At 57.3% G+C, this 71021-nt stretch overlaps 2 protein-coding genes across 2 annotated transcripts; one reads left to right on the top strand and one right to left on the bottom strand.

Annotated features, from left to right (window-relative positions):
- Nucleotides 1–15732: 15732 nt before the first annotated feature.
- Nucleotides 15733–26668, top strand: ddx18 (DEAD-box helicase 18; the record flags this gene model as incomplete). Its single annotated transcript, NM_001016776.2, is given in 13 exon segments — nucleotides 15733–15921; nucleotides 16437–16571; nucleotides 18930–19065; nucleotides 20117–20217; nucleotides 21391–21590; nucleotides 22518–22632; nucleotides 22729–22868; nucleotides 22983–23144; nucleotides 24801–24953; nucleotides 25036–25149; nucleotides 25244–25300; nucleotides 26076–26253; nucleotides 26428–26668. Coding segments are annotated over 13 exon segments (1829 nt in total), but the record flags the coding sequence as incomplete, so codon positions are not given.
- A 1424-nt stretch (nucleotides 26669–28092) lies between these two features.
- On the bottom strand, nucleotides 28093–63275 carry ccdc93 (coiled-coil domain containing 93; the record flags this gene model as incomplete). The annotated part of the gene is given in 21 exon segments (NM_001008172.1): nucleotides 28093–28318; nucleotides 28429–28542; nucleotides 28632–28716; nucleotides 28793–28830; nucleotides 29182–29264; nucleotides 29501–29609; nucleotides 29724–29795; nucleotides 34048–34119; nucleotides 35145–35226; nucleotides 35305–35378; nucleotides 36356–36418; nucleotides 53956–54072; nucleotides 54409–54495; nucleotides 54572–54622; nucleotides 56852–56941; nucleotides 57029–57065; nucleotides 58583–58683; nucleotides 59284–59340; nucleotides 59468–59566; nucleotides 60619–60730; nucleotides 63179–63275. Coding segments are annotated over 21 exon segments (1694 nt in total), but the record flags the coding sequence as incomplete, so codon positions are not given.
- Nucleotides 63276–71021: the final 7746 nt, after the last annotated feature.

The raw sequence follows: 71021 nt of genomic DNA, 5'->3' as shown, positions 1-71021 counted from the left end.
AGGGCCGCTATCTGCCCCGAGGGCCCCTCATACAGAGACCGGATACAGGGCCGCTATCTGCCCCGAGGGCCCCTCATACAGAGACCGGATACAGGGCCGCTATCTGCCCCGAGGGCCCCTCATACAGACACCGGATACAGGGCCGCTATCTGCCCCAAGTCCTCCCATCTGGAGGGAGGGGCCTCTCAGTAGGAGGAGTTTAGTGATATCGGGGGGCTGAGAGATCCGGCCAGAACACAATGGTCCGGTTCTGCCCTCCTGCACAGGGGCATTTGTGCCCACAACTCACCTCCCATTGGTCTGAGGGGCCCAGATCAGGGACAGGTCTAACAAACCCAGCCAGCAGGGCTCATATGGAAAGGATTCAGTGCTGCCCTGCAACATGTATTTATTAGACGTGGCTGTGGGTAAAGGTGGCCATACACGGACCGATTTTTTACTTACAAACGACCGATTCCCGAACGATCCGATGCTATCGTTAAGTTATCGTATAGTTGGTGGTGTACGAACGATCGTCGTCCCACTAAACGAGCCGACATTATCGTCCCCAAAATCGATCGGCCAGGTTTAAAAATTTTGGTCGTTTAACGATTAAATCTGCCAGTTGGTGTGAGTGTCAGACATTTGTCTTTCAACGATTGTTCTCTGCGCATGTCACGATTGCCAGCAGCGGAAGTCAACGACATTCGATCGTACGTATTTTACGATAATGATGCGACGAAATCTTTCCCGAATTATCGTTGCTCGTGGATGGCATATCGTATGGGAACTCGATCGCCATACGATCGTTTGTCGATATAATCGTTCATCGCACAACGAGCGAAATCGCCTCGTGTATGGCCACCTTTAGACGTGGGCCGAGGTTACCTGGATATGGGCGGGGTTTGAGTGTAAGTAGGCGGGACCCTGGCCAGTTCCTGCTGGCAGCCCCCCACTCAGCCCCAGGCATTAGATTGTTGCAGTGGAATTAATAAAGGGGCGCAATGTGGGGGGGCTACTTGTATGGAGAATAGTGGCCACTGGGCCCAGTCTCCCCGGCGCCGGTACTTCGGTACCAGAATCTGACCCAATTGGCTCCGCTAAAAAATTAGCAGAACTTTGAAAAGATTAACGAAACGGCGAAAAAATCGCGAAATGCAGTTTGTCCCAATGTAGAACGACGCAGTTCCTGCGCGCAGAACTATCTTCCTTTTCCTGCTCGGGACTTCTTTTTGTCACCGCGAATCCATCCGCTCCTGATAACCACACCCCCCGATACCATGTGATCGTTCCCTGGCGCCGGAGTGGCTGTCGGAAGGAGCTGATTATAATCCGGATTTTACGGGGGGCCCCTTCCTCCTGCTCCATGTGAGCCTACGGGGGGCCCCTTCCTCCTGCTCCATGTGAGCCTACGGGGGGCCCCTTCCTCCTGCTCCATCTGAGCCTACGGGGGGCCCCTTCCTCCTGCTCCATCTGAGCCTACGGGGGGCCCCTTCCTCCTGCTCCATGTGAGCCTACGGGGGGCCCCTTCCTCCTGCTCCATGTGAGCCTACGGGGGGCCCCTTCCTCCTGCTCCATGTGAGCCTACGTGGGGCCCCTTCCTCCTGCTCCATGTGAGCCTACGGGGGCCCCTTCCTCCTGCTCCATGTGAGCCTACGGGGGGCCCCTTCCTCCTGCTCCATGTGAGCCTACGGGGGGCCCTTCCTCCTGCTCCATGTGAGCCTACGGGGGCCCCTTCCTCCTGCTCCATGTGAGCCTACGGGGGCCCCTTCCTCCTGCTCCATCTGAGCCTACGGGGGCCCCTTCCTCCTGCTCCATGTGAGCCTACGGGGGCCCCTTCCTCCTGCTCCATCTGAGCCTACGGGGGCCCCTTCCTCCTGCTCCATGTGAGCCTACGGGGGCCCCTTCCACCTGCTCCATGTGAGCCTACGGGGGGCCCCTTCCACCTGCTCCATGTGAGCCTACGGGGGCCCCTTCCTCCTGCTCCATCTGAGCCTACGGGGGCCCCTTCCTCCTGCTCCATGTGAGCCTACGGGGGCCCCTTCCACCTGCTCCATGTGAGCCTACGGGGGGCCCCTTCCTCCTGCTCCATGTGAGCCTACGGGGGCCCCTTCCACCTGCTCCATGTGAGCCTACGGGGGGCCCCTTCCACCTGCTCCATGTGAGCCTACGGGGGGCCCCTTCCTCCTGCTCCATGTGAGCCTACGGGGGCCCCTTCCTCCTGCTCCATGTGAGCCTACGGGGGCCCCTTCCTCCTGCTCCATGTGAGCCTACGGGGGCCCCTTCCACCTGCTCCATGTGAGCCTACGGGGGCCCCTTCCTCCTGCTCCATGTGAGCCTACGGGGGCCCCTTCCACCTGCTCCATGTGAGCCTACGGGGGGCCCCTTCCTCCTGCTCCATGTGAGCCTACGGGGGCCCCTTCCTCCTGCTCCATGTGAGCCTACGGGGGGCCCCTTCCTCCTGCTCCATGTGAGCCTACGGGGGGCCCCTTCCTCCTGCTCCATGTGAGCCTACGGGGGCCCCTTCCTCCTGCTCCATGTGAGCCTACGGGGGGCCCCTTCCACCTGCTCCATGTGAGCCTACGGGGGCCCCTTCCTCCTGCTCCATGTGAGCCTACGGGGGCCCCTTCCTCCTGCTCCATGTGAGCCTACGGGGGCCCCTTCCTCCTGCTCCATGTGAGCCTACGGGGGCCCCTTCCTCCTGCTCCATGTGAGCCTACGGGGGCCCCTTCCTCCTGCTCCATGTGAGCCTACGGGGGCCCCTTCCTCCTGCTCCATCTGAGCCTACGGGGGCCCCTTCCTCCTGCTCCATGTGAGCCTACGGGGGCCCCTTCCTCCTGCTCCATGTGAGCCTACGGGGGCCCCTTCCTCCTGCTCCATCTGAGCCTACGGGGGCCCCTTCCTCCTGCTCCATGTGAGCCTACGGGGGGCCCTTCCTCCTGCTCCATGTGAGCCTACGGGGGGCCCCTTCCTCCTGCTCCATCTGAGCCTACGGGGGGCCCCTTCCTCCTGCTCCATGCAACAAGAGATCAAGGGGAAGTAAAGTATCGCTGATACATTGGGGCTCTTAGTGCAGTTTGTTGTAGCCTCATTGGGTCAGTGTGAGGGGGGTGTGGCTAGAAACTGCCAGAGTGGGCTGGAAAGCATAAAGCATGCTGGGAGCTGTAGTCCAGCACATCCTTGATGCCTATTTACAGCAACATTTCTCCATAAGTTTGTCCTATAGCGTCTCCTCTCAGTATGGGTCACGTTTGGTAAGAGCAAGATTCAGCAGGAACAGCCCCCTAAGTTTGCCCATAGCCTGTACAGAGAGATACCATAAAACTATGGCACATAGGGATTCCCCTGTACTAAGCACAATTCAGCAGGAACAGCCCCCTAAGTTTGCTCATAGCCTGTACAGAGAGATACCATAAAACTATGGCACATAGGGATTCCCCTGTACTAAGCACAATTCAGCAGGAACAGCCCCCTAAGTTTGCTCATAGCCTGTACAGAGAGATACCATAAAACTATGGCACATAGGGATTCCCCTGTACTAAGCACAATTCAGCAGGAACAGCCCCCTAAGTTTGCCCATAGCCTGTACAGAGAGATACCATAAAACTATGGCACATAGGGATTCCCCTGTACTAAGCACAATTCAGCAGGAACAGCCTGTCCCAGTAACTCCCTGCGCCGGTGCCCAGTAACTCCCTGCGCCGGTGCCGGTTCCCAGTAACTCCCTGCGCCGGTGCCGGTTCCCAGTAACTCCCTGCGCCGGTGCCGGTTCCCAGTAACTCCCTGCGCCGGTGCCGGTTCCCAGTAACTCCCTGCACCAGTGCCGGTTCCCAGTAACTCCCTGCGCCGGTGCCAGTTCCCAGTAACTCCCTGCGCCGGTGCCCAGTAACTCCCTGCGCCAGTGCCGGTTCCCAGTAACTCCCTGCGCCGGTGCGGTTCCCAGTAACTCCCTGCGCCGGTGCGGTTCCCAGTAACTCCCTGCGCCGGTGCCGGTTCCCAGTAACTCCCTGCGCCGGTGCCGGTTCCCAGTAACTCCCTGCGCCGGTGCCGGTTCCCAGTAACTCCCTGCGCCGGTGCCGGTTCCCAGTAACTCCCTGCGCCGGTGCCGGTTCCCAGTAACTCCCTGCGCCGGTGCCGGTTCCCAGTAACTCCCTGCGCCGGTGCCGGTTCCCAGTAACTCCCTGCGCCGGTGCCGGTTCCCAGTAACTCCCTGCGCCGGTGCCGGTTCCCAGTAACTCCCTGCGCCGGTGCCGGTTCCCAGTGCAGAGGTGCCGGGAGTTGGCTGAATGCGAGTATTCTGAGCAGCGAGAGCGCAGGCAGCACAGAGGGAAGACCAAGCGCAAAGCTGTACAGGGACACTGATTGGCTCCCGTATAAATCTCTTTATCCCGTGAGCGGCGGCCGAGGGGGAACGCGAGGAATCTGGCACAATCTCTGCACCTATCAGGGAGCCCATCGTTCCCCCCGGCCAATCCGCATTCCCAGCACAAAAGGAAGAGAGAAATTCATTTTCCACTGAACAGAAACCATTATGTTATTTTTATGGCTGAGATTCTATCTGATCCCCCCATTGTAAGCAGCAGTCCTGCCCTGCTTTATGGCTGAGATTCTAGCTATCTGTATAACAGAGCATTCTGTCACAGTGGCACAGATCCTATCTGATCCCCCCATTGTAAGCAGCAGTCCTGCCCTGCTTTATGGCTGAGATTCTAGCTATCTGTATAACAGAGCATTCTGTCACAGTGGCACAGATCCTATCTGATCCCCCATTGTAAGCAGCAGTCCTGCCCTGCTTTATGGCTGAGATTCTAGCTATCTGTATAACAGAGCATTCTGTCACAGTGGCACAGATCCTATCTGATCCCCATTGTAAGCAGCAGTCCTGCCCTGCTTTATGGCTGAGATTCTAGCTATCTGTATAACAGAGCATTCTGTCACAGTGGCACAGATCCTATCTGATCCCCCCATTGTTAAGCAGCAGTCCTGCCCTGCTTTATGGCTGAGATTCTAGCTATCTGTATAACAGAGCATTCTGTCACAGTGGCACAGATCCTATCTGATCCCCCCCCATTGTAAGCAGCAGTCCTGCCCTGCTTTATGGCTGAGATTCTAGCTATCTGTATAACAGAGCATTCTGTCACAGTGGCACAGATCCTATCTGATCCCCCCCATTGTAAGCAGCAGTCCTGCCCTGCTTTATGGCTGAGATTCTAGCTATCTGTATAACAGAGCATTCTGTCACAGTGGCACAGATCCTATCTGATCCCCCCATTGTAAGCAGCAGTCCTGCCCTGCTTTATGGCTGAGATTCTAGCTATCTGTATAACAGAGCATTCTGTCACAGTGGCACAGATCCTATCTGATCCCCCCCCCATTGTAAGCAGCAGTCCTGCCCTGCTTTATGGCTGAGATTCTAGCTATCTGTATAACAGAGCATTCTGTCACAGTGGCACAGATCCTATCTGATCCCCCCCATTGTAAGCAGCAGTCCTGCCCTGCTTTATGGCTGAGATTCTAGCTATCTGTATAACAGAGCATTCTGTCACAGTGGCACAGATCCTATCTGATCCCCCCATTGTAAGCAGCAGTCCTGCCCTGCTTTATGGCTGAGGATTCTAGCTATCTGTATAACAGAGCATTCTGTCACAGTGGCACAGATCCTATCTGATCCCCCCATTGTAAGCAGCAGTCCTGCCCTGCTTTATGGCTGAGATTCTAGCTATCTGTATAACAGAGCATTCTGTCACAGTGGCACAGATCCTATCTGATCCCCCCCATTGTAAGCAGCAGTCCTGCCCTGCTTTATGGCTGAGATTCTAGCTATCTGTATAACAGAGCATTCTGTCACAGTGGCACAGATCCTATCTGATCCCCCCATTGTAAGCAGCAGTCCTGCCCTGCTTTATGGCTGAGATTCTAGCTATCTGTATAACAGAGCATTCTGTCACAGTGGCACAGATCCTATCTGATCCCCCCCATTGTAAGCAGCAGTCCTGCCCTGCTTTATGGCTGAGATTCTAGCTATCTGTATAACAGAGCATTCTGTCACAGTGGCACAGATCCTATCTGATCCCCCCATTGTAAGCAGCAGTCCTGCCCTGCTTTATGGCTGAGATTCTAGCTATCTGTATAACAGAGCATTCTGTCACAGTGGCACAGATCCTATCTGATCCCCCCCATTGTAAGCAGCAGTCCTGCCCTGCTTTATGGCTGAGATTCTAGCTATCTGTATAACAGAGCATTCTGTCACAGTGGCACAGATTCCTATCTGATCCCCCCCATTGTAAGCAGCAGTCCTGCCCCTGCTTTAATGGCTGAGATTCTAGCTATCTGTATAACAGAGCATTCTGTCACAGTGGCACAGATCCTATCTGATCCCCCCCATTGTAAGCAGCAGTCCTGCCCTGCTTTATGGCTGAGATTCTAGCTATCTGTATAACAGAGCATTCTGTCACAGTGGCACAGATCCTATCTGATCCCCCCCATTGTAAGCAGCAGTCCTGCCCTGCTTTATGGCTGAGATTCTAGCTATCTGTATAACAGAGCATTCTGTCACAGTGGCACAGATCCTATCTGATCCCCCCCCCATTGTAAGCAGCAGTCCTGCCCTGCTTTATGGCTGAGATTCTAGCTATCTGTATAACAGAGCATTCTGTCACAGTGGCACAGATCCTATCTGATCCCCCCCCCATTGTAAGCAGCAGTCCTGCCCTGCTTTATGGCTGAGATTCTAGCTATCTGTATAACAGAGCATTCTGTCACAGTGGCACAGATCCTATCTGATCCCCCCCCCATTGTAAGCAGCAGTCCTGCCCTGCTTTATGGCTGAGATTCTAGCTATCTGTATAACAGAGCATTCTGTCACAGTGGCACAGATCCTATCTGATCCCCCCCATTGTAAGCAGCAGTCCTGCCCTGCTTTATGGCTGAGATTCTAGCTATCTGATAACAGAGCATTCTGTCACAGTGGCACAGATCCTATCTGATCCCCCATTGTAAGCAGCAGTCCTGCCCTGCTTATTGGCTGAGATTCTAGCTATCTGTATAACAGAGCATTCTGTCACAGTGGCACAGATCCTATCTGATCCCCCCATTGTAAGCAGCAGTCCTGCCCTGCTTTATGGCTGAGATTCTAGCTATCTGTATAACAGAGCATTCTGTCACAGTGGCACAGATCCTATCTGATCCCCCCATTGTAAGCAGCAGTCCTGCCCTGCTTTATGGCTGAGATTCTAGCTATCTGTATAACAGACAGGGATACACGGCGCAGGGAGGGGCAGGACTGACAGTAACTGGGAAATCAGATTAAAGGAGAAATAAAAGCGTTTCTATGCGTAACCTTGAGACAGGGAGTACGGCGGCACATTCCCACAATGCACTGCAGGTGCCTCTGTATCCCGGGCACTGAGGCTTCTCCCCTCCCCCCATCTCTGTATCTCACAGGGTTTATAAATAGAGATTTCACTAAATAATAGAAGGGAAATTCACTGTAGCAAGAACAGGTTTACTGCCCCCCAGCTGTGCGGAGAAACACTGCCCCCTGCTGCCCATTCCCCCCAGTGCAGCAAAGAACAGCTGCCCCCTGCTGCCCATTCCCCCAGTGCAGCAAAGAAACACTGGCCCCGCTGCTGGCCTCATTCCCCCAGTGCCAGCACAGAACATTGCCCCCTAGCTGCCCATTCCCCCCAGTGCAGCCGGAAACACTGCCCCCTGCTGCCCATTCCCCAGTGCAGCCACAGAAACCCACTGCCCCCTGCTGCCATTCCCCCCAGTGCAGCACAGAACCAACACTGCCCCCTGCTGCCCATTCCCCCAGTGCAGCACAGAAACGACTGCCCCCTGGGCTGACCCATTCCCCCCAGTGCAGCACAGAAACACAAGCCCCCTGCTGCCCATTCCCCAGTGCAGCAAAGAAACACTGCCCCCTGCTGCCATTTCCCCCCAGTGCAGCACAGAAACACTTGCCCCTGCTGCCATTCCCCCAGTGCAGCACAGAAACACAGCCCCCTGCTGCCCATTCCCCCACTGCAGCAAAGAAACACTGCCCCCTGCTGCCGCATCCCCAGTGCAGCACAGAACACTGCCCCCTGCTGCCCATTCCCCCAGTGCAGCAAAGAAACACTGCCCCTGCTGCCCATTCCCAGTGCAGCACAGAAACACTGCCCCCTGCTGCCCATTCCCCCACTGCAGCACAGAAACACTGCCCCCTGCTGCCCATTTTTTTCCCCCAGTGCAGCACAGAAACACTGCCCTCTGCTGCCCATTCCCCAGTGCAGCAAAGAACCACTGCCCCCTGCTGCCCATGTCCCCCCAGTGCAGCACAGAAACACTGCCCCCTGCTGCCCATTCCCCCAGTGCAGCACAGAAACACTGCCCCCTGCTGCCCATTCCCCCCAGTGCAGCACAGAAAACACTGCCCCCTGCTGCCCATTCCCCAGTGCAGCACAGAAACACTGCCCCCTGCTGCCCATTCCCCCAGTGCAGCAAAGAACCACTGCCCCCTGCTGCCCATTCCCCCCAGTGCAGCAAAGAAACACTGCCCCGCTGCCCATTCCCCAGTGCAGCAAAGAAACACTGCCCCTGCTGCCCATTCCCCCCAGTGCAGCACAGAAACACTGCCCCCTGCTGCCCATTCCCCCAGTGCAGCACAGAAACACTGCCCCTTGCTGCCCATTCCCCAGTGCAGCACAGAAACACTGCCCCTGCTGCCCATTCTCCCCCCAGTGCAGCACAGAAAACACTGCTCCCTGCTGCCCTTCCCCCAGTGCAGCACAGAAACACTGCCCCCTGCTGCCCATTCCCCCCATGTGCAGCACAGAAACACTGCCCCCTGCTGCCCATTCCCCCCAGTGCAGCACAGAAACACTGCCCCCTGCTGCCCATTCCCCCAGTTCCAGCACAGAAACACTGCCCCCTGCTGCCCATTCCCTCCCAGTGCAGCACAGAAACACTGCTCCCTGCTGCCCATTCCCCCCAGTGCAGCACAGAAACACTGCCCCCTGCTGCCCATTCCCCCAGTGCAGCACAGAAACACTGCCCCCTGCTGCCCATTCCCCCAGTGCAGCAAAGAAACACTGCCCCCTGCTGCCCATTCCCCCAGTGCAGCAAAGAAACACTGCCCCCTGCTGCCCATTCCCCCAGTGCAGCATAAGAACCACTGCCCCCTGCTGCCCATTCCCCCAGTGCAGCACAGAAACACTGCCCCCTCCTGCCCATTCCGCCCAGTGCAGCACAGAAACACTGCCCCTGCTGCCCATTCCCCCAGTGCAGCACAGAAACACTGCCCCCTGCTGCCCATTCCCCCAGTGCAGCACAGAAATACTGCCCCCTGCTGCCCATCCCCCCAGTGCAGCCAAAAGAACCACTGCCCCCTGCTGCCCATTCCCCCCCAGTGCAGCACAGAAACACTGCCCCCTGCTGCCCATTCCCCCAGTGCAGCACAGAAACACTGCCCCCTGCTGCCCATTCCCCCCAGTGCAGCACAGAAACACTGCCCCCTGCTGCCCATTCCCCCAGTGCAGCACAGAAACACTGCCCCCTGCTGCCCATTCCCCCAGTGCAGCACAGAAACACTGCCCCCTGCTGCCCTTCCCCCAGTGCAGCACAGAAACACTGCTCCCTGCTGCCCATTCCTCCCCAGTGCAGCACAGAAACACTGCCCCTGCTGCCCATTCCCCCAGTGCAGCACAGAAACACTGCCCCCTGCTGCCCATTCCCCCAGTGCAGCAAAGAAACACTGCCCCTGCTGCCCATTCCCCCAGTGCAGCAAAGAAACACTAGCCCCCTGCTGCCCATTCCCCCAGTGCAGCAAAGAACCACTGCCCCCTGCTGCCCATTCCCCCCAGTGCAGCACAGAAACACTGCCCCCTGCTGCCCATTCCCCCAGTGCAGCACAGAAACACTGCCCCCTGCTGCCCATTCCCCCAGTGCAGCACAGAAACACTGCCCCTGCTGCCCATTCCCCCAGTGCAGCAAAGAAACACTGCCCCTGCTGCCCATTCCCCCAGTGCAGCACAGAAACACTTGCCCCTGCTGCCCATTCCCCCAGTGCAGCAAACAAAAACTGCCCCCTGCTGCCCAATTCCCCCCAGTGCAGCAAAAGAAAACACTGCCCCCTGCTGGCCCATCCCCCCAGTGCAGAACAGAAACACTGCCCCCTGCTGCCCATTCCCCCAGTGCAGCAAAGAAACACTGCCCCTGCTGCCCATTCCCCCAGTGCAGACAGAAACACTGCCCCCTGCTGCCCATTCCCCCAGTGCAGCAAAGAAACACTGCCCCCTGCTGCCCATTCCCCCCAGTGCAGCACAGAAACACTGCCCCCTGCTGTTCCATTCCCCCAGTGCAGCACAGAAACACTGCCCCCTGCTGCCCATTCCCCCAGTGCAGCACAGAAACACTGCCCCCTGCTGCCCATTCCCCAGTGCAGCAAAGAAACACTGCCCCCTGCTGCCCATTCCCCCCAGTGCAGCACAGAAACACTGCCCCTGCTGCCCATTCCCCCAGTGCAGCACAGAAAACACTGCCCCCTGTGCCCATTCCCCCAGTGCAGCAAAGAAACACTGCCCCCTGCTGCCCATTCCCCCCAGTGCAGCACAGAAACACTGCCCCCTGCTGCCCATTCCCCCAGTGCAGCACAAAACACTGCCCCCTGCTGCCCATTCCCCCAGTGCAGCACAGAAACACTTGCCCCTGCTGCCCATTTCCCCCAGTGCAGCACAGAAACACTGCCCCCTGCTGCCCATTCCCCCCAGTGCAGCACAGAAACACTGCCCCCTGCTGCCCATTCCCCCAGTGCAGCACAGGAAACACTGCCCCCTGCTGCCCATTCCCCCAGTGCAGCACAGAAACACTGCCCCCTGCTGCCCATTCCCCCAGTGCAGCACAGAAACACTGCCCCCTGCTGCCCATTCCCCCAGTGAGCACAGAAACACTGCCCCCTGCTGCCCATTCCCCCAGTGCAGCACAGAAACACTGCCCCCTGCTGCCATTCCCCCCAGTGCAGCACAGAAACACTGCCCCCTGCTGCCCATGTCCCCCAGTGCAGCACAGAAACACTGCCCCCTGCTGCCCATTCCACCAGTGCAGCACAGAAACACTGCCCCCTGCTGCCCATTCCCCCAGTGCAGCAAAGAAACACTGCCCCCTGCTGCCCATTCCCCCAGGGCAGCAAAGCAAAGAAACACTGCCCCCTGCTGCCCATTCCCCCCAGTGCAGCACAGAAACACTGCCCCCTGCTGCCCATTCCCCCAGTGCAGCACAGAAACACTGCCCCCTGCTGCCCATTCCCCCAAGTGCAGCACAGAAACACTGCCCCCTGCTGCCCATTCCCCCCAGTGCAGCACAGAAACACTGCCCCCTGCTGCCCATTCCCCCAGTGCAGCACAGAAACACTGCCCCCTGCTGCCCATTCCCCCAGTGCAGCACAGAAACACTGCCCCCTGCTGCCCATTCCCCCCGTGCAGCACAGAAACACTGCCCCCTGCTGCCCATTCCCCCCAAGTGCAGCACAGAAACACTGCCCCCTGCTGCCCATTCCCCCAGTGCAGCAAAGAAACACTGCCCCCTGCTGCCCTTACCCCCCAGTGCAGCAAAGAAACACTGCCCCCTGCTGCCCATTCCCCCCAGTGCAGCAAAGAAACACTGCCCCCTGCTGCCCATTCCCCCCAGTGCAGCACAGAAACACTGCCCCCTGCTGCCCATTCCCCAAGTGCAGCACAGAAACACTGCCCCCTGCTGCCATTTCCCCCCAGTGCAGCAAAGAAACACTGCCCCCTGCTGCCCATTCCCCCCAGTGCAGCATAGAAACACTGCCCCCTGCTGCCCATTCCCCCAGTGCAGCACAGAAACACTGCCCCCTGCTGCCCATTCCCCCAGTGCAGCACAGAAACACTGCCCCCTGCTGCCCATTCCCCCGGTGCAGCACAGAAACACTGCCCCTGCTGCCCATTCCCCCCAGTGCAGCACAGAAACACTGCCCCCTGCTGCCCATCCCCCCAGTGCAGCACAGAAACACTGCCCCCTGCTGCCCATTCCCCCAGTGCAGCACAGAAACACTGCCCCCTGCTGCCCATTCCCCCAGTGCAGCACAGAAACACTGCCCCCTGCTGCCCATTCCCCCCAGTGCAGCACAGAAACACTGCCCCCTGCTGCCCCATTCCCCAAGTGCAGCACAGAAACACTGCCCCCTGCTGCCCATTCCCCCCAGTGCAGCAAAGAAACACTGCCCCCTGCTGCCCATTCCCCCCAGTACAGCAAAGAAACACTGCCCCCTGCTGCCCATTCCCCCAGTGCAGCACAGAAACACTGCCCCCTGCTGCCCATTCCCCCAGTGCAGCAAAGAAACACTGCCCCCTGCTGCCCATTCCCCAGTGCAGCAAAGAAACACTGCCCCCTGCTGCCCATTCCCCCAGTGCAGCACAGAAACACTGCCCCCTGCTGCCCATTCCCCCCAGTGCAGCACAGAAACACTGCCCCCTGCTGCCCATTCCCCCAGTGCAGCACAGAAACACTGCCCCCTGCTGCCATTCCCCCCAGTGCAGCACAGAAACACTGCCCCCTGCTGCCCATTCCCCCCAGTGCAGCACAGAAACACTGCCCCCTGCTGCCCATTCCCCCAGTGCAGCACAGAAACACTGCCCCCTGCTGCCCATTCCCCCCAGTGCAGCACAGAAACACTGCCCCCTGCTGCCCATTCCCCCAGTGCAGCACAGAAACACTGCCCCCTGCTGCCCATTCCCCCAGTGCAGCACAGAAACACTGCCCCCTGCTGCCCATTTCCCCCAAGTGCAGCACAGAAACACTGCCCCCTGCTGCCCATTCCCCCAGTGCAGCAAAGAAACACTGCCCCCTGCTGCCCATTCCCCCAGTACAGCAAAGAAACACTGCCCCCTGCTGCCCATTCCCCCAGTGCAGCACAGAAACACTGCCCCCTGCTGCCCATTCCCCCAGTGCAGCAAAGGAAACACTGCCCCCTGCTGCCCATTCCCCCAGTGCAGCAAAGAAACACTGCCCCTGCTGCCCATTCCCCCAGTGCAGCACAGAAACACTGCCCCCTGCTGCCATTCCCCCCAGTGCAGCACAGAAACACTGCCCCCTGCTGCCCATTCCCCCCAGTGCAGCACAGAAACACTGCCCCCTGCTGCCCATTCCCCAGTGCAGCACAGAAACACTGCCCCCTGCTGCCCATTCCCCCAGTGCAGCACAGAAAAAACTGCCCCCTGCTGCCCATTCCCCCAGTGCAGCACAGAAACACTGCCCCCTGCTGCCCATCCCCCAGTGCAGCAAGAAACACTGCCCCCTGGCTGCCCATTCCCCCCAGTGCAGCACAGAAACACTGACCCCCTGCTGCCCATTCCCCCAGTTCAGCACAGAAACACTGCCCCCTGCTGCCCATTCCCCCAGTTGCAGCACAGAAACACTGCCCCTGCTGCCCATTCCCCCAGTTCAGCACAGAAACACTGCCCCCTGCTGCCCATTCCCCCCAGTGCAACACAGAAACACTGCCCCCTGCTGCCCATTCCCCCCAGTGCAGCACAGAAACACTGCCCCCTGCTGCCCATTCCCCCAGTGCAGCACAGAAACACTGCCCCCTGCTGCCCATTCCCCCCAGTGCAGCACAGAAACACTGCCCCCTGCTGCCCATTCCCCCAGTGCAGCTAATGGGCCCAGGATATAGGCCCAGTCACTGGACACAAAGCTGTTTATATACACTGCAAATCCCTTGCCCACTGAGCTCACACTCTGGTGTCTGAGGCACAAAGGGACCGAACTGTAAGACTCTTGAACTCACTGAAAGCAGCGCCTCATTCTAAGACTTTCCTCTCGGGGCCGGGGGTGGGAAGGGAAGGTGAGTGGCTCAGGGGAGGGATAATACTAGCGGGGAGATACAGGGAGCCGGGGTGGGAAGGTGAGTGGCTCAGGGGAGAGATAATACTAGCGGGGAGATACAGGGAGCCGGGGTGGGAAGGGAAGGTGAGTGGCTCAGGGGAGGGATAATACTAGCGGGGAGATACAGGGAGCCGGGGTGGGAAGGTGAGTGGCTCAGGGGAGGGATAATACTAGCGGGGAGATACAGGGAGCCGGGGTGGGAAGGGAAGGTGAGTGGCTCAGGGGAGGGATAATACTAGCGGGGAGATACAGGGAGCCGGGGTGGGGAAGGGAAGGTGAGTGGCTCAGGGGAGGGATAATACTAGCGGGGAGATACAGGGAGCCGGGGTGGGAAGGTGAGTGGCTCAGGGGAGGGATAATACTAGCGGGGAGATACAGGGAGCCGGGGTGGGAAGGTGAGTGGCTCAGGGGAGAGATAATACTAGCGGGGAGATACAGGGAGCCGGGGTGGGAAGGAAGGTGAGTGGCTCAGGGGAGGGATAATACTAGCGGGGAGATACAGGGAGCCGGGGTGGGAAGGGAAGGTGAGTGGCTCAGGGGAGGATAATACTAGCGGGGAGATACAGGGAGCCGGGGTGGAAGGAAGGTGAGTGGCTCAGGGGAGGGATAATACTAGCGGGGAGATACAGGGAGCCGGGGTGGGAAGGGAAGGTGAGTGGCTCAGGGGAGGGATAATACTAGCGGGGAGATACAGGGAGCCGGGGTGGGAAGGGGAAGGTGAGTGTCTGAGGGGAGATAATACTAGCGGGGAGATACAGGGAGCCGGGGTGGGAGGAAGGTGAGTGGCTCAGGGGAGGATAATACTAGCGGGGAGATACAGGGAGCCGGGGTGGGAAGGGTGAGTGGCTCAGGGAGGGATAATACTAGCGGGGAGATACAGGGAGCCGGGGTGGGACGGAAGGTGAGTGGCTCTGGGGAGAGATAATACTAGCGGGGAGATACAGGGAGCGGGGTGGGAAGGTGAGTGGCTCAGGGGAGGGATAATACTAGCGGGGAGATACAGGGAGCCGGGGTGGGAAGGGAAGGTGAGTGGCTCAGGGGAGGGATAATACTAGCGGGGAGATACAGGAGCCGGGTGGAAGGTGAGTGGCTCAGGGGAGGGATAATACTAGCGGGGAGATACAGGGAGCCGGTGGGAAGGAAGTGAGGCTCAGGGGAGGGATAATACTAGCGGGGAGATACAGGGAGCCGGGTGGGGAAGGTGAGTGGCTCAGGGGAGGATAATACTAGCGGGGAGATACAGGGAGCCGGTGGGAAGGTGAGTGGCTCAGGGGAGGATAATACTAGCGGGGAGATACAGGGAGCCGGGTGGAAGGTGAGTGGCTCGGGGGGATAATACTAGCGGGGAGATACAGGGAGCCGGGGTGGGAAGGGAAGGTGAGTGGCTCAGGGGAGGGATAATACTAGCGGGGAGATACAGGGAGCCGGGGTGGGAAGGGAAGGTGAGTGGCTCAGGGGAGGGATAATACTAGCGGGGAGGCCAGGAGTGGGGGGGGCACTGGGTATGGGGCAGTAGGAGCTACTGGGGCACTGATAGCGGGCTGTTGGGGGTAAGTGCGATAGAGGGGCACTGCCCGGGGATTAGGTGTCCCCTTTCTTTTGTGAGGCGGCAAAGCCCATTTTGTATGTCCCCCCCGCTACCTTAGTGCCGGGGGGGAATGGTGTCACTGCAGCCTCTCTGCTTCTCCCCCCTCTGTCAGGGGCATTGTCTCCCCTTACTGTTTCACAGGGGCATTAGGGGGGCAGAGAGGGTTTGGGGGGCAGTGAGCTGTCCTGGTGATTGTGCCCCCAGTACCGCCCCCCCACAGGAATCACTGCCGCTTCCTGCCCCCCTGTGTCACTGATGCCCCTGTTATTCCCTTGCAGCGCTATCATTGGCCAGTAAATGCGCAGAGGAAGCTGAGGGAGTCGCGGAGGAGCGAGAGGAAGGTGACGGGGTTAATAATGTGGAGGAAACGCAGCAGAACACAAGTGTCGATGTTGGGGAGACCTCACAGCCCCCCACTGCCAAGAAGAAAAAGAAGAGGAAGAATGCGGCCAAAGCTGAGGGGGCAGGTAAGGGTTAATGTGATTGGGCAGCGCTGAGTGGTTATATATATATATACAGGATGGGGTTGGTGGCACTCGCAAGCAGAACATAAGGAAAGATGTGGGTGCCTGGGCCTATGTGTTGCCAGGGTGGCATTGCGTAGAAACGGTGCAGCCAATCACCCGTCTGGTTTGTTCTAAGCACTTTCAGCTCAGTCAAGTGGGTTTAATAATGGGCCTGGGGGGTCATATCTGCGTGGGGGCATTGCCTGCCGTATATATGCCCCAGGTCTCGCCGTAGGTGGGGGTCAGTGTGTCACATAGCACCCTGTACTGCTGGGCTGCACCCCCCATGGAGCAAGTGTCTCATACCGGGTTGGGCTGCCCTGTACTGTGAGCCCAGTCAGAACCGCCAGAGTCACACACAGAGTCCAGAATGGCTGAAATAGGCGGAGGCTACTGTGAGCTTGATGGGGGGCAGACATCCCTGCTGGGCGTCGGATACTCACCGCACTACTCTCTCTCTGTATTGTCTCTGTTAGATGCAAAGAAAGCAAAGCAAGAGGCTCCGGAAGGTTCTGACCAAGAGTCCAAATGTGAGAACCATGTAGAAACCAAAGCGGAGGAAGAAGCAGAGGAGGAAGAGGATGGGCCGACCTTACCCATGGGCCTTACAGGTGGGCATGAAGGGAAGCGCAATGGGGGCACCAGGATTGTATAGAGGGAATTGCCTCTGTGGCATTGGGGGGGGGGGGGGGTATAATGGGTTTGTGCCCCGTTACTCTGTGCCGGTACCGGTCTCTGCTCTGTATATTTGTGGGTTTGTGCCCCGTTACTCTGTGCCGGTACCGGTCTCTGCTCTGTATATTTGTGGGTTTGTGCCCCGTTACTCTGTGCCGGTACCGGTCTCTGCTCTGTATATTTGTGGGTTTGTGCCCCGTTACTCTGTGCCGGTACCAGTCTCTGCTCTGTATATTTGTGGGGTTTGTGCCCGGTACTGGTGCCGGTACCGGTCTTCTCTCGTATATTTGTGGGTTTGTGCCCATTACTCTGTGCCGGGTTACCAGTCTCTGCTCTGTATATTTGTGGGTTTGTGCCCGTTACTTGGTGCGGGTACCGGTCTCTGCTCTGTATATTTGTGGGTTTGTGCCCCGTTACTTGGTGCCGGTACCAGTCTCTGCTCTGTATATTTGTGGGTTTGTGCCCCGTTACTTGGTGCCGGTACCAGTCTCTGCTCTGTATATTTGTGGGTTTGTGCCCTGTTACTCTGTGCCGGTACCGGTCTCTGCTCTGTATATTTGTGGGTTTGTGCCCAGTTACTCTGTGCCGGTACCGGTCTCTGCTCTGTATATTTGTGGGTTTGTGCCCGGTTACTTGGTGCCGGTACCAGTCTCTGCTCTGTATATTTGTGGGTTTGTGCCCCGTTACTCTGTGCCGGTACCGGTCTCTGCTCTGTATATTTGTGGGTTTGTGCCCAGTTACTCTGTGCCGGTACCGTCTCTGACTCTGTATTATTTTGTGGGTTTGTGCCCCGTTACTCTGTGCCGGTACCGGTCTCTGCTCTGTATATTTGTGGGTTTGTGCCCGTTACTTGGTGCCGGTACCGGTCTCTGCTCTGTATATTTGTGGGTTTGTGCCCCGTTACTTGGTGCCGGTACCGTCTCTGCTCTGTATATTTGTGGGTTGTGCCCCGTTACTCTGTGCCGGTACCGGTCTCTGCTCTGTATATTTGTGGGTTTGTGCCCCGTTACTCTGTGCCGGTACCGGTCTCTGCTCTGTATATTTGTGCCCGGTTACTTGGTGCCGGTACCAGTCTCTGCTCTGTATATTTGTGGGTTTGTGCCCGTACTTGTGCGGTACCAGTCTCTGCTCTGTATATTTGTGGGTTGTGCCCCGTTACTTGGTGCCAGTACCAGTCTCTGCTCTGTATATTGTGGTTTGTGGCCCCGTTACTCTGTGCCGGACCGTCTCTGCTCTGTATATTTGTGGGTTTGTGCCCCGTTACTCTGTGCCGGTACCGGTCTCTGCTCTGTATATTTGTGGTTGTGCCCGGTTACTTGGTGCCGGTACCGGTCTCTGCTCTGTATATTTGTGGGTTTGTGCCCGGTTACTTGGTGCCGGTACCAGTCTCTGCTCTGTATATTTGTGGGTTTGTGCCCGGTTACTTGGTGCCGGTACCAGTCTCTGTATATTTGTGGGTTTGTGCGGTCGCTCTAATGTGGTGCCCGGTTACTTGGTGCCGGTACCGTCTCTGTATATTTGTGGGTTTGTGCCCGGTTACTTGGTGCCGGTACCAGTCTCTGTATATTTGTGGGTTTGTGCCCGGTTACTTGGTGCCGGTACCAGTCTCTGCTCTGTATATTTGTGGGTTTGTGCCCGGTTACTTGGTGCCGGTACCAGTCTCTGCTCTGTATATTTGTGGGTTTGTGCCCGGTTACTTGGTGCCGGTACCAGTCTCCTCTCTGTATATTTGTGGGTTTGTGCCCGGTTACTTGGTGCCGGTACCAAGTCTCTGTTATTGTGGGTTTGCCCGCGTTACCTTGGTGCCGGGGTACCAGTTCTGTATATTTGTGGGTTTGTGCCCGGTTACCTTGGTGCCGGGTACCAGTCTCTGATATTTGTGGGTTTGTGCCCGGTTACTGGGTTGCAGGTACCAGTCTCTGTTTTGTGGGTTTGTGCCCGGGTACTTGGGTGCGGGTGGTACCAGTCTCTGCTTTGTATATTTGGGGTTGTGCCCGGTTACCTTCGGTGCCCGGGTACCAGTCTCTGCTCTGTATATTTGTGGGTTTGTGCCCGGTTACTTGGTGCCGGTACCAGTCTCTGCTCTGTATATTTGTGGGTTTGTGCCCGGTTACTTGGTGCCGGTACCAGTCTCTGTATATTTGTGGGTTTGTGCCCGGTTACTTGGTGCCGGTACCAGTCTCTGTATATTTGTGGGTTTGTGCCCGGTTACTTGGTGCCGGTACCAGTCTCTGTATATTTGTGGGTTTGTGCCCGGTTACTTGGTGCCGGTACCAGTCTCTGCTCTCTCTCAGGGGCATTTGAGGACACCGCCTTCTCCTCTCTGGCCGAGTCGGTTAATGAGAACACGCTGAGAGCCGTTACAGAGATGGGCTTCACCCACATGACTGAGATTCAGCACAAGGCGATCCGACCCCTCCTGGAGGGCCGGTAAGAACCTATTTACCCCCTTGTACCAACCCCATGGTGCCATCCTATTGTTCCCCCACTCAGGTCTGGGCTCCTGTCCCTTGTTCTCCCAACCCCGCCCCCCTCGGGTCTGTGCCCGTCCCTTATTCTCCCAATCCCGCCCCCCTCGGGTCTGTGCCCGTCCCTTGTTCTCCCAACCCCGCCCCCCTCGGGTCTGTGCCCGTCCCTTATTCTCCCAATCCCGCCCCCCTCGGGTCTGTGCCCGTCCCTTGTTCTCCCAACCCCGCCCCCCCTCGGGTCTGTGCCCGTCCCTTGTTCTCCCCCCTCGGGTCTGCCTCCCTCGGCGTGCCCGTCCCTTGTTCTCCCCCCTCGGGTCTGTGCCCGTCCCTTGTTTCTCCCCCCTCGGGTCTGGCCTGCCCGTCCCTTGTTCTCCCCCCTCGGGTCTGTGCCCGTCCCTTGTTCTCCCCCCCTCGGGTCTGTGCCCGTCCCTTGTTCTCCCCCTCGGGTCTGTGCCCGTCCCTTGTTCTCCCCCCTCGGGTCTGTGCCCGTCCCTTGTTCTCCCCGCTCGGGTCTGTGCCCGTCCCTTGTTCTCCCCGCCTCGGGTCTGTGCCCGTCCCTTGTTCTCCCCCCTCGGGTCTGTGCCCGTCCCTTGTTCTCCCCCCTCGGGTCTGTGCCCGTTCCCCCTTGTTGTCTTTCCCCCCCTCGGGTCTGTGCCCGTCCCTTGTTCTCCCCCCTCGGGTCTGTGCCGTCCCTTGTTCTCCCCCTCGGGTCTGTGCCCGTCCCTTGTTCTCCCCCTCGGGTCTGTGCCCGTCCCTTGTTCTCCCCCCTCGGGTCTGTGCCCGTCCCTTGTTCTCCCCCCTCGGGTCTGTGCCCGTCCCTTGTTCTCCCCCCTCGGGTCTGTGCCCGTCCCTTGTTCTCCCCCCTCGGGTCTGTGCCCGTCCCTTGTTCTCCCCCCTCGGGTCTGTGCCCGTCCCTTGTTCTCCCCACTCGGGACTGTGCCATTGTTATGCCCCGCAGATGATTTGCCCTGGGTAGATTCCCTGTTTTCCTATCACTTGTTTGATGTCTGTAGGGATGTTCTGGCTGCTGCCCGTACCGGTAGTGGGAAGACCTTGGCGTTCCTGATCCCGGCCATTGAGCTGGTGTACAAGCTGAAGTTCATGCCCCGGAATGGTAAGATGGAGACAGATTTGTCGCATTTCCCACTGAATTCACAAACCTCTGTCTCCACTTTTGTGAATTTGTCGTTTAAACAGTTTTCAGATTTTGTGATTTTCCCGACATTTTTGTATGAATTTGCCTTTAGCTGTTAGTAAATGTGTCGGTGCCCCCCACCCAGTCCCACAGCGCCAGGAGCCCCGGGGGGGGGGGGATTTACCCGCAGGATTTGCCTTTAGCTGTTAGTAAATGTGTCGGTGCCCCCCACCCAGTCCCACAGCGCCAGGAGCCCCGGGGGGGGGGGATTTACCCGCAGGATTTGCCTTTAGCTGTTAGTAAATGTGTCGGTGCCCCCCACCCAGTCCCACAGCGCCAGGAGCCCCGGGGGAGGAATTTACCCGCAGGATTTGCCATTTCACTTTGGGGCAATTCCTGGGGGTAACTTTACTTTGCCCAGGGAAACTACACATCATTCAGGCCCAGCTGGGCTCTAATGTTTCTGTATTTCTGTGTAATTCCCCTTCTGTAACGAGATGTAACGGTCTGATACCTTCTTCTCTAGCCCCCACTCATTACTGGGCAGCAGCGCCCCCCCCAACATGCCCGGTGATAGGGGCCCAACAGGACTAGGTCCCCCCCCCCCTGCACTACTCTGCCCCCGCACTACTTCTCTAGCCCCCACTCATTACTGGGCAGCAGCGCCCCCCCCAACATGCCCGGTGATAGGGGCCCAACAGGACTAGGTCCCCCCCCCCCTGCACTACTCTGCCCCCGCACTACTTCTCTAGCCCCTACTCATTACTGGGCGGCAGCAGCGCCCCCCACCCCCAACATGCCCGGTTATAGGGGCCCAACAGGACTAGGGCCCCCTGGGTCTTTATCCAGCGCCCTGTGGGGCCAGTCCAACCCTGTACCCCAATATCCCAGTGTGGGTGCCAGTGTGTAGGTGCTGATCCCCAAGATGGCGTCTGGGAACAGAAGGGGTGCAGCTAAAGGTGGGGGGGGGCCAAAGCAGCTCTGTAGTTCTGCCCCTGTTAGGGGGCACATTGGGGCAAGTGTCAGTGAGGGGGTTAAAGAGGGGGCACTGCTGCTAAAACTAAACATTTGCCTGCGAGGCTTTACTTTTCTTTTAAATAAAAATGTATCCAATATATTCACTCAGAATGTTATTGCCCCATTCATTCCCAGGTACCGGGGTGCTCATCTTGTCTCCCACCCGGGAGCTGGCCATGCAGACCTATGGGGTCCTGAAGGAGCTGATGGCTCATCACGTGCACACGTTCGGCCTGATCATGGGGGGCAGCAACCGCTCGGCGGAGGCACAAAAACTCGCCAATGGGGTAAATATCGTGGTGGCGACGCCCGGGAGACTCCTGGACCACATGCAGGTAAGTGGCACCCAATAGTGTGTGATATTGTGAGTCTGGGGTACACACGGGGGTTGGGGGGGGGGCGGGCGCCCAGTGTACGGGGGGGAGTGTGGGTTACACACTGGAGTTGGGGGGTCTCTCTGTACGGGGGGGGAGTGGTGGGTTACACACTGGAGTTGGGGGGTCTCTCTGTACGGGGGGGAGTGTGGGTTACACACTGGAGTTGGGGGGTCTCTCTGTACGGGGGGGAGTGTGGGTTACACACTGGAGTTGGGGGGGTCTCTCTGTACGGGGGGAAGTCTGGGTTACACACTGGAGTTGGGGGGGTCTCTCTGTACGGGGGGGAAGTCTGGGTTACACACTGGAGTTGGGGGTCTCTGTGTACAGGGGGGAGTGTGGGTTACACACTGGAGTTGGGGGGGTCTCTCTGTACGGGGGGGAGTGTGGGTTACACACTGGAGTTGGGGGGGTCTCTCTGTACGGGGGGAGTGTGGGTTACACACTGGAGTTGGGGGGGGTCTCTCGTGTACGGGGGGGAGTGTGGGTTACACACTGGAGTTTGGGGGGTCTCTGTGTACGGGGGGGAGTGTGGGTTACACACTGGAGTTGGGGGGTCTCTGTGTACAGGGGGGGAGTGTGGGTTACACACTGGAGTTGGGGGGTCTCTCTGTACGGGGGGGAGTGTGGGTTACACACTGGAGTTGGGGGGTCTCTGTGTACGGGGGGGAGTGTGGGTTACACACTGGAGTTGGGGGGTCTCTCTGTACGGGGGGGAAGTCTGGGTTACACACTGGAGTTGGGGGGTCTCTCTGTACGGGGGGGGAAGTCTGGGTTACACACTGGAGTTGGGGGGGTCTCTCTGTACGGGGGAAGTCTGGGTTACATCCAGGAGTTGGGGGGCCCTGTGCTTGTGCCCCGGTACTGACCGCGTTGCTGTTTGAGCAGAACACACCGGGTTTCATGTACAAGAACCTGCAGTGTCTGGTAATTGACGAGGCGGATCGGATCCTGGAGGTCGGGTTTGAGCAGGAGATGAAGCAGATCATAAACCTGTTGCCCAGTAAGTGCCCTAATTGTACCCATGGATGTGCCGCTGTTACCCCTGTGTCACTGCCCCTCTCGCCCTGAATTTAACCCTCTCCCTCCTGTTCCCCAGAGCGCAGGCAAACAATGCTCTTCTCTGCCACCCAGACCCGCAAGGTGGAGGATCTCGCCCGGATCTCTCTGAAGAAGGAGCCGCTCTATGTCGGAGTCGATGATCATAAGGAGACGGCCACGGTGGATGGGTTGGAGCAGGTATGGGGGGCCCCCGGGCATTAGGGCTCTGTGTGGCTTGGGGTGCTCTGAGCGGAGATATATATCCAACCCAATGTAACTCTGTCTGTCTGTCTCTCTCTGTCTGTCTCTCAGGGTTACGTTGTTTGTCCCTCAGAGAAAAGGTTTCTCTTGCTCTTCACATTCCTAAAAAAGAATCGGAAGAAGAAGATGATGGTTTTCTTCTCCTCCTGTATGTCTGTCAAGTATCACTATGAGCTTCTCAACTATATCGACCTCCCTGTCATGGCCATTCATGTAAGTAAAACTCATTCACTGTTGCATCATGGGATTGGCAGCCCCAGAGCTTAGGGTAGTGTTGCATTGCATTGTGGGACTGGCTGCGGGACAGTGTTGCATTGCATTGTGGGACTGGCTGCGGGACGGTGTTGCATTGCATTGTGGGACTGGCTGCGGGACGGTGTTGCATTGCATTGTGGGACTGGCTGCGGGACGGTGTTGCATTGCATTGTGGGACTGGCTGCGGGACGGTGTTGCATTGCATTGTGGGACTGGCTGCGGGACGGTGTTGCATTGCATTGTGGGACTGGCTGCGGGACGGTGTTGCATTGCATTGTGGGGACTGGCTGCGGGACGGTGTTGCATTGCATTGTGGGACTGGCTGCGGGACGGTGTTGCATTGCATTGTGGGACTGGCTGCGGGACGGGTTGCATTGCATTGTGGGACTGGCTGCGGGACGGTGTTGCATTGCATTGTGGGACTGGCTGCGGGACGGTGTTGCATTGCATTGTGGGACTGGCTGCGGGACGGTGTTGCATTGCATTGTGGGATTGGCTGCGGGACGGTGTTGCATTGCATTGTGGGATGGGCTGCGGGACTGTGTTGCATTGCATTGTGGGATTGGCTGAGGGACTGTATTGCATTGTGGGATTGGCTGAGGGGACTGTATTGCATTGTGGGATTGGCTGCGGGACTGTGTTGCATTGCATTGCGGGATTGGCTGCGGGACGGTGTTGCATTGCATTGCGGGACTGTGTTGCATTGCGGGATTGGCTGCGGGACTCTGTTGCATTGCGGGATTGGCTGCGGGACTCTGTTGCATTGCGGGATTGGCTGCGGGACTCTGTTGCATTGCGGGATTGGTTGCGGGACTCTATTGCATTGCGGGATTGGCTGTGGGGCGGTGTTTGCATTGCATTGCGGGATTGGCTGTGGGACGGTGTTGCATTGCGGGATTGGCTGTGGACGGTGTTGCATTGCCGGGATTGGCTGCGGACGGTGTTGCATTGCATTGCGGGACTGTGTTGCATTGCGGGATTGGCTGCGGGACTGTGTTGCATTGCGGGATTGGTTGCGGGACTCTATTGCATTGCGGGATTGGCTGTGGGGCGGTGTTGCATTGCATTGTGGGATTGGCTGCGGGACTGTGTTGCATTGCGGGATTGGCTGTGGGACGGTGTTGCATTGCGGGATTGGCTGCGGGACGGTGTTGCATTGCGGGATTGGCTGCGGGACTGTGTTGCATTGCGGGATTGGCTGCCGGAGCTCTGTTGCATTGCGGGATTTGGCTTGCCGGGACTCTGTGCATTGGCGGATTGGCTGCGGGACGGTGTTGCATTGCATTGTGGGATTGCTGTGGGACGGTGTTGCATTGCGGGATTGGCTGCGGGACTGTGTTGCATTGCGGGATTGGCTGCGGGACTCTGTTGCATTGCGGGATTGGCTGCGGGACTCTGTTGCATTGCGGGATTGGCTGCGGGACTCTGTTGCATTGCGGGATTGGCTGCGGGACTCTGTTGCATTGCGGGATTGGTTGCGGGACTCTATTGCATTGCGGGATTGGCTGTGGGGCGGTGTTGCATTGCATTGTGGGATTGGCTGCGGGACTCTGTTGCATTGCGGGATTGGCTGCACGGCGCGGCTCCTCTCACGGGTCCATTTATGTTCCGCAGGGGAAGCAAAAACAGACAAAACGCACGACCACGTTCTTCCAGTTCTGCAACGCCGAGTCTGGGATCCTGCTCTGCACCGACGTGGCTGCCCGGGGGCTGGACATTCCGGAGGTGGATTGGATAGTGCAGTACGACCCCCCCGATGACCCCAAGGTACGTAAGCGCCGTGTGGCTGAGTGTGGGCTGTGGGGGTTCCAGGCTGTTGGGGGCGCCACTGACACACTTCTGCATACAGGAATATATCCATCGGGTCGGCAGGACGGCTCGGGGCATTGACGGAAGGGGCCACGCTCTGCTGATTCTGAGGCCGGAGGAGCTCGGCTTCCTGCGTTACCTGAAACAAGCCAAGGTACGAGAGGCTGGGAGTGCCAACTTGCCCTTTAGCAGCCCCCCTAGCCCCCCAACTCACCCCACTGGAACTAACTGGTCTCCTTCCTCTGTAGGTGCCACTCAGTGAGTTTGAGTTCTCCTGGAGTAAAATTTCTGATATCCAGACTCAGGTAAATGTGGCAGTGGGTTCTGGGGAAGGTACTGACCCGCTCCCTGCTTAGGTTGCAGCTGGATTAGTTGCCCTTTATCCTGGGGCATTGGGGAAGGTGTGGGTGGCGGGTTCTGGGGAAGGTACTGACCCGCTCCCTGCTTTGGTTGCAGCTGGAGAAGCTGGATTAGTTGCCCTTTATCCTGGGGCATTAGGGAAGGTGTGGGTGGCAGGTTCTGGGGAAGGTACTGACCCACTCCCTGCTTTGGTTGCAGCTGGATTAGTTGCCCTTTATCCTGGGGCATTGGGGAAGGTGTGGGTGGCGGGTTCTGGGGAAGGTACTGACCCGCTCCCTGCTTTGGTTGCAGCTGGAGAAGCTGGATTAGTTGCCCTTTATCCTGGGGCATTAGGGAAGGTGTGGGTGGCGGGTTCTAGGGAAGGTGTGGGTGGCGGGTTCTGGGGAAGGTACTGACCCGTCCCGCTTTGTTGCCTGGAAGAAGCTGGATTAGTTGCCCTTATCCTGGGGCATGGAAGGTGTGGCGGCGGTTCTGGGGAAGGTACTGACCCGCCCCTGCTTTGGTTGCAGCTGGATTAGTTGCCCTTTATCCTGGGGCATTGGGGAAGGTGTGGGCGGCGGGTTCTGGGGAAGGTACTGACCCGCTCCCTGCTTTGGTTGCAGCTGGATTAGTTGCCCTTTATCCTGGGGCATTAGGGAAGGTGTGGGTGGCGGGTTCTGGGGAAGGTGTGGGTGGCGGGTTCTGGGGAAGGTACTGACCCGCTCCCTGCTTGGGTTGCAGCTGGAGAAGCTGATAGAGAAGAACTATTACCTGCACAAGTCGGCGCAGGAGGCGTACAAGGCCTATATTCGCGCCTACGACTCCCACTCGCACAAACAGATCTTCGACGTCAACACCCTGAATCTGCCCAAAGTGGCGATTTCCTTCGGCTTCCAAGTGCCGCCCTTTGTGGATCTGAGTATCCTTTCATTGCCATTGGCTGAAAGCACGGGGGGGGGGGGGGGGGGGCCTGAGGCAGCCACTCAGGCTGGGGCTGTTATCTGTCATGTGATGTTTCCCTGCCGGGGGCAGATGTTTAGCGGTGACACCCCCCAAACACCCCAAATCTTTTCCCTTAACGCTATTTTTGCAGATGTGAACAGCAGCGGGGGCAAACGGCTGCAGAAACGCGGCGGCGGCGGGGGATTCGGGTATCAGAAGTCGAACAACCAGCACAAAGCCAAGATATTCAAACACATAAACAAAAGGGGGCGGGGAGATGGGCGGCAGTTCACGCGCTGATTGGTTGGGCGGCAGTTCATGCGCTGATGGGTGGGGCACACAACGCACATTTATACTTTGCCTCCCACAGTAAAATTAGTTTTGGGCAAAAATCTTGTTTTTCATGGAGTTTATTGGCTGCTACAATGCAAAGGGGCGTCGGTCTATAGGGAGGGGCTCAGCCTTAAAGCCCCTCCTTCATATTAACACATTCCCACTCGCTCGTTCTACCCACCGACACCTCAGAACTTCCCGCTCAATCCTAATGGGGGGGGACAAACTAGAAACAGCAGCTCCCCCATGTCTGCCCCACTTACACGATACAAACTACCCCCCCACGCAGGGCAAATTGTGATCTGTGCTGCCCCTTAGGTTGGGGGGTTCAGGGTGGCGCCGGTAATGTCCACGGAGAGAATCTGGGTGGGTTTTATAATATTCAGGGGATCCCAAACTCAACTGTTAGTCCTACTCAATTATATCCAGTGCCCCCCAGTAATAATGCCCCCTCAGTACCAGCCCCCAGTAACCTACAGCCCATCATTATACCCAGTGCCCCCAGTATTAATGCCCCCTCAGTACCAGCCCCCAGTAACCTACAGCCCATCATTATACCCAGTGCCCCCAGTATTAATGCCCCCTCAGTACCAGCCCCCAGTAACCTACAGCCCATCATTATACCCAGTGCCCCCAGTATTAATGCCCCCTCAGTACCAGCCCCCAGTAACCTACAGCCCATCATTATACCCAGTGCCCCCAGTATTAATGCCCCCTCATTTCCAGCCCCAAGTAACCTACAGCCCATCATTATTACCCAGTGCCCAGCCTCATTAACCCAGTGCCCCCAGTATAATGCCCCCTCATTTCCAGCCCCAGTAACCTACAGCCATCATTATACCCAGTGCCCCCAGTATTAATGCCCCCTCAGTTACCAGCCCCCAGTAACCTACAGCCCATCATTATACCCAGTGCCCCCAGTATTAATGCCCCCTCAGTACCAAGCCCCCAGTAACCTACAGCCCATCATTATACCCAGTGCCCCCAGTATTAATGCCCCCTCAGTACCAGGCCCCCAGTAACCTACAGTCCCATCATTATACCCAGTGCCTTCCAGTATTAATGCCCCTCAGTACCAGCCCCCAGTAACCTACAGCCCATCATTATACCCAGTGCCCCCAGTATTAATGCCCCCTCAGTACCAGCCCCCAGTAACCTACAGCCCATCATTATACCCAGTGCCTCCAGTATTAATGCCCCCTCAGTACCAGCCCCCAGTAACTACAGCCCATCATATACCAGTGCCCCCAGTATTAATGCCCCCTCATTTCCAGCCCCAAGTAACCTACAGCCCATCATTATACCCAGTGCCCCCAGTATTAATGCCCCCTCATTACCAGCCCCTAGTAACCTACAGCCCATCATTATACCCAGTGCCCCCCGGTAATGCCCCCTTCAGTGTACCCATGTCTCTCATTGGTTCATAGGAATTGCTCTCCCGTTGCTATGGAGGTTGCCGCTGCCCTAGAAGGAGGGGCCACAGTGCAGTAAGAAATTATATTTATTGGGACAGTTCCAGTTATGCTTTAACCCTTTATAGCACAGAGGAGGCGGCATCCTGGGGGGAGATGGGGGAGTGTCTGAGAGTGAATGGCGACTCCCCCCTGTGCTGTGCCAGAGACCCCTCCCTCTGCGCCTCGCCCCCCACCGCCCCATCATGGAGTCGGACCCTTCATCTTACTCAGTAGGGTTTCGTTTTTGCGACATTCCTAGAAAGAAAGGAAAAAATCGGCCAATGGCAGAGTCTGCAGGGGGGGGGGGGGAATGGTTGGAGAGCTGGGGGTCCCACACATCTAAATGAAAGCGGGGGGTCACCCACCTCTTTGAACTCCTTGACCGTCTTGAAGTACAACCTCTGCTTCTCCAGCAGCTCCAGGTACTCGTCATTCAGTTGGTCTCTCTTCATCTTGTTCTCCTGCTTCTTCTTCTCCATCTGGGGGGGCACAGAAGGGTTAAACGCTGCAGGGCGGGACCCAAACGGGGCAAATCTCTGGCAGAAACAACCCTGGGGGCAAACGGTACCTTGTTCCTACTCTGCCGGATCCCGTCCACGATCTGCTCCATCTGCCGGAGGAACTGGTCCCGGGCGCTGGGCGAAGCCATCGCTCTGCAGGGAATACAGGAACCGGGTCAGAACCGTATGATACGCACCAGTCCCACGTATGGGCCCGGGGGCTACTCACTGCTGGAAGTTGTCATGGATGGAGTTCAGCAGGTTCACCTGGAGACACACAAGAACCCCATTACTGGGCAGCGCCATGGTGCCGGCCCACTCACCTCCCATATGGAACTGGTACGTCCCGCCCCCCGCGTCCCATTGCCTTTAGGGAGGATAGAAACCCCTTCCAGACTAATTGGACCGGTTCCTGGATCAGCCGGGTACTAAGGGGCTCATTTGCCCCATGGTACCTAAACTGCCCCGGGATTCAGTCAAGTTAGAAAATGAAATGAATGTTCAGATTCAGTAAACTGGACCCAATGTAGAAGTCCATTTCTTGACATGATCTGCCCTTGGTGCAACGCTGCTGAACTAACTGCCCCTCGTAACCCAACTGCCCCAGCCGCTTCTCACCTCTTTCTCCAGATAAACCTTCTTATCATCCAGGGTGTTGTACAGGGTGAAGAACTGCTTGGTCTCCTTGTGAGTGGCCGACACTGGAACATACAAACACGGGGGGGGGTTATACACTGCAGGACCCTCAGCCAATGGTATAGTCTCCCGCCCCTATGGAACAGGTACCGCCCACATCTCCCAGCATGCATCAGTGCTGTGTGGGGCCACACACATGGGACTGGGCCCACACACATGGGACTGGGCCCTAAGTGTTCTATTGTGCCGTCCCTCCCCCAGCGGCGCCACAATAAGCCCCTTGCCCCAGTCGGGTCAGTACCTTGCCCATAAAGCTCAATAAAGCGCTTCTGATACTGCGTCAGTTCTGCGCGGCTGGGAACCTCGTCGATTTTCCGCTGCAAAATTGCAATTTCTCGGTTTCTGCGCGCCTGAAAGGGAATGGGCAATCAGCTGATCTCTTGGGAATTACCCCCCCATGCCACGCCCTGTGGGTACCAGTCTGACGGGGGTACCCAGCTGCCACCCCAGCACCGCCCACTCACCAGCAGGAGGCGGATCTTCTGTAGCTTCTCCCTCTCAGCCTTGTATTGCTGCTCAAATGCCTGCGTCTGCTCCTGGGGGGCAAAAAACAGGACACTTATAGTTACATAGGGTTGAAAAAAGACCATTGTCCATCAAGTTCAACCCATCCGAGTAAACCCAGCACACAACCTATACTAACCAATCTATACACTCACATACATAAACTATATATATACAACCAGTAATACTAACTGTAGATATTAGTATCACAATAGCCTTGGATATTCTGCTTGTTCAAAAACTCATCCAGGCCCCTCTTAAAGGCATTAACAGAGCCTGCCATTACCCCATCTCTAGGGCATTCCCCAACCCCCTCACTGCCCTCACCGTGAGGAACCCTCTACCCAACATCCCCCGGCAGGGCATTCCCCAACCCCCTCACTGCCCTCACCGTGAGGAACCCCCTACCCAACACCCCCCGGCAGGGCATTCCCCAACCCCCTCACTGCCCTCACCGTGAGGAACCCCCACCCAACATCCCCGGCAGGGCATTCCCCAACCCCCTCACTGCCCTCACCGTGAGGAACCCCTACCCAACATCCCCCGGCAGGGCATCCCCAACCCCCTCACTGCCCTCACCGTGAGGAACCCCCTACCCAACATCCCCCGGCAGGGCATTCCCCAACCCCCTCACTGCCCTCACCGTGCCAGGAACCCCCTAACCCAACATCCCCCGGCAGGGCATTCCCCAACCCCCTCACTGCCCTCACCGTGAGGAACCCCCTACCCAACACCCCCCGGGCAGGGCATTCCCCAACCCCTCACTGCCCTCACCGTGAGGAACCCCCTACCCAACATCCCCGGCAGGGCATTCCCCAACCCCCTCACTGCCCTCACCGTGAGGAACCCCCTACCCAACATCCCCCGGCAGGGCATCCCCAACCCCCTCACTGCCCTCACCGTGAGGAACCCCCTACCCAACATCCCCAAGGCAGGGCATTCCCCAACCCCCTCACTGTCCTCACCGTGAGGAACCCCCTACCCAACATCCCCCGGCAGGGCATTCCCCAACCCCCTCACTGCCCTCACCGTGAGGAACCCCCTACCCAACATCCCCCGGCAGGGCATTCCCCAACCCCCTCACTGCCCTCACCGTGAGGAACCCCCTACCCAACACCCCCCGGCAGGGCATTCCCCAACCCCCTCACTGCCCTCACCGTGAGGAACCACCTACGCTGCTTCAAATGGAAACTCCTTTCCTCTAATCTATAGGGGGGGCCTCTGGTGCGCTGATTGTTTTTATGGGGAAAAAGAACATCCCCCAACTGCCTATAATCCCCCCTAATGTACTTGTACAGAGTAATCATGTCCCCTCGCAAGCGCCTCTTTTCCAGAGAAAACAACCCCAACCCTGACAGTCTCACCTCATAGTTTAACCCTTCCATCCCCTTAACCAGTTTAGTTGCAGTCTCTGCACTCTCTCCAGCTCATTAATATCCTTCTTAAGGACTGGAGCCCAAAACTGCACTGCATACTCACTGTTACTGCCCCCATACTCACTGTTACTGCCCCCCATACTCACTGTTACTGCCCCCATACTCACTGTTACTGCCCCCCCATACTCACTGTTACTGCCCCCCATACTCACTGTTACTGCCCCCCATACTCACTGTTACTGCCCCCCCATACTCACTGTACTGCCCCATACTCACTGTTACTGCCCCCCCATACTCACTGTCCCTGCCCCCCATACTCACTGTCCCTGCCCCCCATACTCACTGTTACTGCCCCCCATACTCACTGTTACTGCCCCCCATACTCACTGTTACTGCCCCCCATACTCACTGTTACTGCCCCCCATACTCACTGTTACTGCCCCCATACTCACTGTTACTGCCCCCCCATACTCACTGTTACTGCCCCCCATACTCACTGTTACTGTTCCCCCATACTCACTGTTACTGCCCCCCATACTCACTGTCCCTGCCCCCCATACTCACTGTTACTGCCCCCATACTCACTGTTACTGTTCCCCCCATACTCACTGTTACTGCCCCCATACTCACTGTTACTGCCCCCCATACTCACTGTCCCTGCCCCCCATACTCACTGTTACTGCCCCCCATACTCACTGTTACTGTTCCCCCCATACTCACTGTTACTGCCCCCATACTCACTGTTACTGGCCCCCATACTCAAGGTGAGGCCTTACCAGGGACCTATAAAGGGGCAAAATTATGTTCTCATCCCTTGAGTCAATGCCCTTTTTTATACAAGACAGCACTTTATTTGCTTTAGTAGCCACAGAATGACACTGCCTGGCATTAGACAACTTGTTATCAACAAAAACCCCCAGATCCTTCTCCATTAAGGATGCCCCCAACTCACTCCCATTCAGTAGATAGTTTGTGTTTATATTATTTCTACCAAAGTGCATAACTTTGCACTTATCAACATTGAACCTCATTTCCCAGTTTGCTGCCCAGTTTTCCAATTTTGTCAAATCGCTCTGCAAAGCGGCACATCCTGCATGGAACTTATAGTTTTGCACAATTTAGTGTCATCAGCAAAAATAGAAACAGTACTGTCTATGCCCCCCCCAGGGCATTAATAAACAAGTTAAACAGCAAAGGCCCAAGGACTGACCCCTGCGGTACCCACTAACCACACTGGTCCAATTAGAAAATGTTCCATTTCCCCCCACTCTGTGTACTCTATCCTTCAGCCAGTTCTCTATCCAATTACAAATATTATGTTCTAGGCCAATATTCCTTAATTTGATCATTAACCTTCTGTGCGGTACTGTATCAAACGCTTTAGCAAGATCTAAGTAGATGACATCAACTGCCATTCCAGCATCAAGGTTCCTGCTCATCTCCTCATAAAAGGCAACTAAATTAGTCTGGCAAGATCTGTTACCCATAAACCCATGCTGGCACAAACTCATAGTATTGTGAACTGCAATGTATTCAACTATCCTATCCCTTATTACCCCTTCCAGAAGCTTTCCTACTACTGATGTCAGACTAACAGGCCTATAGTTTTCAGGCTGAGAACGAGATCCCTTTTTAAATAACGGCACCACATTAGCAATCCGCCAGTCTCTCAGGCCTGTAACGCCCAGGGCCTGTAACGCGGGCACCTTATAGGGGGGCGCAGTGCTCACCAACCCCAGGGCCTGTAACGCCGGCACCTTATCATAGGGGGGCGCAGTGCTCCCCAACCCCAGGGCCTGTAACGCCGGCACCTTATCATAGGGGGGTGCAGTGCTCACCAACCCCAGGGCCTGTAACGCCGGCACCTTATCATAGGGGGGCGCAGTGCTCACCAACCCCAGGGCCTGTAACGCCGGCACCTTATCATAGGGGGGCGCAGTGCTCACCAACCCCAGGGCCTGTAACGCCGGCACCTTATCATAGGGGGCGCAGTGCTCACCAACCCCAGGGCCTGTAACGCCGGCACCTTATAGGGGCGCAGTGCTCACCAACCCCAGGGCCTGTAACGCTGGCACCTTATCATAGGGGGGCGCAGTGCTCACCAACCCCAGGGCCTGTAACGCCGGCACCTTATCATAGGGGGGGCGCAGTGCTCACCAACCCCAGGGCCTGTAACGCCGGCACCTTATCATAGGGGGGCGCAGTGCTCACCAACCCCAGGGCCTGTAACGCCGGCACCTTATAGGGGGCGCAGTGCTCACCAACCCCAGGGCCTGTAACGCCGGCACCTTATCATAGGGGGGCGCAGTGCTCACCAACCCCAGGGCCTGTAACGCCGGCACCTTATCATAGGGGGGCGCAGTGCTCACCAACCCCAGGGCCTGTAACGCTGGCACCTTATCATAGGGGGGCGCAGTGCTCACCAACCCCAGGGCCTGTAACGCCGGCACCTTATCATAGGGGGGCGCAGTACACACCAACCCCAGGGCCTGTAACGCCGGCACCTTATCATAGGGGGGCGCAGTGCTCACCAACCCCAGGGCCTGTAACGCCGGCACCTTATCATAGGGGGGCGCAGTACACACCAACCCCAGGGCCTGTAACGCCGGCACCTTATCATAGGGGGGCGCAGTGCTCACCAACCCCAGGGCCTGTAACGCCGGCACCTTATCATAGGGGGGCGCAGTACACACCAACCCCAGGGCCTGTAACGCCGGCACCTTATCATAGGGGGGCGCAGTGCTCCCCAACCCCAGGGCCTGTAACGCCGGCACCTTATCATAGGGGGGCGCAGTGCTCACCAACCCCAGGGCCTGTAACGCCGGCACCTTATCATAGGGGGGCGCAGTGCTCACCAACCTCAGGGCCTGTAACGCTGGCACCTTATCATAAGTGAATATTCACCAACCTTCTCCTCTCCGTGTTCTGTAGCCGCTGCTTTCAGCCCATCGATGTTCTGCTGCAGCCGAGACATCTCCTCCTGTGGGACAAACAGCATGAGTGGGAGGGGCGGGCACGGGAGGGAGTGGCCGGTGAGACCCCAGCAATAGAATGAGGGATGGGTCGGTACCGGTGAGACCCCAGCAATAGACTGAGGGATGGGTCGGTACCGGTGAGACCCCAGCAATAGAATGAGGGATGGGTCGGTACGGGTGAGACCCCAGCAATAGAATAAGGGATGGGTCGGTACCGGTGAGACCCCAGCAATAGAATAAGGGATGGGTCGGTACCGGTGAGACCCCAGCAATAGAATAAGGGATGGGTCGGTACCGGTGCAGACCCAGCAATAGAATAAGGGATGGGTCCGGTACCGGTGAGACCCAGCAATAGACTGAAGGGATGGGGTCCGGTACCGGTGAGACCCCAGCAATAGACTGAGGGATGGTCGCGTACCGGTGAAGACCCCCAGCAATAGACTGAGGGATGGGTCGTACCGTGAGACCCAGCAATAGAATAAGGGATGGGTCGGTACCGGTGAGACCCCAGCAATAGAATAAGGGATGGGTCGGTACCGGTGAGACCCCAGCAATAGAATAAGGGATGGGTCGGTACCGGTGAGACCCCAGCAATAGACTGAGGGATGGGTCGGTACCGGTGAGACCCCAGCAATAGACTGAGGGATGGGTCGGTACCGGTGAGACCCCAGCAATAGACTGAGGGATGGGTCGGTACCGGTGAGACCCCAGCAATAGACTGAGGGATGGTCGGGTACCGGTGAGACCCCAGCAATAGACTGAGGGATGGGTCGGTACCGGTGAGACCCCAGCAATAGACTGAGGGATGGGTCGGTACCGGTGAGACCCCAGCAATAGAATAAGGGATGGGTCGGTACCGGTGAGACCCCAGCAATAGACTGAGGGATGGGTCGGTACCGGTGAGACCCCAGCAATAGAATAAGGGATGGGTCGGTACCGGTGAGACCCCAGCAATAGACTGAGGGATGGGCCGGTACTAGTGAGACCCCAGCAATAGACTAAGGAATGGGTCGGTTCTGGTGAGACTCACGCGGCACTTGGAGCGGAACTGCTGCTCCTGCGCTTTCAGACTCTCATTCTGCGCTACCAGGTCCCTCAGTTTCTGTAAAACACTGGGTCAGGGAAAGGAACCATTAGAATCAATATGGCGGCTGCAGCATGACCCCAAATCCCTGGGCAGTACCACCCACCTTGGGTCGGCTTTGGACTCCATGTTCTCCAGAACAGAAAGCTCCTGGTCCAACTTCTCCATATGACTTGTAACCTGAGGAACAGGAAGTATCAGAACTCAGGGCGGAACCAACGGGGCACAGGGAGCGAAACTGACCGGCTCTGATCCAGTTCCAGCACGGAACCACTAAAGGGCAACTATTCACAGTTGTGGAACAAATCACTTTCCCAAATAGTGTTTATTATTTTGTTTAATACATTAACCATTTATGTGTGAGCTCCTCGACCAACCCTTCCAGCCGCAACCAAACCCCCCCATGCTGTGAGTCACTGACAGCTTTCCTCTGCTCTGATTGGCTGATTGCACCATCAGCAATGTCAGCAATGCATTATTGACATACAGTGGGGTGGGTTGTTTGCAGCAGGATATAATGTTATGCAGGGGGATTGCGCTCATTAACCCTTTATATCTCTATTGCACGGATAGTTACCCTTTAGGCTGAGCAACAGGTAACTATGGATTTATATAGTAAATAAAGTACCCCCTGTTGTAAAATATAAGGATATTGTAAATGACAGAGGAGTTCCATGACCATATACTGCTTTTTATGCAGATCTCCAAGGTGACTTCTACTTTACTATAATATATAATAATTATACTTTATTAGAATATACAAGTTTCAGTGAGTCATGTGACAGAAATGACATCACTGAGCACCGATTGTAACTGATGACATCACTAAACTCCATTTATAAGGATATAATTTACAGGATATGCATGGCTCTTGTGTATTATTCCTATATAAATGTATAACGGCCTCAAATCAGCCAAACGGGCAGATCTGTATTATGGACTAGTAGCCCCTGGTCAGAACCACCAACCCACACAGACTCTCTGAAAGTCACCCAGACCCAAATACCGGGTGGAGGCAAGGTAAAATGGGAGTGGGCCTGGCTGGCATATAAAGGGCGGTACCAGAGTGTTCCCCAGCATGGTAGAAAGGCTCCCATGAATCACCTGGGGGGGGAGGGACCATGGCAGAGACAACAACCCCCCCCCCCCCCCGTTACCTCAGTCAGTTGCTTCCTGGTCTCGCCGCACCCAGACTGGAGCTCAGAGGCTTTTTCCTGCAGCTGGGACAGAACCAGAGGGACAGTCAGATATGGGGCCCCAGGGTTAGGGCCATGGGGGGGGGGACAGTGCGGCACATTACACACTCGGTGTATAGCAGCGTGCATATCCCTACACACACGGTTAGTGGCCCCAGTTGGCACAGCACTGAGTAGGAACCCTTTATAAGCGATTTCCCTGGCACTGCCCTGCTAACCCTGGCACTGCCCTGCTAGCCCTAACCCCAGTGCTAACCCTAATACACTGGCACTGCCCTGCTAACCCTAACCCCAGTGCTAACCCTAATACACTGGCACTGCCCTGTTAACCCTAACCCCAGTGCTAACCCTAATACACTGGCACTGCCCTGCTAACCCTAACCCCAGTTCTAACCCTAATACACTGGCACTGCCCTGCTAACCCTAACCCCAGTTCTAACCCAAATACACTGGCACTGCCCTGCTAACCCTAACCCCAGTGCTAACCCTAATACACTGGCACTGCCCTGCTAACCCTAACCCCAGTGCTAACCCTAATACACTGGCATGCCCCTGCTAACCCTTACCCTGCACTTGCCTGCTAACCCTAACCCCAGTTAGCTAACCCTATACACTGGCACTGCCCTGTTAACCCTAACCCCACTGCTAACCCTAATACACTGGCACTGCCCTGCTAACCCTAACCCCAGTTCTAACCCTAATACACTGGCACTGCCCTGCTAACCCTAACCCCAGTTCTAACCCTAATACACTGGCACTGCCCTGCTAACCCTAACCCCAGTGCTAACCCTAATACACTGGCACTGCCCTGCTAACCCTAACCCCAGTGCTAACCCTAATACACTGGCACTGCCCTGCTAACCCTTACACTGGCACTGCCCTGCTAACCCTAACCCCAGTGCTAACCCTAATACACTGGCACTGCCCTGCTAACCCTAACCCCAGTGCTAACCCTAATACACTGGCACTGCCCTGCTAACCCTAACCCCAGTGCTAACCCTAATACACTGACACTGCCCTGCTAACCCTAACCCCACTGCTAACCCTAATACACTGGCACTGCCCTGCTAACCCTAACCCAGTGCTAACCTAATACACTGGCACTGCCCTAGTTACCCTTACCCGCTTGCTAACCCTTAATACACTGGCACTGCCCTGCTAACCCTAACCCCAGTTCTAACCCAAATACACTGGCACTGCCCTGTTACCCACGCCACACTGCTAACCCTGAATACACTGGCACTGCCCTGCTAACCCTAACCCAGTTTCTAACCCTAATACACTGGCACTGCCCTGCTAACCCTAACCCCAGTTCTAACCCAAATACACTGCGCACTGCCCTGCTAACCCTAACCCCAGTGCTAACCCTAATACACTGGCACTGCCCTGTACCCTAACCCCAGTGCTAACCCTAATACACTGGCACTGCCCTGCTAACCCTTACCCTGGGCACTGCCCTGCTAACCCCTAAAGCCCAGTGCTAACCCTAATACACTGGCACTGCCCTGCTAACCCTAACCCCACTGCTAACCCTAATACACTGGCACTGCCCTGCTAACCCTAACCCCACTGCTAACCCTAATACACTGGCACTGCCCTGCTAACCCTAACCCCACTGCTTAACCCAATACACTGGGCATCCCTGCTAACCCTAACCCCACTGCTAACCCTAATACACTGGCACTGCCCTGCTAACCTAAACCCCGTGCGTAACCCTAACCCCAGTGCTAACCCTAATACACTTGGGCACTGCCCTGCTAACCCTAACCCCAGTGCTAACCCTATACACTGCACTGCCCTGTTAACCCTAACCCCACTGCTAACCCTAATACACTGCACTGCCCTGCTAACCCTAACCCCAGTGCTAACCCTAATACACTGGCACTGCCCTGCTAACCGAACCCCTAGTGCTACCCTAACCCCAGTTGACTAACCCAAATACACTGGCACTGCCCTGCTAACCCTAACCCCAGTGCTAACCCTAATACACTGGCACTGCCCTGCTAACCCTAACCCCAGTGCTAACCCTAATACACTGGCACTGGCCCGCTAACCCTAACCCCACTGCTAACCCTAATACACTGGCACTGCCCTGCTAGCCCTAACCCCAGTGCTACCCCTAATACACAGGCACTGCCCTGTTAACCCTAACCCCAGTGCTAACCCTAATACACTGGCACTGCCCTGCTAACCCCTAGCCCCTAATCCTAGCCCTAACCCTAGCACTAGCACTAATCCTAGCTCTAGCCCCTAACCCTTGCCCTAACCTTAACCCTAACACTAGCCCTAACTCAAACCCTAGCACTAACCCGAACCCCAACCATAACCCGAACCCCAACCATAACCCGAACCCCAACCATAACCCGAACCCCAACCATAACCCAAACCCCAACCATAACCCCAACCATAACGCAAACCCCAACCATAACCCCAACCCCAACCCTAACCCCAACCCCAACCATAACCCTAACCCACATCATAACCCCAACCCCAACCATAACCCTAACCATAACCCTAACCCCAACCCTACCCCAACGCTAGCCCTAGCCCCAACCCTAGCCCCAACCCTAGCCCCAACCCTAGCCCCAAACCCTGCCCCAACCCTAGCCCCAGCCCCAACCCTAGCCCTATCCCCAACCCTAACCCCAACCCTAGCCCCAACCCTAGCCCCAACCCTAGCCCCAACCCTAGCCCTATCCCCAACACTAACCCTAGCCAAAACCCTAGCCCCAACCCTAGCCAAAACCCTAGCCCCAACCCTAGCCCCAACCCTAGCCCCAACCCTAGCCAAAACCCTAGCCAAAACCCTAGCCAAAACCCTAGCCCCAACCCTAGCCCACACCCTAGACATAGAGTCCAACCCGAGCCCCAACCCGAGCCCCAACCCGAGCCCCAACCCTAACCCCAGCCCTAGCCCCAACCCTAACCCTATCCCCAACCCTAACCCTATCCCCAACCCTAGCCCTGACCCTAGCCCTGACCCTAACCTCAACCCTAACCCTAACCATTCAACCCTAGCCCCAACCCTAACCCTAGCCCCAACCCTAACCCTAGCCCCAACCCTAACCCTAGCCCCAACCCTAACCCTAGCCCCAACCCTAACCCTAGCCCCAACCCTAGCCCCAACCCTAACCCTAAGCCCAACCCTAACTCTAGCCCCAACCCTAACTCTAGCCCCAACCCTAACTCTAACTCTAGACCTAACTCTAGCCCTAACTTTAGCCTAACTTTAGCCCTAACTCTAGCCCCCACCCTAACCCTAACCCTAACCCCAACCCCAACCCTAACCCCAACCATAAGCCCAACCATAAGCCAAACCCCAACCATAACCCCAACCCTAACCCCAACCCGAACCATAACCCTAACCCACACCATAACCCCAACCATAACCCTAACCCCAACCCCAACCCGAACCATAACCCTAACCCACATCATAACCCCAACCATAACCCCAACCATAACCCTAACCATAACCCTAACCATAACCCTAACCCCAACCCCAACCCTAACCCCAACCCTAACCCCAACCCTTGCCCCAACCCTTGCCCCAGCCCCAACCCTAGCCCTATCCCCAACCCTAACCCTAGCCCTCACCCTAGCCCTAACCCTAGCCGCACCCTAAACATAGAGTCCAACCCGAGCCCCAACCCTAGCCCCAAGCCTAACCCCAACCCTAACCCAAGCCCTAGCCCCAACCCTAACCCTAGCCCCAAAGCTAGCCCTAGCCCCAACTCTAACCCGAGCCCCAACTCTAACCCGAGCCCCAACTCTTAACCGAGCCCCAACTCTAACCCGAGCCCCAACTCTAACCCGAGCCCCAACTCTAACCCGATCCCCACTCTAACCCGAGCCCCAACTCTAACCCGAGCCCCAACTTAACCCGAGCCCCAACTCTAAACCGAGCCCCAACTCTAAACGAGCCCCAACTCTAACCCGAGCCCCAACTCTAACCCCAACCCTAATCCAAACCCTAGCCCCAACCCTAACCATAGCCCCAACCCAAGCCCCAACCCCAACTCTAACCCTAGCCCCAACCCTACCAACCAGTCCCAACCCTAACCCTAGCCCCAACCCCAACTCTAACCCTAGCCCCAACTCTAACCCTAGCCCCAACCCTAACCCTAGTCCCAACCCTAACCCTAGTCCCAACCCTAACCCTAGTCCCAACCCTAACCTAGTCCCAACCCTAGCCCCAACCCTAGCCCCAACCCTAGCCCCAAACCTAACCCTAACCCCAACCCGAACCCTAGCCGCAACCCCAGCCCCAACCCTAACCCTGCTCCAACCCTAACCCTAACCCCAACCCGAACCCTAGCCGCAACCCCAGCCCCAACCCTAACCCTAGCTCTCAACCCTAACCCCAGCCAAACCGTAGTCCTAGCCCCAACCCTAGCCCTATAGCCCAAACCCTAACCCTAGCCCAAACCCAAACCCTAACCCTAGCCCAAACCCAAACCCTAACCCTAGCCCAAACCCTAACCTAGGCCCAACCCTAACCCTAGCCCAAACCCTAACCCTAGCCCAAACCCTAACCCTAGCCACAACCCTAGCCCCAACCCTAGCCCAACCCAAGCCGGCCCCAACCCTAAGCCGAGCCCCAACCCTAAGCCGAGCCCCAACCCTAAGCCGAGCCCCAACCCTAAGCCGGCCCCACCCTAACCCAGCCCCCAACCTAACCCCAGCCCCAACCCTAACTCCCAGCCCCAACCCTAACCCCAGCCCAACCCTACCCCAGCCCCACACCTAACCCTAACCCCAGCCCAACCCTTAACCCCAGCCCCAACCCTAACCCCAACCTAACCCCCATCCCTAGCCGAGCCCAACCCTGCCCCAACCCGTAACCCTAGCCCCAACGCCTACCCTTAACCCACCCTAACCTAGCCCCAACCCTAGCCCCAATACACTAGCCCCAACCCGTATGCCTAATACATAGCCCACCCCTAACCCTCCCCAACCCTACCCTAACCCCACCCAACCCCAACCCAGCTCCAACCCTGCCCTAGCCCCACCCAAACCCTACCCTCAATACCACTAGCCCCAACCTAACCCTAACCCAGCCCAAACCCTAAACCTAACCCTATCCTAGCCCCCCCAACCCTCAGTCCACTAGCCCCACCCTATAGTCCTAGCCCCAACCCTAGTCCTAGCCCCAACCCTTGTCTAGCCCCAACCTAAGTCTAGCGCCCAACCCTATCCCCAAGCCTAGCCCAACCCTAACCCCAACCTACCCTAGCCCCAACCCTAACCTAGCCCAACCCTCAACTCAGCCCCAACCCTAACCCTAGCCCCAACCCTAGCCCCACCTAGCCCAGCCCAACCTAGCCCCAACCCTACCAACCCAACCCTAACCCCAACCTAACACCAACCCTAACCAAAACCTAACCCCAACACTAACCCCAGGCTCCAACTAACCCTCAGCCCAACCCTACCCAACCCTACCCCAACCCTAACCCTAGCCCCAACCCTAACCCAACCCTAACCCCAACCCTCAAACCTAGCCCCAACCTAAGCCGTAAGCCTGCCCCACCCTAACCCAACCCTAGCCCCAACCCTAACCCCAACCCTAACCCCAACCTCTAACCCCAACCGCTAACCCCAAACAAAAACCCCAAACCCTACCTTAGCTCAAACCCTAGCTCACAACCTAACCCTAGCCCCAACCTGCCCACCCATAACCCCATCCTAGCCAAATTACACTAGCCCCACCCCAACCCTAGCCCCAACCCAACCCACGCCCCGACCCAACCCTAACCCAGCCCAGAACCCAACCCTAACCCGTAGCCCCAACCCAACCTAGCCAAAACCTAGCCCCAACCCTAACCCTAAACCCCAAACCTAGCCCCAACCCAACCACCAACCCTAGCCAACCTGGCCCAACCACCTAACCCTAGCCCAACCCTAACCCCAACCTAACCTAGCCCTAACCCAAACCTAGCCCAACCCTAACCCTACCCTAGACCCCAACCCTAACCCTAACCTAGCCCAACCCTAACCCAACCCTAGCCCAACCCTACCCTAGCCCCAACCTATCCCAACCTTAGCCCCAAACCGTACCCCAACCCTACCCTAGCCCCAACCTACCCCACCCTACCCAACCTAGCCCATAAACCCCAAACCAGCCCCCAACCCTAACCCTAGCCCAACATCAGCCTAACCCTAGCCCAAACCCTACCCTTAGCCCCAACCACTACACCCCAGCCCAAATCTAGCCCAACCCTACCCTAGCCCCAACCCTTAGCCCCAACCCATAGCCCAAACCCTAGCCCAAAACCCTTAGCCAAACCCTAGCCCCACCCTAAGCCTGCCCAGCCCAAGCTAGCCCCAACCCTAACCCCAACCAACCCAACCCTCCCACACCCACCCCAACCAACCCCAAACCAAACCCCAAACCAAACCCCCAAACCAACCCCCAAACAACCAACCCTAAACCTAGGCCCAACCCTAGCTCCAACCCTAACCTAGCCCCAAACCCTAACCCAATCCTAGCCAATACACTAAGCCCCAACCCCAACCCTAGCCCCCAAACCCTAACCCCAGCCCCATACCAACCCCTAACCCTAGCCCCAAACCTAGCCCCAACCCTAACCCTAGCCCCCCCAAACTTAGCCCCAACCCTAACCCTGCCCCAAAACTAGCCCCAACCCAGCACCCAACCCCAACCTAGACACCCAAACCTGCCCCAACCCCAACCCTAGCCCCAACCCCCAACCCTAGCCCCAAACCTAGCCCCAAACCCTAACCTAGCCCAAACCTAGCTCCCAAACCCCAACCTAAGGCCCCAACCCTAACCCTACCCCAACTAAGCCCAACCCTAACCCTAGCCCAAACCCTAGCCCCCAACCCGTAACCCTAGCCCCAACCTAACCCCAACCCTACCCTACCTAGGCCCTAACCCCAAACTAGCCCAACCCTAACCCGCTTAGCCTCCAACCCTAACCCCAACCTTAGCCTAAACGCCTTAACCTAACCCAAACCTAGCCACCAACCCTACCCTAACCTAGCCCAACCCTAACTGCCAACCCTAACCCTAACCCTAGCCTAACCCCAAACCTTAGCCCCAACCCTACTAGCCCCAACATCGCCCTAACCCTAGGCCCCAACCCGTCAGCCCTAACCCCAACCTTAACCCTTAGCCCAAACCCTAAACCCTAGCCCCATACCCTAACCCCAGCCCCAAAATCTAGCCAACCCTAACCTTAGCCCCAACCCTAGCCCCACCCTGAGCCCCAACCCTAGCCTCCAACCCTAGCCCAAACCCTAGCCCCAACCCTAGCCCCAACACCTAGCCCTTAGCCACAAACCTAGCCCAAACCCTAGCACCTAACCCTAGCCCAAACCCTAACCTAGCCCCAAACCTAGCCCCAAACCTAGCCCCAACCTAACCCTAGCCCCAAACCTAGCCCCAACCCTAACCCTAGCCTTACCCTAGCCCCAAACTTATTCCCCAACCCTAACCCTAGCCCCAAACCTAGCCCCAACCCTAACCTGCCCACATTCTGAGACCCCAAACCCTAGCCCTAACCCTACCTCCAACCCCACCCCAACCCCAACCCTAGCCCTCCCCTACCCCCCAACCCTTACCCTAGCCCCAAACCTAGCCCAACCTCTAAACCTAGCACCAACCAGCCCAAACCCTAGCCCGAACCCTAGCCCGACCATAACCTCAAACCTAACCCAACCCTAGCCCCCAACCCTACCTAGCCCAACCCTAACCCCACCTAGCCCCAACCTAGCTCCAACCATAAACCCTAGCCTTAACCCTAGACCGCAACCCATAGCCCTAACCAAGCCCAAAACCCCAGCCCAACCCTAGCCCAACCCCCAACCCTAACCCATACGCCCCAACCCCAACTCTAACCCTAGCCCCAACTTAACCTAGCCCCAACCCTACACCCCTAGCCCAACCCTAACCCAACCCTAACCCCAGCCCCAACCCCAGCCTACAACCCTAACCTTGCCCCAACCCTAATCCTAACCCTTAACCCACCCAGCCCCAACCCTAACCTAGCCCCACACCTAGCCCCAAACCTAGCCCCAACCCTAGCCCCAACCCTAGCCCACCCCATAACCCTAGCCCCAACCCCAACCCTAGCCCCCCAACCCGAGCCCCAACTAACCGAGCCCACCGTACCCGAGCCCCAACCCTAACCCAGAGCCCCAACCCTAACCCCAACCCTAACCCTAGCCCCAACCCCTAACCCTCCCCAACCCTAACCCTAGCCCCAACCCTAGCCCCAACCCTAGCCCAACCCTAGCCCCAACCCTAACCCCTAACCCCAACCCTCCTTAACCCTAGCCAACCCTTTACCCCACCCCCTAGCCCACCAACCTAACCTAACCTAGCCCCAACCCCAACCCTAGCCCCACCCTAGCCCCAACCACCCAACCCCAACCTAACCCCAACCCTAGCCCCAGATCCCTAGCCTACCCTAGCCAAAACCCCCTAGCGCCAACCCTAACCCTAGCCCCACCCTACCCCACCTAGCCCAACTAACCCCAACCTAGCCCCAACCCTAGCCCCAACTTAGCCCCCAACCTAGCCCCCAACCTTAGCCCACCTTAGCCCCAACCTAGCCCCAACCCTACCCTAGCCCCACCCTAACCCTTACCCCCCACCCTAGCCCCAACCTAGCCCCCAACCCTAGCCCCAACCCTAACGCCTAGCCCCAACCCTAACCCTAGCCCCAAATCTAGCCCAACCCTAGCCCTAACCTACCTCCAACCCCAGCCAACCACAACCCTAGCCCTAACCCTACCCCAACCCTAACCCTAGCCCCAAACCTAGCCCAACCCTAAACTAGCACCAACGCCCAGCCCAACCTAACCCGACCCTAGCCCTGACGTATAACCTCAAAACCCTCACGCCCAACCCTGCCCCAACCCTAACACTAGCCCAACCCTAACCCAACCCTAAGCCCCAAACCTAGCTCCAACGCTAAACCCTAAGCTAACCCTAGCCGCACCCCTAGCCCTAACCCAGCCCCAAACCCCAGCCCCAACCCTAGCCCCAACCCCAACCCCAACCCTACCCTAGCCCAAACCCAACTCTAACCTAGCCCCAACCCTAAACGCCTAGCCCCAACCCTAACTCCTAGCCCCAACCTAACCCCCAACCCTAACCCCAGCCCAACGACCCCGCCACAACCTTACCTTACCCCAACCCAGCCCCAACCCTAAATCCTAGCCCTATACCCTAACCCAACCCCAGCCCCCAACCTAGCCCAAACCCTAACCCTAAGCCCAGCCTTAACCCGAGCCCCAACCGTAACCCGAGCCCCAACCCGTAAACCCGAGCCCAACCGTAACCCTAGCCCCAACCGTAACCCTAGCCCCAACCCCTAACCCAACCTAACCCTAGCCCAACCTAACTAGCCCCAACCCTAACGCCTAGCCCACCCTAACCCTAGCCCAACCTAGCCCCAACCCTAACCCCAACCTAACCCTAGCCCCACCCTTACCCGCAAACCCTTACCCCAACCCTTAAACCCTTTTTTATACACTAGCCCCACCCTAACCTAAATACACTAGCCCCAACCCCAACCCCTAGCCCCAACCCTAACCCCACCCCAAGCCCTAACCTCAAACCCTAGCCCCAACCCTAGCCGCCCAAGCCCTAGCCTAACCTAAGCCGCAAACACCTAGTCCTAGCCCCAACCCTAACCTAGCCCGCAACCCTGACCCCAAACCTTTAGCCCCAACCTAAACCCCCAACCTTAGCCCCAACCTAACCCCAACCTTAGCCCCAACCCCTAACCCCAACCTTATGCCCACCTTAGCCCCAACTCTAGCCGCCAACGCTTAGCCCCAACTTAGCCCCAACCTTAGCCCCAACCTTAGCCCCAACCCTAGCCGCACCCTAACCCTAGCCCCAAACCCTAACCCTAGCCCCAACCCTAGCCCCAACCCTAACCCACCCTAGCCCCAACCCTAACCCTAGCCCAACCTAACCCTAGCCAACCATAATTCTAGCCCCAACCAATAACCCTAGCCCCAACCTAACCCTAGCCCCAAACCCTAACCCTAGCCCCAACCGCTAACCCTAATAAACGAGCCCCCAAACACTAACCCTAGCCCCAACCCTAACTAGCCTAAACCCCAACCCTAACCCTAGCCCCAGCCTAACGCCTAAACCCTAGCCCCAACCCTAACCCTAATACCCCCTAGCCCAACCCTAACCCTAGGCACCGCCAACCCTAACCCTAAGCCCCAACCCTAACCCCAGCCCCACCTAAAAACCCTAAATACACTAGCCCCCAACCCTAACCCTAGCCGCCAACCCTAACGCCTAGCCTAACCCCAACCCTAACCCTAACCTAGCCCCAACCTAAACCCTAATACCCTAGCCCCAACCCTAACCCTAGCCCAACGCCTAGCCCAAACCCTAACCCCTACCCTAACCCCAACCCTAGCCCCACCTAGCCCCAACCCTAAGCCGCAGCTCAAACCTAACCCAACCCTAGCCTAATACACTAACCCCACCGATCCCCAACGCCTTAGCCCCAACCCTAAACCCTAGCCCAAACCCTAACGCTAGCCCCAACCCTAACCCTAGCCCCAACCCTAACCTAGCCCCAGCCCAAAACCCTATCCCTAGCCCCAACCGCTATCCTAGCCCCAACCCTAAACCCTAGCGCCCAACGCCTAACCCTAGCCCCAGCCCCCAAACCCCTATCCCTAGCCCCAACCCTATCCCTAGCCCCACCCTAACGCCTAGCCCAACCCTAAGCCTAGCCCAACCCTACCCTAGCCGGCCAACGCCTAACTCCTAGCCCCAACCCTAACCCTAGCCCCAAGCCCTAGCCCCAACCCTAACCCAACCTAACTCCCAACCGCAAACCCTAGGCCCCAACCCAAACCCCAACCCTAGCCCAACCCAACCTAGCCCTAACCCTAGCCGCCAACCTAGCCCCAAACCCCAACCCCAACCCTTACCAACCCTAGCCCCAACCCTATACCCTAATCCCTAACCCTATCCCAACCCTAGCCCCAACCCGAACCCTAGCCCCACCCCATAACCTAACCCTAAGCCCAAAGCCCTAGTCCTAGCCCAACCTAACTCTAGCCCCAACCGTAACCCTAGCCCCAACCCAGCCCCAAGCCCAAACCCTAGCTCAACCCTAACCCACCTAGGCCTAAAATAAACTAAACCCCCAAACACTTAACCCCACACTAACCCATACACTACCCCAACACTAACCCCAATCCTAACCCTCAGCCCCCAAACGCCTACACCCTAACCCTAAACCCCAACCTAGGCCCCAACCCAACCTAGCCCAACCCTCAACGCCCAACCCTAGCCGCCAACCCCAACCCTAGCTCCAACCCTAACTCCTAACCCTAGCCCCACCCAAACCATAGCCCCAACCCTTAACCTAGCCCACAGCCCCAACCCTAACCTAGCCCTAGCCACAGCCCAATCCCAGCCCTTACCCTGCCCCAACCCTAACCCTAGCCCAAACCCTAAGCCCTAGCCAACTCGGCTACCCTAGCCCCCAACCCTATCCCAACCCTAGTCCCCAACCTATCCCAACCCTAACCCTAGCCCCCATCCTAACCGTAGCCCCAACCTAACCTAGCCCCACCCTAACAGACCTAGCCGCAAACCCTAATACCCTACCCCAACCCTTAAACCCTAACCCTAGCCCCAACTCTACCCTAGCCCCAACCCTATACCCTAGCCCTAAGCCCCCAACTCTAACCCTAGCCCCAACCCCAGCCGCTAACCCCAGCCCCACCCTAACCCTAGCCCCAACCCTAGCCCCATCCTAACCCTAACCCGCAACCCTAACCTAGCCCAACCCTATCCCTAACCCGCAGCCCCACCCTAGCCCAAACCTATGCCCCTAACCCTAACCCTAGCCCCAAACTAGCCCCAACCCTACCCTAGCCGCCCAACTCTAACGCTAGCCCCAAGACCTAACTCTAAACCTAAGCCCCAACCCCAGCCCTAACCCCAGCCCCAACCCTAAACCCCTAGCCCCAAGCCCCAAACCCTAACCCCAAACCTAACCCTAGCCCCAACCCCACCCTATCCCTAACCCCAGCCCCAACCCTAAACCTAGCCCCAAATCTAGCCCCAACCCTAAGCCCTAACCCTACCTCCAACCCCAGCCCCAACCCAACCCCAACCCTAGCACCTAACCCTAACCCCAACCCTAACCTAGCACCAACCCCAACCCTAGCCCCGACCCTAGCCCTGACCAATACCTCAACCCTAAACCCCAACCCTAAGCCCCAACCCTAGCCCCATACCCTAACCCTCAACTCCTAGCCCCAACCTAGCTCCACTACCTAGCCCCACCACTAACCCTAGCCCAACCTAACCCTAAGCCCAAACCCTAGCCGCAACCTAGCCCTAACCCAAGCCCGCAACCCCAGCCCCAACCCCAGCCCCACCAGCCTAGCCCCAACCCCACCCTAAACCTAGCCCCAACGCCCAACTCTAACCCTAGCCCCAATCCTAGCCCCACTCTAACCCTAGCCACCCTAACCTAGCCCCAACCCTAACCCCAGCCCCAGCCGCCACCCCAGCCCCAACCCCAGCCCCAACCCCTAACTTCCCAACCCAGCCCCAACCCTAATGCCTAGCCCTAACCCTAAACCCCAACCCCAGCCCCACCCTAACAACCTAGCCCTAACCTAGCCCCACACCTAGCCCCAAACCTAGGCCCCAACCTAACCCCACCCCAGCCCCAACCCAGCCCACACCCAACCCTAGCCCCAACCCAACCCTAGCCCAAGCCTTAACCCTGAGCCCACATCCCGTAAACCCGAGCCCCAACCGTAACCCGAGCCCCAACCGTAACCCTAGCCCCAACGCCTAACCCGCAAACCTAACCTAGCCCCAACCACTAACCCTAGCCCCAACCCCTAACCCTAGCCCCAACCCTAACCCTAGCCCCAACCTAACCTAGCCCCAACCCTAGCCCACCTAGCCCCAACCTACCTAGCCCCAACCCTAAACCTAGCCCCAGCCCTACCCTAGCCCCAACCCTTACCCAACCCTTACCAACCCATACCCCAACCCTAACTAATCACTAGCCCCAACCCCAACCCTAGCCCAACCTCTAGCCCAAACCCTAGCCCCCAACCCTAACCCCAACCCTAGCCCAACCCTAGCCCAAACCCTAGTCCTAGCCCCAACCCTAACAGCCCAACCCTAGCCCCAACCCTTAGCCCCAACCCTAGCCCCAACCCTAGCCCCCTAAGCCGCCAACCCTAACCCCTAGCCCCAACCCTAACCCAACCTTAGCCCCAACCTAACCCAACCCTAACCCCAACCCTAACCCCAACCTTAGCCCCAACCCTAGCCCCAACCCTAGCCCCAAACCCTAGCCCCAACCCTAGCCCCAACCCTAACCCTAGCCCCAACCCTAGCCCCAACCCTACCCTAGCCCCAACCCTAACCCCAACCCTAGCCCCAACCATAATTCTAGCCCCAACCCTAACCCTAGCCCCAACCCTAACCCTAGCCCCCAACCCTAACCCTAGCCCCAACCATAATTCTAGCCCCAACCCCTAAACCCTAGCCCCAACCCCTAACCCTAGCCCAACCCTAACCCTAGCCCAGCCCCAACCCTAACCCTAATACACTAGCCCCAACCCTAACCCTAGCCCCAACCCTAACCCTAGCCCCAACCCTAACCCTAGCCCCAGCCCTAACCCTAGCCCCAGCCCTAACCCTAGCCCCAGCCCCAACCCTAACCCTAGCCCCAACCCTAACCCTAATACCCTAGCCCCAACCCTAACCCTAGCCCAAACCTAGCCCAAACCCTAACCCCTACCCTAAACCCCAACCCTAGCCCCAACCCTAGCCCCAACCCTAGCCGCCAGCTCAAACCCAAACCCCAACCCTAGCCTAATACACTAACCCCAACCCTATCCCCAACCCTACCCCTATCCCCAACCCTACCCCTATCCCCAACCCTAACCCTAGCCCCAACCCTAACCCTAGCCCCAACCCTAACCCTAGCCCCAACCCTAACCCTAGCCCCAACCCTAACCCTAGCCCCAACCCCAACCCTAGCCCCAACCCTAACCCCAACCCCAACCCTAAACCTAACCCTAGCCCCAGCCCCAAACCTAGCCCCAAACCCCAACCCTAACCCCCAACCCTTACCCCAACCCTAACCCTAGCCCCAACCCTAACCCTATCCCTAACCCTATCCCCAACCCGAACCCTAGCCCCAACCCTAACCTAACCCTAGCCCAAACCCTAGTCCTAGCCCCAACCCTAACTCTAGCCTCAACCCTAACCTAGCCCCAACCCTAACCCTAGCCCCAACCCTAACCCTAGCCCCAACCCTAGCCCCAAACCCCAACCCTAGCCCCAACCCCAACCCTAACCATAGCCCCAAACCTAGCCCCAACCCCAACCCTAGCCCCAACCCCAACCCTAGCCCCAACCCCAACCCTAGCCCCAAACCTAGCCCCAAACCTAGCCCCAACCCTAAACCCTAGCCCCAACCCCTAACCCTAACCCTAGCCCCAACCCTAACCCCAACCCCAGCCCCAACCCCAACCCTAGCCCCAATCCCAAACCTAGCCCCAACCCCAACCCTAACCCTAGCCCCAACCCTAACTCTAGCCCCAACCCTAACCCTAGCCCCAACCCTAGCCCCAAACCTAGCCAACCCTAGCCCCAACCCTAGCCCCAACCTATGCCCCAACCCTAGCCCAACCCTAGCCCCAACCCTAGCCCCAACCCTAGCCCCAAACCTAGCCCCAAACCTAGCCCAACCCTAGCCCCAACCCTAGCCCTAACCCCAACCCTAGCCCAACCCTAATCCTGGCCCAACCCCAGCCCCAACCCTAGCCCTAACCCCAACCCTAGCCCCAACCCTAATCCTGGCCCCAACCCCAGCCCAACCCTAGCCCCAACCCTATCCCCAGCCCCCAACCCTAACCCCAGCCCCAACCCTAACCCCAGCCCCAACCCTAGCCCCAGCCAACCTAACCCCAGCCCCAACCCTAGCCCCAGCCCCAACCCTAACTCTAGCCCCAACCCTAACCCTAGCCCCAACCCTAGCCCCAAACCTAGCCCCAACCCTAGCCAACCTAGCCCCAACCCTAGCCCCAAACCCTAGCCCAACCCTAGCCCCAACCCTAGCCCCAAACCTAGCCCCAACCTAGCCCCAACCCTAGCCCCAACCCTAGCCCACCTAGCCCAACCCTAGCCCTAACCCCAACCCTAGCCCCAACCCTAATCCTGGCCCCAACCCCAGCCCCAACCCTAGCCCTAACCCCAACCCTAGCCCCAACCCTAATCCTGGCCCCAACCCCAGCCCCAACCCTAGCCCCAACCCTAACCCCAGCCCCAACCCTAACCCCAGCCCCAACCCTAACCCCAGCCCCAACCCTAGCCCCAGCCCCAACCCTAACCCTAGCCCCAACCCCAGCCCCAACCCTAGCCCCAACCCCAACCCCAGCCCCAACCCTAACCCCTATCCCCAACCCCAACCCTAGCCCCAACCCTAACCCTAGCCCCAAACCTAACCCCAACCCTAACCCTAGCCCCAAACCTAGCCCCAACCCTAACCCCAACCCCAACCCTAACCCCAACCCTAACCCCAACCCTAACCCTAACCCCAACCCCAACCCCAACCCCAACCCCAACCCCAACCCCAACCCCAACCCCAACCCCAAACCCTAGCCAGAACCCTAGCCAGAACCCTAGCCCCAACCCTAGCCCCAACCCTAACCCTAACCCTAGCCCCCAAACCTAACCCCAACCCTAACCCTAGCCCCAAACCTAACCCCAACCTAACCCTAGCCCCAAACCTAACCCCAACCCTAACCCTAGCCCCAAACCTAGCCCCAACCCTAACCCTGGCCCCAACCCCAGCCCCAACCCTAACCCCAACCCCAACCCTAGCCCCAACCCTAGCCCCAACCCCAACCCTAGCCCCAACCCTAGCCCCAACCCCAACCCTAGCCTAGCCCCAACCCTAACCCCAACCCTAACCCCAACCCTAGCCCCAACCCTAACCCCAACCCTAGCCCCAACCCTAGCCCCAACCCTAGCCCCAACCCTAGCCCTAGCCCCAACCCTAACCCCAACCCCAACCCCAACCCTAGCCCCAACCCTAGCCCCAACCCCAACCCTAGCCCCAACCCTAGCCCCAACCCTAACCCTAGCCCTAGCCCAACCTAACCCCAACCCTAACCCAACCCTAGCCCCAACCCTAGGCCCCAACCCTAGCCCCAACCCCAGCCCCAACTTTAGCCCCAACCCCAACCCCAGCCCTAGCCCCAACCCTAACCCTAGCCCCAACCCTAGCCCCAACCCCAACCCTAGCCCCAACCCTAACCCCAGCCCCAACCCTAGCCCCAGCCCCAACCCTAGCCCCAACCCTAGCCCCAACCCTAGCCCCAACCCTAGCCCCAACCCCAGCCCCAACCCCAACCCTAGCCCCAACCCTAGCCCCAGCCCCAACCCTAGCCCCAACCCTAGCCCAGCCCCAACCCAGCCCCAACCCTAGCCCCAACCCTAGCCCCAGCCCCAGCCCCAGCCCCCAACCCTAACCCCAGCCCCAACCCTAACCCCAGCCCCAACCCTAACCCCAGCCCCAACCCTAACCCCAGCCCCAACCCTAACCCCAGCCCCAACCCTAGCCCCAGCCCCAACCCTAGCCCCAACCCCAGCCCCAACCCCAGCCCCAAACCTAGCCCCAACCTTAACCCTAGCCCCAACCCTAGCCCCAACCTTAACCCTAGCCCCAACCCTAACATAATACACTAGCCCCAACCCCAACCCTAGCCCCAACCCTAACCGTAGCCCCAACCCCAACCCTAGCCCTAGCCCCAACCCTAGCCCCAACCCTAGCCCCAGCCCCAACCCTAACCCCAACCCTAGCCCCAACCCTAACCCCAACCCCAACCCTAGCCCCAACCCTAACCCCAACCCCAACCCCAACCCCAACCCCAACCCCAACCCCAACCCCAACCCCAACCCCAACCCCAGCCCCAACCCCAACCCCAGCCCCCCAACCCCAGCCCCAACCCCAACCCCAACCCCAGCCCCAACCCCAGCCCCAACCCCAGCCCCAACCCCAGCCCCAACCCCAACCCCAGCCCCAACCCTAACCCTAACCCTAACCCTAGCCCCAACCCTAACCCTAACCCTAACCCTAGCCCCAACCCCAACCCTAGCCCCAACCCCAACCCTAACCTAATACACTAGCCCCAACACTAGCCCCAACACTAGCCCCAGCCCCAGCCCCAACCCTAGCCCCAACCCCAACCCTAGCCCCAAACCCCAACCCTAGCCCCAAACCCCAAACCTAGCCCCAACCCCAACCCCCAGCCCCAACCCCCAGCCCCAACCCCAACCCTAGCCCTAGCCCCAACCCTAGCCCCAACCCTAGCCCCAACCCTAGCCCTAGCCCCAACCCTAGCCCCAACCCTAGCCCCAACCCCAACCCTAGCCCCTAACCCCAGCATTAATCATGGACACAAATTCTTGCCCCACCCAAACCCCTAGGCTACACACAATATCCAATCAAAATGAAGGAGCAAGGTGGGACGGCGGCACATAAAGTGGTTACTGATTGGCTTTGTACCTGGTCCAGCAGCTTCTTCCTTTGGCCAATCAGCTTGCTGAGTGAGGCGACCTTCCTGCGGTGCTGTTGGGCCGCTCCCAGATATTCTGCCCGATCCTCTGCACTAAGCTCTGACTGCTGCCATTGTAGAGACAGGGAAATAAGGGGGTGTCAGGGGCAAGCACCCCTACCCACAATGCCTCAGTGTAGATAAGCAGAGAGAGGGAGAGAAAGCGCCAGTTGCCTAGTGCAGTAGGCGGAGCTACAGTGGCAGGGGGCCATTGAGATTGGGCAGTGAGCTTTAACCACGCCCCCGCCCCCCATGGAAGGGCAGAATTAATTAGGAATACAGAGTAAGTAAATGGTAATTATTATAATTATATATAGGGGGTGTGGTTTTTATATGACTTGTGCGGCGCTTGTGGGAGGAGTCAGTGAGTGGGCGGGGCTTTATATGGAACCGTGGGTGCTCACCTTCTCTGCGTATTCCGACACCATCTGCTTTATCTCTTTCGACTGCAACCCCACAATCTGCCCCACGGTGCTGGCAGTCAGGCGCCCCTGTAATGAGACCCAATCAGCTCAGCACCAGAGGGCCCCACAATCAGGGGCAAAATAATGTGTGGGGGTCACTTACCTCCTCCATTCCCGTAGCCGCCATCTCTGTCATTAGCGCCTTGATCCGGAGCTAAAACACAAAAACCAACCCAGAGAGTGGGGCATGAGAGAGAGAGAAGCCCCAGAGTGGGGCATATATATGAGAGAGAGAGAAGAGAGAGGAGAGAGAGGAGAGAGGAAGAGAGAGGAGAGAGAGGAGAGAGAGAGGAGAGAGAGGAGAGAGAGGAGAGAGAGGAGAGAGAGGAGAGAGAGAGAGACAGAGAAACCCCAGGGTGGGGCATGAGAGAGAGACAAAGGACCCCAGGGTGGGGCATGAGAGAGAGAAAGACAAAGCCCCAGAGTGGGGTATGAGAGAGAGAGAGAGAGAAGCCCCAGAGTGGGGTATTACATTACATTAACATTTATTTATAAAGCGCCAACATATTCCGCAGCGCTGTACAATATGAGAGAGAGAGAGAGAGAGAGAAGCCCCCAGAGTGGGGTATGAGAGAGAGGGAAACAACCCCAGAGTGGGGTATGAGAGAGAGAGAGAAGCCCCAGAGTGGGGTATTACATTACATTAACATTTATTTATAAAGCGCCAACATATTCCGCAGCGCTGTACAATATGAGAGAGAGAGAAGCCCCAGAGTGGGGTATGAGAGAGAGGGAAACAACCCCAGAGAGGGGTATGAGAGATAGAGAGAGAACCCCAGGGTGAGGCATAAGAGAGAGAGAGATAGAGAGAGAACCCCAGGGTGAGGCATAAGAGAGAGAGAGATAGAGAGAGAACCCCAGGGTGAGGCATAAGAGAGAGAGAGATTGAGAGAGAACCCCAGGGTGAGGCAGAGAAGAGAGATAGAGAGAGAACCCCAGGTGAGGCATAAGAGAGAGAGAGATTGAGAGAGAACCCCAGGGTGAGGCATAAGAGAGAGAGAGATTGAGAGAGAACCCCAGGGTGAGGCATAAGAGAGAGAGAGAGATGAGAGAGAACCCCAGGGTGAGGCATAAGAGAGAGAGAGAGATTGAGAGAGAACCCCAGGGTGAGGCATAAGAGAGAGAGAGAGATTGAGAGAGAACCCAGGGTGAGGCATAAGAGAGAGAGAGAGAGATTGAGAGAGAACCCCAGGTGAGGCATAAGAGAGAGAGAGATAGAAGAGGAACCCCAGGGGGAGGCATAAGAGAGAGAGAGATAGAGAGAGAACCCCAGGGTGAGGCATAAGAGAGAGAGAGATAGAGAGAGAACCCCAGGGTGAGGCATAAGAGAGAGAGAGAGATTTGAGAGAGAACCCAGGGTGAGGCATAGAGAGAGAGAGAGAGATTGAGAGAGAACCCCAGGGTGAGGCATAAGAGAGAGAGAGAGAGAGAGAAACCCCAGGGTGAGGCATAAGAGAGAGAGAGAAGAGAGAACCCCAGGGTGAGGCATAAGAGAGAGAGAGATTGAGAGAGAACCCAGGGTGAGGCATAAGAGAGAGAGAGAGATTGAGAGAGAACCCGGGGTGAGGCATAAGAGAGAGAGAGAGATTGAGAGAGAACCCCAGGGTGAGGCATAAGAGAGAGAGAGATAGAGAGAGAACCCCAGGGTGAGGCATAAGAGAGAGAGAGATAGAGAGAGAAACCCAGGGTGAGGCATAAGAGAGAGAGAGATAGAGAGAGAACCCCAGGGTGAGGCATAAGAGAGAGAGAGATAGAGAGAGAACCCAGGGTGAGGCATAGAGAGAGAGAGATAGAGAGAGAACCCCAGGGTGAGGCATAAGAGAGAGAGAGAGATTGAGAGAGAACCCCAGGGTGAGGCATAAGAGAGAGAGAGAGAGATTGAGAGAGAACCCCAGGGTGAGGCATAAGAGAGAGAGAGAGAGATTGAGAGAGAACCCCAGGGTGAGGCATAATAGAGAGAGAGAGATTGAGAGAGAACCCCAGGGTGAGGCATAATAGAGAGAGAGATTGAGAGAGAACCCCAGGGTGAGGCATAAGAGAGAGAGAGAGATTGAGAGAGAACCCCAGGGTGAGGCATAAGAGAGAGAGAGAGATTGAGAGAGAACCCCAGGGTGAGGCATAAGAGAGAGAGAGAGATTGAGAGAGAACCCCAGGGTGAGGCATAAGAGAGAGAGAGAGATTGAGAGAGAACCCCAGGGTGAGGCATAAGAGAGAGAGAGATTGAGAGAGAACCCCAGGGTGAGGCATAAGAGAGAGATAGAGAGCCCCAGAGTGGAACAAGAGAGAGGGTTGAAGTTGAAGCCACAGTTGCCCCGGCTGTACCAGTACCAATGTTAGAGAAACACATGGCACTTCCCATATAGTAATGCCGAGTATCACCCACCTCTTCCTCTGCTCGCAGTTCCTCCTCCTCCTCCCGCACTTCCCCTTTACCCACAAGGCCTTGGGGCACCGGTACCCTCCGATCTTCTGGCTGTGGGGCAGAAAAAGACACTGAGTGGGGGCAGGGTGGGACCCTCCAAGCTGGGGGGGGGGGGTAATTAGGGGAGAGGGTCTCTACCTTCTCAGGCTTCATCTGCTTGCTGAGTCCGTACCTCCTGCAGTGACACACAAGGGCACAGGGTTAGGGGCAAAACTGACATAATTCCCCCAAATATGTGTATTACTGGGCATTAACCCCCACATCCATACTGCCATATGTGCCCCTGGGCATTAACCCCACAGGGTGGCTCTGCATCCATACTGCCATATGTGCCCCGGGGCATTAACCCCACAGGGTGGCACTGCATCCATACTGCCATATGTGCCCCGGGGTATTAACCCCACAGGGTGGCTCTGCATCCATACTGCCATATGTGCCCCGGGGGAATTAACCCCACAGGGTGGCTCTGCATCCATACTGCCATATGTGCCCCGGGGCATTAACCCCACAGGGTGGCACTGCATCCATACTGCCATATGTACCCCGGGGCATTAACCCCACAGGGTGGCTCTGCATCCATACTGCCATATGTACTCCGGGGCATTAACCCCACAGGGTGGCTCTGCATCCATACTGCCATATGTGCCCCGGGGCATTAACCCCACAGGGTGGCTCTGCATCCATACTGCCATATGTGCCCCGGGGCATTAACACCCACAGGGTGGCTCTGCATCCATACTGCCATATGTACCCCGGGCATTAACCCACAGTTGGCACTGCATCCATGCTGCATATGTACCCCGGGGCATTAACCCCAAGGGTGGCTCTGCATCCACGCCATATGTGCCCCCTTAACCCCAGGTGGCTCGACCATACTGTGCCCCGGGGCATTAACCCCACATCCATACTGCCATATGTACTCCGGGGCATTAACCCCACAGGGTGGCTCTGCATCCATACTGCCATATGTGCCCCGGGGCATTAACCCCACAGGGTGGCACTGCATCCATACTGCCATATGTGCCCCGGGGCATTAACCCCACAGGGTGGCACTGCATCCATACTGCCATATGTACCCCGGGGCATTAACCCCACAGGGTGGCACTGCATCCATACTGGCATATGTGCCCCGGGGCATTAACCCCACAGGGTGGCTCTGCATCCATACTGCCATATGTGCCCCGGGGCATTAACCCCACAGGGTGGCACTGCATCCATACTGCCATATGTGCCCCGGGGCATTAAACCCACAGGGTGGCACTGCATCCATACTGCCATATGTGCCCCGGGGCATTAAACCCACAGGGTGGCACTGCATCCATACTGCCATATGTGCCCCGGGGCATTAACCCCACAGGGTGGCACTGAACCAGGCCTTGCCCCTAGTACAGCACCAGAACAGCCCAATGTTAACAGAACCAAAGCAGTGGGTCACACAGTCTGGGGCAGTGGCACCAGTGGCCTTAGAATTAGGGCAAGGGCAACTAAATGGCATTTGATGCTTCCACTAAATAAACTCTGCCACTGGGGGGGGTTAGTGATGCCCAGGTACAAGCACAGGCAAGGGTAAGATTAGGGGACAGTGCCTGATATCCCCACATACACCTCCTGTTCCTTTACTAGGGGTCTCACTCCTCTGACTCCCATTCATGTATTTACCCCCCCGGGAGCATCAGTGTAGGGGTCCGGTACCTTCCATACTCCAGCAGCGTAGAATGGACCCGTGACTCTTCATCCATCAGTTCTGAGCTGCCCCCCTGGCGCTTATACTTCCTGCGCGGTCGGTACACATCCTGCCGGGGGGGCAACACAGCATTATATAAGCTAACTGGGAGTTGTATTCCTACCCCTGACAACCTATTGCCCACCCCCTGGGGCATTTAGTTCCATCCATCAGTTCTGAGCTGCCCCCCTGGCGCTTATACTTCCTGCGCGGTCGGTACACATCCTGCCGGGGGGGCAACACAGCATTATATAAGCTAACTGGGAGTTGTATTTCTACCACCGAGTACCTATTGCCCACCCCCAGAGGCATCAAACTACCCAATCAGAAGGACTCCTGACATCTCGCTGGCCAATCGCACCCTGCTCCTGACACTCAGGGACCCTGGAATAGAGAGGGCCCAAACAGCGTGCCAACTAATATGCCAGTGTAGGGCCCACTGACCCCTGGTTGCCCCTGTGCCCAATACCTGCCATCTTTTTTACCAATCCAAAGCTTTCTCTGATTACTGACACCTCCCTAGCCAATAAACTGTCCCTAAAGCTCAATAGCCAATCAGATGTAGTCCCACCCTTGGATGAACCAGTCAGAAGGAGAGCTTTGTCTTCCTACTAGCCAATCAGAAGCAGCCGGTGATTGGTGCCATTACTCCAGGGAAGCGGATACTCACGAGAGTCTCACTCAGAGTCCTCACTGTCTTCTCTCTGCGGAGCTCAAAGTCCTGGTCCTGCAGGTACCGGGGAGGGAGGAGCGGGGGCATCAGTAGGGGGTATTTAGCTGACTGCAGACACATATACCCCCTCCCACACTACCCATTACGGTAGCAGTAACCCTGCGGCCCAACAGGGACTCACCTCGGGGAGACTGTGCTCCTTGTGGAACTGGGACACCGAGTAGGAACGAATATAGTCGCCCATCTCCTGCCGGGTCTCGATGGCGCGTTTCACCAGCCACTGGGGGGCAGAAAGCAAACTCAATCTCCCGGGGGGGGGGTGTCACAACTGCTCTCATTCAGCCCCATTTATAGTAATGAACTGGTGTGACCAATGGGAAGCCTCAGCTTAATTAGAGGGGCAGTATTAGCCCCAGGAAGGGGGCACATTTGTAAATGGGGGGGGGGGGGGGAATCAGAATATTAGAACAGTTGCAACAAATATGATTGCAAGCTTTATGGGGCAAATATTCCCAGAACATCTGGTGCAGCAAAAGTGTTACCCCCAGAGTAGGGACCCCCCCACCCCACGACTCATACTTCTCATAATTCTTTGCCCCCAGTTCCCCAATATCAGCCCCCGATTCCCCCCACGTACCCCCAGTACTGTAACATTTAACCCCCGGCTGCCTGGTCTGCACAGTTACCCTTCCAATATCAGCCCCCGATTACCCCCACGTACCCCCAAGAATCCCAGTATTGGAATATTTAACCCCCGGCTGCCTGGTCTGCACAGTTAACTCCCAATATCAGCCCCCGATTCCCCCCAAGTACCCCCAGTACTGTAATATTTAATCCCCGGCTGCCTGGTCTGCACAGTTACCCTTCCAATATCAGCCCCCGATTACCCCCACGTACCCCCAAGAATCCCAGTAATGGAATATTTAACCCCCGGCTGCCTTGTCTGCACAGTTACCCTTCCAATATCAGCCCCCGATTCCCCCCACGTACCCCCAGTACTGTAATATTTAACCCCCGGCTGCCTTGTCTGCACAGTTACCCTTCCAATATCAGCCCCCGATTCCCCCCACGTACCCCCAGTACTGTAATATTTAACCCCCGGCTGCCTTGTCTGCACAGTTACCCTTCCAATATCAGCCCCCAATTCCCCCCACATACCCTCAGTACTGTAATATTTAACCCACAGCTGCCTGGTCTGCACAGTTACCTCACAATCTCAGCTCCCGATTCCCCCACGTACCCCCAGGAATCCCAATATTGGAATATTTGACCCCCGGCTGCCTAGTCTGCACAGTTAACCCTTTGAGTTCAGGCTCCCCGGCAGGTCGTTACCTGGATGACAGGGAAAATGTGGATAAAATCCAGACCCTGGATCTGATGCGGCTCCAGTCGATGGGGGCATTTCATCTTGGGCAGAACAGACACAATCTTCTCTGTCAGCGCTCTGGAACGACACGGACACAGGGGCCCATTAGGTGCAGCCGCCTGGGAAGGGGCCACAGAGTGACAGGGGGGGGTTAGGGAGGGCAGAAAGCTCTGGAACGACACGGACACAGGGGCCCATTAGGTGCAGCCTCCTGGGAAGGGGCCACAGAGTGACGGGGGGGGTTAGGGAGGGCAGAAAGCTCTGGAACGACACGGACACAGGGGCCCATTAGGTGCAGCCTCCTGGGAAGGGGCCACAGAGTGACAGGGGGGGCTTAGGGAGGGCAGAAAGCACCGCGCTCCCACCTCCCTGTGGACTATTGGGGCAGATATCTGTGGGGCAGGTCTGATACTTCTACATTGGGCCACTGACAGGCCGGCTCCTTGCCCTGCTGTGGGGCTATTAAAGGGATAATATTACCCCAAACTGTAATACCTTTAACCCATAGAGAAAGTTACTTACCTGCTGCCTGCCTCTCCTATCAAGCGAATCTGAGCTAGAATTGCCCGACAGAGTGCCAGGGGGACCCCCAGCCCAACCCAATGCCTCCTGATACAACTGCCCCCAGTTTGTTTAAATGTAATGGGCAATCATTGGGCCAGCGAATGATGGGAATGTGACAGGGTTCTTAGACTGTAAGCTCACTGGGGCAGGGACTGATGGGAATGTGATAGGGACCTTAGATTGTAAGCTCACTGGGGCAGGGGCTGATGGGAATGTGATAGGGACCTTAGATTGTAAGCTCACTGGGGCAGGGGCTGATGGGAATATGATAGGAATTAGAGTGTAAGCTCACTGGGGCAGGGACTGATGGGAATGTGATAGGGACCTTAGATTATAAGCTCACTGGGGCAGGGACTGATGGGAATGTGATAGGGACCTTAGATTGTAAGCTCACTGGGGCAGGGACTGATGGGAATGTGACAGGGTCCTTAGACTGTAAGCTCACTGGGGCAGGGACTGATGGGAATGCGATAGGGACCTTAGATTGTAAGCTCACTGGGGCAAGGACTGATGGGAATGGGATAGGGACCTTAGATTGTAAGCTCACTGGGGCAGGCACTGATGGGAATGGGATAGGGACCTTAGATTGTAAGCTCACTGGGGCAGGCACTGATGGGAATGGGATAGGGACCTTAGATTGTAAGCTCACTGGGGCAGGGGCTGATGGGAATGTGACAGGGTCCTTAGACTGTAAGCTCACTGGGGCAGGGGCTGATGGGAATGGGATAGGGACCTTAGATTGTAAGCTCACTGGGGCAGGCACTGATGGGAATGGGATAGGGACCTTAGATTGTAAGCTCACTGGGGCAGGCACTGATGGGAATGTGACAGGGTCCTTAGACTGTAAGCTCACTGGGGCAGGGCTGATGGATGGGATAGGGCCCTTAGATGTAAGCTCACTGGGGCAGGGGCTGATGGGAATGGGATAGGGACCTTAGATTGTAAGCTCACTGGGGCAGGGGATGATGGGAATGTGATAGGGACCTAAGATTGTAAGCTCACCGGGGCAGGGACTGATGGGAATGGGATAGGGACCTTAGATTGTAAGCTCACTGGGGCAGGGGCTGATGGGAATGTGATAGGGCCCTTAGACTGTAAGCTCACTGGGGCAGGGACTGATGGGAATGGGATAGGGACCTTAGATTGTAAACTCACTGGGGCAGGGCTGATGGGAATGTGATAGGGCCCTTAGATTGTAAACTCACTGGGGCAGGGGCTGATGGGAATGTGATAGGGCCCTTAGATTGTAAGCTCACTGGGGCAGGGGCTGATGGGAATGTGATAGGGCCCTTAGATTGTAAGCTCACTAGGGCAGGGGGTGATGGGAATGTGATAGGGATCTTAGATTGTAAGCTCACTGGGGCAGGGACTGATGGGAATGGGATAGGGGCCTTAGATTGTAAGCTCACTGGGGCAGGGACTGATGGGAATGTGATAGGGCCCTTAGATTGTAAGCTCACTAGGGCAGGGGCTGATGGGAATGTGATAGGGATCTTAGATTGTAAGCTCACTGGGGCAGGGGATGATGGGAATGGGATAGGGACCTTAGATTATAAGCTCACTGGGGCAGGGGCTGATGGGAATGTGATAGGGACCTTAGATTGTAAGCTCACTGGGGCAGGGGATGATGGGAATGTGATAGGGACCTTAGATTGTAAGCTCACTGGGGCAGGGGCTGATGGGAATATGATAGGAATTAGAGTGTAAGCTCACTGGGGCAGGGGCTGATGGGAATGTGATAGGAATTAGAGTGTAAGCTCACTGGGGCAGGGACTGATGCAGGGTGCTGTATAACTGGGTAGTGGGCACATACTAAATCCTCATTGGCTCTTTCGTTACAACCCCTCCTGAGCCGCTGCCTGTGCCCCGTGTGGGGCCCAGTACCTACAGACATGGGCCTAAGAAAGGACACACCTCCTCCTATTCAGACCCTCCCCAAATCTCTAAGCCCCACCCACTCACATCTTCTGTCCAATGGTAGAGTTTTCTTGGAAGAGCAGATCCACATCAATATCAAAATTACAGGTAGTGATGCACCAGGTCATTCCACCAACCACCTGCAGGGGGAGATAGGTCAGTAAGTACCGGGGGCATTAGATGGACTGGGGGGCTAACCAAAATATTCTGCCCAATATTAATTAGAAATACATCAAACAATAGGAAATTGCACCCGCAGGAGGTTGGGGAGTAATAAGGGGTGTCTGGGGGTCCCTAATTGGAGTAGTAAATAAGGGGTGTCGGGGGTCCTAGTTGGGGAGTAATAAGGGGTGGATCCTGGGAGGTCCCTAGCTTGGGGAGTAATACAGGTGGTCTGGGGGTCCCTGTTGGGTAAGTATAAGGGGTTTCCCCTGGGGGTCCCCTAGTTGGGGAGTAATAAGGGGTGCCCGGGGGTCCTAGTTGGGGAGTAATAAGGGTGTCCGGGGGTGCGCCTAGTTGGGGGTAATAAGGGGTGTCTAGGGGGGTCCCTAAGTTGGGGAGTAAAATAAGGGGTGCCCGGGGTCCCTAGTTGGGGAGTAATAAGGGGTGTCCCGGGGTCCCTAGTTGGGGAGTAATAAGGGGTGTCCTGGGGGTCCCTAGTTGAGGAGTAATAAGGGTGTCCCAGGGGGGTCCCTAGTTGGGAGTAATAAGGGGTGCCCGGGGGTCCCTAGTTGGGGAGTAATAAGGAGGTGTCCGGGGGTCCCTAGTTTGGGGAGTAATAAGGGGTGTCTGGGGTCCAGTTGGGAGTATAAGGGTGCCCGGGGGTCCCTATTGGGGAAGTATAAGGGGTGTCTGGGGGTCCCTAGTTGGGGAGTAATAAGGGGTGCCGGGGTGTCCCTAGTTGGGGAGTAATAAGGGGTGTCTGGGGGTCCCTAGTTGGGGAGTAATAAGGGGTGTCTGGGGGTCCCTAGTTGAGGGAAGTTAAATATAGGGGTCCCGGGGTCCCTAGTTGGGGAGTAATAAAGGGTGTCTCGGGGGTCCTAGTTGGGGAGTAATAAAGTGGGTGTCTGGGGGTCCCTAGTTGGGGAGTAATAAAGGGTGCCCCGGGGGTCCTAGTTGGGGAGTAAATAAGGGGTGCCCGGGTCCCTAGTTGGGAGTAATAAGGGGTGTCCGGCGGTCCCTAGTTGGGGAGTAATAAGGGGTGTTGGGGGTCCCTAGTTGGGGAGTAATAAGGGGTGCCCGGGGGTCCCTAGTTGGGGAGTAAATAAGGGGTGTCGGGGGTCCCTAGTTGGGGAGTATAAAGGGGTGTCTGGGGGTCCCTAGTTGGGGAGTAATAAGGGGCTCGGCCCGGGGGTCCCTAAGTTGGGGAGTAATAAGGGTGCCGGGGTCCTAGTTGGGAGTAATAAGGGGTGCCCGGGGGTCCCTAGTTGGGAGTAATAATAGGGTGTCGGGGTCCCTAGTTGGGGAGTAATAAGGGGGGTCTGGGGTCCCTAGTTGGGGAGTAATAAGGGGTGCCCGGGGGTCCCTAGTTGGGGAGTAATAAGGGGTGTCTTGGGGGTTAACTCCTAGTTGGGGGTAATAAAGGGGTGCGGGGTCCCTAGTTGGGGAGAATAAGGGGTGTCTGGGGGTCCCTAGTTTTGGGGAGTAAAAGGGGTGCCCGGGGGTCCCTAGTTGGGGAGTAATAAGGGGTGCCCGGGGGTCCCTGGGACCCTAGGAGAAAAGGTTGTGATTGGAGGAGTCTGGTAGGGTGTTGGGCTTGGGGTGGGTTGAGGGGGTAATCGAGATGGTGTTGGTAATCCTACCTGGTGGTAGGTGAGTTACAGGCCCGGCCATTGTGTTTGCCCCAGTTTGTATGTAGTAGGCAGTTGGGAGAGTTATCTTCATATTAGAGGGAGATATAAGTGGGCGCCTCAAATGTGCTGCTATGTAAATAGCCTCGCTAGTTGAATATTGCATTAAAAAGGGGCGCTCTATTGTTATAATAATTCTGTCCTGAATGGGAAAGGTTGTTTAATGGCCAAGAGGGCTGTGTCTCTGGGGTACTGAGATGCCAAGGGGGGGGGGGGGGCTGTAAGGTGCCACAGTCACTATTTATTGGGCTGGGGGGGGGCTGTTTGTGCCTCTGGGTACTGGGAAATGCCAGGGGGGGGGGCTGTAAGGTGCCACAGTCACTATTATTGGGCTGGGGGGGCTGTTTGTGCCTCTGGTACTGGGAATGCCGGGGGGGCTGTAAGGTGCCACAGACAGTCACTATTATTGGGCTGGGGGGGGGCTGTTTGTGCCTCTGGGTACTGGGAATGCCAGGGGGGCTGTAAAGGTGCCACAGACAGTCACATATGTTATTGGGCTGGGGGGGCTGTTTGTGCCTCTGGGTACTGGGAATGCCAGGGGGGTCTGAAGGTGGCCACAGACAGTCACTATTTATTGGCTGGGGGCTGTTTGTGCTCTGGGTACTGGGAATGCCGGGGGGCTGTAAGGTGCCACAGACAGTCACTATTTATTGGGCTGGGGGGGCTGTTTGTGCCTCCTGGGTACTGGGATTGCCAGGGGGGGGGCTGTAAGGTGCCACAGGTCACTATTTATTGGGCTGGGGGGGCTGTTTGTGCCTCTGGGTACTGGGAAGCCAGGTGGGGGCTGTAAGGTGCCACAGACAGTCACTATTTATTGGGCGGGGGGGCTGTTTGTGCTTCTGGGTACTTGGAATCCAGGGGGGGCTGTAAGGTGCCACAGACAGTGCACTAATTTATTGGGCTGGGGGGGCTGTTTTGTGCCTCTGGGTACTGGGAAATCGCGGGGGGGGCTGTAAGGTGCCACAGACAGTCCTATTTATTGGGCTGGGGGGGCTGTTTGTGCCTCTGGGTACTGGGAATGCCAGGGGGGCTGTAAGGTGCCACAGACAGTCACTATTTATTGGGCTGGGGGGGGGCTGTTTGTGCCTCTGGGTACTGGGAATGCCAGGGGGGCTGTAAGGTGCCACAGACAGTCACTATTTATTGGGCTGGGGGGGCTGTTTGTGCCTCTGGGTACTGGGAATGCCAGGGGGGCTGTAAGGTGCCACAGACAGTCCACTATTTATTGGGCTGGGGGGGCTGTTTGTGCCCTGCTGGGTACTGGGATGCGCAGGGGGCTGTAAGGTGCCACAGACAGTCACTATTTATTGGGCTGGGGGGGCTGTTTGTGCCTCTGGGTACTGGGAATGCCAGGGGGCTGTAAGTGCCACAGACAGTCACTATTTATTGGGCTGGGGGGGCTGTTTGTGCCTCTGGGTACTGGGAATGCCAGGGGGGGCTGAGGTGCCACAGACAGTCCTATTTATTGGGCTGGGGGGCTGTTTGTGCCTCTGGGTACTGGGAATGCCAGGGGGGCTGTAAGGTGCCACAGACAGTCACTATTTATTGGGCTGGGGGGGCTGTTTGTGCCTCTGGGTACTGGGAATGCCGGGGGGCTGTAAGGTGCCACAGACAGTCACTATTTATTGGGCTGGGGGGGCTGTTTGTGCCTCTGGGTACTGGGAATGCCGGGGGGCTGTAAGGTGCCACAGACAGTCACTATTTATTGGGCTGGGGGGGCTGTTTGTGCCTCTGGGTACTGGGAATGCCGGGGGGCTGTAAGGTGCCACAGACAGTCACTATTTATTGGGCTGGGGGGGGCTGTTTGTGCCTCTGGGTACTGGGAATGCCAGGGGGGTGTAAGGTGCCACAGACAGTCACTATTTATTGGGCTGGGGGGGCTGTTTGTGCCTCTGGGTACTGGGAATGCCAGGGGGGGCTGTAAGGTGCCACAGACAGTCACTATTTATTGGGCTGGGGGGGGGCTGTTTGTGCCTCTGGGTACTGGAATGCCGGGGGGGGGCTGTAAGGTGCACAGACAGTCACTATTTATTGGGCTGGGGGGGGGCTGTTTGTGCCTCTGGGTACTGGGAATGCCAGGGGGGCTGTAAGGTGCCACAGACAGTCACTATTTATTGGGCTGGGGGGGGCTGTTTGTGCCTCTGGGTACTGGGAATGCCAGGGGGGCTGTAAGGTGCCACAGACAGTCACTAATTTATTGGGGGGGGGGGCTGTTTGTGCCTCTGGGTACTGGGAATGCCGGGGGGGCTGTAAGTGCCACAGACAGTCACTATTTATTGGGCTGGGGGGGCTGTTTGTGCCTCTGGGTACTGGGAATGCCAGGGGGGCTGTAAGGTGCCACAGACAGTCACTATTTATTGGGCTGGGGGGCTGTTTGTGCCTCTGGGTACTGGGAATGCCGGGGGGCTGTAAGGTGCCACAGACAGTCACTATTTATTGGGCTGGGGGGCTGTTTGTGCCTCTGGGTACTGGGAATGCCAGGGGGGCTGTAAGGTGCCACAAGACAGTCACTATTTATTGGGCTGGGGGGGGCTGTTTGTGCCTCTGGGTACTGGGAATGCCAGGGGGGCTGTAAGGTGCCACAGACAGTCACTATATTATTGGGCTGGGGGGGCTGTTTGTGCCTCTGGTACTGGGAATGCCAGGGGGGGCTGTAAGGTGCCACAGACAGTCACTATTTATTGGCTGGGGGGGGCTGTTTGTGCCTCTGGGTACTGGGAATGCCGGGGGGGCTGTAAGGTGCCACAGACATCACTATTTATTGGGCTGGGGGGGGGCTGTTTGTGCCTCTGGTACTGGGAATGCCGGGGGCTGTAAGGTGCCACAGACAGTCACTATTTATTGGGCTGGGGGGGCTGTTTGTGCCTCTGGGTACTGGGAATGCCGGGGGGGGGCTGTAAGGTGCCACAGACAGTCACTATTTATTGGGGCTGGGGGGGGCTGTTTGTGCCTCTGGTACTGGGAATGCCAGGGGGGCTGTAAGGTGCCACAGACAGTCACTATTTATTGGGCGGGGGGGCTGTTTGTGCCTCTGGGTACTGGGAATGCCAGGGGGGCTGTAAGGTGCCACAGACAGTCACTATTTATTGGGCTGGGGGGGGCTGTTTGTGCCTCTGGGTACTGGGAATGCCGGGGGGCTGTAAGGTGCCACAGACAGTCACTATTATTGGGCTGGGGGGGGCTGTTTTGTGCCTCTGGGTACTGGGAATGCCGGGGGGCTGTAAGGTGCCACAGACAGTCACTATTTATTGGGCTGGGGGGGGGCTGTTGTGCCTCTGGGTACTGGAATGCCAGGGGGGGCTGTAAGGTGCCACAGACACAGTCACTATTTATTGGGCTGGGGGGGCTGTTTGTGCCTCTGGGTACTGGGAATGCCAGGGGGCTGTAAGGTGCCCAGACAGTCACTATTATTGGGCTGGGGGGGGCTGTTTGTGCCTCTGGGTACTGGGAATGCCGGGGGGGCTGTAAGGTGCCACAGACAGTCACTATTTATTGGGCTGGGGGGGCTGTTTGTGCCTCTGGGTACTGGGAATGCCAGGGGGGCTGTAAGGTGCCACAGACAGTCACTATTTATTGGGCTGGGGGGGGCTGTTTGTGCCTCTGGGTACTGGGAATGCCAGGGGGGCTGTAAGGTGCCACAAGACAGTCACTATTTATTGGGCTGGGGGGGGCTGTTTGTGCCTCTGGGTACTGGGAATGCCAGGGGGGCTGTAAGGTGCCACAGAACAGTCACTATTTATTGGGCTGGGGGGGCTGTTTTGTGCCTCTGGGTACTGGGAATGCCGGGGGGGCTGTAAGGTGCCACAGACAGTCACTATTTATTGGGCTGGGGGGGTCTGTTTGTGCCTCTGGGTACTGGGAATGCCGGGGGCTGTAAGGTGCCACAGACAGTCACTATTTATTGGGCTGGGGGGGGCTGTTTGTGCCTCTGGGTACTGGGAATGCCGGGGGGCTGTAAGGTGCCAGACATCACTATTTATTGGGCTGGGGGGCTGTTTTGTGCCTCTGGGTACTGGAATGCCCAGGGGGGGGCTGTAAGGTGCCACAGACAGTCACTATTTATTGGCTGGGGGGGGGTTTGTGCCTCTGGGTACTGGGAATTGCCAGGGGGGCTGTAAGGTGCCACAGACAGTCACTATTTATTGGGCTGGGGGGGCTGTTTGTGCCTCTGGGTACTGGGAATGCCAGGGGGGCTGTAAGGTGCCACAGACAGTCACTATTTATTGGGCTGGGGGGCTGTTTGTGCCTCTGGGTACTGGGAATGCCGGGGGGGGCTGTAAGGTGCCACAGACAGTCACTATTTATTGGGCTGGGGGGGGGCTGTTTGTGCCTCTGGGTACTGGGAATGCCGCGGGGGGCTGTTAGGTGCCAAGACAGTCACTATTTATTGGGCTGGGGGGGGCTGTTGTGCCTCTGGGTACTGGGAATGCCGGGGGGCTGTAAGGTGCCACAGACAGTCACTATTTATTGGGCTGGGGGGGGGGGGGGCTGTTTGTGCTCTGGGTACTGGGAATGCCAGGGGGGCTGTAAGGTGCCACAGACAGTCACTATTTATTGGGCTGGGGGGCTGTTTGTGCCTCTGGGTACTGGAATGCCAGGGGGGCTGTAAGGTGCCACAGACAGTCACTATTTATTGGGCTGGGGGGGCTGTTTTTGTCCTCTGGGTACTGGGAATGCCGAGGGGGCTGTAAGGTCCACAGACAGTCACTATTATTGGGCTGGGGGGGCTGTTTGTGCCTCTGGGTACTGGGAATGCCAGGGGGGCTGTAAGGTGCCACAGACAGTCACTATTTATTGGGGCTGGGGGGGCTGTTTGGTGCCTCTGGGTAACTGGGAATGCCAGGGGGGCTGTAAGGTGCCACAGACAGTCACTATTTATTGGGCTGGGGGGCTGTTTGTGCCTCTGGGTATCTGGGAATGCCGGGGGGCTGTAAAGGATGCCACAGACAGTCACTATTTATTGGGCTGGGGGGGCTGTTTGTGCCTCTGGGTACTGGGAATGCCAGGGGGCTGTAAGGTGCCACAGACAGTCACTATTTATTGGGCTGGGGGGGCTGTTTGTGCCTTCTGGGTACTGGGAATGCCAGGGGGGCTGTGAGTGGCCACAGACAGTCACTATTTATTGGCTGGGGGGGGCTGTTTGTGCTCTGGGTACTGGGAATGCCAGGGGGCTGTAAGGTGCCACAGACAGTCACTATTTATTGGGCTGGGGGGGCTGTTTGTGCCTCTGGGTACTGGGAATGCCGAGGGGGGCTGTAAGATGCCACAGACAGTCACTTTTATTGGGGCTGGGGGGGGGTGTTTGTGCCTGGGTACTGGAATGCCGGGGGGGTAAGGTGCCAAGACAGTCACTATTTATTGGGCTGGGGGGGCTGTTTGTGCCTCTGGGTACTGGGAATGCCGGGGGGGCTGTAGGTGCCACAGACAGTCACTATTTATTGGGCTGGGGGGGGCTGTTTGTGCCTCTGGGTACTGGGAATGCCGGGGGCTTGTAAGGTGCCACAGACAGTCACTATTTATTGGGCTGGGGGGGGCTGTTTGTCTCTGGGTTACTGGGAATGCCGGGGGGCTTAAGGTGCCACAGACAGTCAGCTATTTATTGGGACTGGGGGGGCTGTTTGTGCCTCTGGGTACTGGAATGCCAGGGGGGCTGTAAGTCACAGACAGTCACTATTTATTGGGCTGGGGGGGCTGTTTGTGCCTCTGGTACTGGGAATGCAGGGGGGCTGTAAGGTGCCACAGACAGTCACTATTTATTTGGGCTGGGGGGGGGATGTGTTTGTGCCTCTGGGTACTGGGAATGCCAGGGGGCTGTAAGGTGCCACAGACAGTCACTATTTTATTGGGCTGGGGGGGGGCTGTTGTGCCTCTGGGTTAACTACTGGGAAATGCCAGGGGGGCTGTAAGGTGCCACAGACAGTCACTATTTATTGGGCTGGGGGGGTGTTTGTGCCTCTGGGTACTGGGAATGCCGGGGGGGCTGTAAGGTGCCACAGCTCACTATTTATTGGGCTGGGGGGGCTGTTTGTGCTCTGGGT

The sequence above is a fragment of the Xenopus tropicalis genome, chromosome 9 (genome assembly GCF_000004195.4).
Source record: "Xenopus tropicalis strain Nigerian chromosome 9, UCB_Xtro_10.0, whole genome shotgun sequence".
Classification (NCBI taxonomy): domain Eukaryota; kingdom Metazoa; phylum Chordata; class Amphibia; order Anura; family Pipidae; genus Xenopus; species Xenopus tropicalis.
The sequence above is the reverse complement of the archived record's forward strand: the minus strand, read 5'-3'. Positions and strand labels throughout refer to the sequence as shown.